At 43.0% G+C, this 72089-nt stretch overlaps 1 protein-coding gene, 8 non-coding genes and 2 pseudogenes across 9 annotated transcripts in view; all 11 read right to left on the bottom strand.

The window, feature by feature from the left end:
• LOC119303968 (NADH dehydrogenase [ubiquinone] 1 beta subcomplex subunit 7-like) overlaps window positions 1-2166 on the bottom strand; it is a 5060-nt gene extending 2894 nt beyond the window's left edge. Inside the window, exon 1 of the mRNA XM_037581131.1 lies at window positions 1701-2166. Within this exon, the coding sequence (XP_037437028.1) occupies window positions 1715-2050 (336 nt within the window). The 5' untranslated portion in view covers window positions 2051-2166 and the 3' untranslated portion in view covers window positions 1701-1714. The remainder of the gene's footprint in view (window positions 1-1700) is intronic.
• A 36972-nt stretch (window positions 2167-39138) lies between these two features.
• LOC119304650 lies at window positions 39139-39212 on the bottom strand. The gene has a single exon (XR_005148382.1). It is a non-coding gene; the product is annotated as a small nucleolar RNA Z267 (small nucleolar RNA).
• Window positions 39213-39356: 144 nt separating this feature from the next.
• On the bottom strand, window positions 39357-39446 carry LOC119304658. The gene has a single exon (XR_005148386.1). It is a non-coding gene; the product is annotated as a small nucleolar RNA R44/J54/Z268 family (small nucleolar RNA).
• A 295-nt stretch (window positions 39447-39741) lies between these two features.
• Window positions 39742-39862, bottom strand: LOC119304453. Its single transcript, XR_005148279.1, has one exon. It is a non-coding gene; the product is annotated as a small nucleolar RNA SNORD14 (small nucleolar RNA).
• Window positions 39863-39906: 44 nt separating this feature from the next.
• LOC119304730 lies at window positions 39907-40043 on the bottom strand (annotated as a pseudogene).
• Window positions 40044-40095: 52 nt separating this feature from the next.
• On the bottom strand, window positions 40096-40276 carry LOC119304648. The gene has a single exon (XR_005148380.1). It is a non-coding gene; the product is annotated as a small nucleolar RNA Z112 (small nucleolar RNA).
• Window positions 40277-40315: 39 nt separating this feature from the next.
• LOC119304654 lies at window positions 40316-40410 on the bottom strand. The gene has a single exon (XR_005148385.1). It is a non-coding gene; the product is annotated as a small nucleolar RNA Z152/R70/R12 (small nucleolar RNA).
• Window positions 40411-41865: 1455 nt separating this feature from the next.
• On the bottom strand, window positions 41866-41954 carry LOC119304540 (annotated as a pseudogene).
• A 40-nt stretch (window positions 41955-41994) lies between these two features.
• On the bottom strand, window positions 41995-42089 carry LOC119304537. Its single transcript, XR_005148349.1, has one exon. It is a non-coding gene; the product is annotated as a small nucleolar RNA Z103 (small nucleolar RNA).
• A 65-nt stretch (window positions 42090-42154) lies between these two features.
• LOC119304534 lies at window positions 42155-42249 on the bottom strand. The gene has a single exon (XR_005148347.1). It is a non-coding gene; the product is annotated as a small nucleolar RNA Z103 (small nucleolar RNA).
• Window positions 42250-42321: 72 nt separating this feature from the next.
• Window positions 42322-42420, bottom strand: LOC119304530. Its single transcript, XR_005148343.1, has one exon. It is a non-coding gene; the product is annotated as a small nucleolar RNA Z103 (small nucleolar RNA).
• Window positions 42421-72089: the final 29669 nt, after the last annotated feature.

Genomic DNA, 72089 nt, shown 5'->3' on the forward strand with positions numbered 1-72089 from the left:
GCGATTGAACTTAAGGCCCAACGTGGATCGGACAAAACATCCACATGCAGCCAGGCAGCCACCATGGACGGTCTCTCAAAAAATGCCAGCATCGAGAGAAGGTATAGAACGTAGCGCTATTTGTGAGGCACACAAGCTAGTAAAATTCTGGCACTCAGATCAAGATCGTCATATTTGGCTAGGGGTTCCTCATGATCCATTTGCATCACTGCTATAATTTCTTTCGATTAATAAAGTTTTCAGCAGGTTCGCTAAAAAGAAAACCAGCCACCTCTCCCCAAAATCATCCTTCCTGAGTCGGCCAACTTCCCGAGCCCTAATCCACTGTTATGCGCCGCCGCTCACCGCTCCGTGCGGCGCTGCACCCTCCTGCTGCTCCATGCCACTCCTGCCTGCTGCACCACCACCTGCTCCGGGCCACTGCTTCCTGCACCGCCCACTCCTTGTCGTATTGTGGCATCAAGCGAGCATTTCAAGTGTCAATAGTATGTTAGTAGTTCTCATGGTTGTTTTATGCCTTTTCATGTTTTTAGTAGTTGAATTTCATGATTTTTGCTTGAGTAGACATGCATTTGTAACTTAAAATTTTAGACCCTCCTGCTGCTCCATGCCACTCCTGCCTGCTGCACCACCACCTGCTCCGGGCCACTGCTTCCTGCACCGCCCATTCCTTGTCGTATTGTGGCATCAAGCGAGCATTTCAAGTGTCAATAGTATGTTAGTAGTTCTCATGGTTGTTTTATGCCTTTTCATGTTTTTAGTAGTTGAATTTCATGATTTTTGCTTGAGTAGGCATGCATTTGTAACTTAAAATTTTAGACCTTAAATGTTTCGCCACGGCTAAGCTCAACAGGAAATGCATACTTGAGATCAAATGCCAAAAGATATAGGCAGCTTTTCAATATACTGGCATACAGCAAGGCCAAATGAAAGAATGAAAAGGGAAAAAAGGTCTCGCAGAGACTGAGACAGTAAGGTAGCAAGTTTGTGAATGAAGCTTTGTTTTCTAATTCAACATATAACCAGAACAGATACCCCCTCTGCTGCCAAGACCAGTCTAAAATTTTAATGCTTCACTGATGCCACGAAAAACATATATTAAAAAGAATTCCAGAATAGATTATGAATTAGCTTTGAAGCTCTACAAAAATCCACAGGCCAAACAGCAGGAATTTATGTTAGCTTTATTTACACCTATGTAACCCTTTTTCGCATTTCAAAAGCTCTATAGCCACAAAATATTCACATTTGACAACTCAAAAAGTATAAACCTCCGAAATGAATAATTCACAGGCCAAACACACAGGGATTCGGGTAGGCCTTACACCAGTGTAATCAATCCCATTTTGCACTGTCAAAGCACTGTAAGGTCGAAACATTCACAATTCACAACTCAAAAAAGTAAACCTGCAGAATAAAAATAGAAATGGACGGAGCAACAGCGAAATGCAAGGATATGGCATGAAAGCGGATCCCAGATCCCCTGCCTACATCGGTTTACAGATCTAGACTCTAAACGTTTGTCAGCATCCCGTGAATTTGAGTCGAACCCGACACAATCGTCTCGCAATCAGCTATAGGGGTCAACCACCCTACCGCAAACCCTAGCTATCCATCGAACTCCACCCAATCAACCTAATTAATGTTGACGCAATGCCTGGAACGGAAAAAGAAACGGTGGGGAGGAGCGGGCGGCTCACCTGAATCTGACGGATCAGGCGAGCTTGGCGGTGGAGGGGGCAAGGGGCACGCCGATGGTGACGCTGCCCTTGACCTTGGCGCCCGCCTGCGCCTCGCGGATCTTCTGCATCTGGAGCATCCGCTCCATGACGAGCTCGTACTGGCACTTCTCGTAGGAGTGGCGCTCGGGCTCGCACTTCCAGGGGAGGTAGAACTCGGCGACGCGGCACTTGTTGAGCGGGATGAGGAGGTGCGCGCACTGGTCGCGGTAGGGGATCGGCAGGCGCGCCTCCGCCATCTCCGCCTGGGTCGCGATCTGCGGCTTCGAGGTGCCCAGCTGCACGCCGGCCGCCGCCGCCGCCGCCTCCATCTCTCACCTTCTTCTCTCTTCTCCGGCGAGGTCGCCGATGGGCTGTGCGGGTGCGGGTGCGGTGCGGCGTCTGGTTCGGGCGAGAGAGTGGTGGTGGGTTCCCGTCGCTCTGGAGTTTTGGACTGTGGGTGTTGTTGGTCTGGGTTCGGGCGGGCTTGAGTCGGGGCCTGCGACTGGGAGTTCTTCTAGCCCGTTAAGGAGCTCCTTTTGCATCTCTACCGCGGCCTTTTAACGGTTGCATGTATTTTAAATAATTTGCCTAAATGTCTCAAAAAAATATTTGCATAAAAAATACTGGAGTATTAAAATGTTTTGTTGTCAAAATGTTTTGCGCTATATTTTGGTTTGACTAGGTAATTGCCCGTGCGTTGCAATGAGTGCATAGTGTCAAAAACGCTCTTATATTTATGGGATGGAGGAAGTGGTAGATTAGGCTATGACTGCACATCTATTGTTATATTTTATGCTAATATCTTAGCAAGTTTCTATGCAATCACCATAATTTACCTGTCATCTTATTGTTATAAGCACTTGCTAGGTAAGAACTTATTGACTTACGAAAGAAAATAAATCACTATGATTTATCTGCCATCTTATTGTCAATTAGTCTCCATGTCCCATAATATAAAGTGGTATTACATTCGATATGTGAGTATATTAGATTTAATAATGTCTTATATTATGAAACGGAGGGAGTACAGTTTTGGTAAAAAAAAAGTCCTGACTTGCCAAAGAAAATATAATTTAATTGTGATAAGTTGGGACGATTGAGTCGGTTTTTAGGAAAAATAGATGAGAGAAAAATCAAAGATGGGGGAATAAATCAAAAAAGAGGATGGAAGGGGAACATACATAAAGAGATTCGACGAAGGAAAGGGTGAAATGGAAACTTTACATTCTTTTTAAGTAGTATAATATAATAAAGATTATGTTGTGTAGAACATGAATATTTAAAGTAATAATATTCGAGCTAAAACTCAACATACATATGATTTATTGTGTTTGATCATATCCATAAATTCAAAGATTTTGCTAAAAAAAATTATGAACTAGATGATACCCCGCACGTTGTTGCGGGAATTGGATATAGTATATTTAAGTGCTATTTGGTAGTATGAATATGAATATTTAAATATACAATATGAAATGGAAATAAAAATAGATATGCTTTATTGTATTCAGTTATTGTATTGTTTTACAATCTTTATTGAATAAAGGTTGCATAAACAAATATATTTTCCCATGCATGATTGCTTGTTGAGGTGGTCCTTTTCTTGTGCATGATTGTATGTTGAGGTGACATATTTGCATGTTGAGAGAAATATGGGCAATGAGGATCAACTATTTTAGTGAGGCTACGCACGTTGTTTTCCCATGCACGATTGCATGATTGCTTGTTGAGATGGTCTTTTTCTCATGCATGATTGCATCTTGAGGTGACACATTTGCAGAAGTATGGGCATTGAGGGTCAACTATTTGAATGAGACTCTGCGCATTGGTGTGAATTTTTTTTAGTGCATACAATGGTGACTTAGCAAATAAAAAAAAGGGCAACCTGGTGCATGTAGCTCCCGCTTGCGCAAGGTCCAAGGAAGGGTCCGACCACTTTGGATCTATAGTACGCAGCCTTTTCCTACATTTCTGTAAGAGGTTGTTTCCAGGACTTGAACCCATGACCTCATGGTCACAAGGCAGCAGCTTTACCACTGCGCCAAGGCTCCCCTTCAATGGTGACTTAGCAAATAAAATTATTAATTTTAGAGACTATAATGCATAAAGCACGTAGTGCATTAACAACTGTACAGTTACAATACCAAAATGCCACTCTACATATGATCAGAAATATAATTCATTGAGTGCTCTGTCGGATGCATGCTTAGTTCAATGGTATTTTTTGTACCTGACAAACATATTTGCATCATGTGCTAAACTATTCAGAAATGGTCTGATATCCCCACCATCTCCTGGCCAACAACATACGAACATATTGACATCACAGGCACAATATGGTGATATCGCTAGCTAGTAACCATCAGCAGTAATATGATATGCATACTTACCCATAATATATATATATATATATATATATATATATATATATATATATATATATATATATATATATAGTCGACAACCCTTCCACATTCAATCCTAGCAAGCGCATCTAATTCATACCATGCTAGCTTGTCAGCTTGAACACCACACCAAAATTAGATGTAAGAAGGTAACCTTTACCTGGAACTTGAACCTCTATAGACCAATTATCTACTCTTTTATTTTTGACATATAAAAAAATGATCTACTTCCTGCAGCAGAACAATCAATTCAGTGCTCCTAAATTTACCATATGGTGAATAATTTCACAGAAAAATGGATCGTGCTCAGGAATTTTTCTTCAGATAAGAGACTCTTTTACCTACCTCGTGATGCATAGTGAATTCACATGCCTTTCTTGTTAATTGAGGACCAAGATGGTAGACTTCTGTACCATGATGGTCTGGGAGCCTGGGAGTCCTAGAACTACCCATCCCTACCATCACACCGTACCACACCGGTCCTCCTTGGACCTTGGTTACATGGTAAACATGTTCTAGAGCATAGGCTTTGGGACACCCTCTTATCTAGCCATTCATTTTTACATCGCGATTCGTGCAAGTACATTTGTCTTTTTTTTTCTCCCATATAAAACAACATATGAACTTCAAACTTGGCAACTCAACAAAACATTCTTACTAGAATGTGAGAAAAAACTTTCGGAATTTTTCGTGCAATATAAATACTAAAAAGTACATTTTTTAATACAAAAAATCTAATTTCGTATATTTATGTTCGACAAAAAAATCTGAAAGTTTTTTCCCATATTCTAGTTAGAATGTTTTGGTGTCATGCAAAGTTTGAAATTTATATGTTGTTTTATTTTGAAGAAATAAAAAAGAAAAAAATCTGATGTACCAAGTTAGTTGTCTAGTACGGATCTCAAAACAATGTTGGAGTGTAAGGATAAGGGTGTCCAGAAACCCGAGCTTTAAAAATCCACGTTTACACGCATCATACAGGCGCTGAAGCTGGATACAGTGGCTACCAGCGATGGCCGATTCGACAGCACGGTCGGCGCCGGCGAGGTGACAATCCCGCGACCACCGCCCCGCCGTTCGCTCAGATCGCTCAAGTCTCTGGCCCGTCCTCCAGCTGCGCTCCGCTGACCTCCCTCATGATGGTTGTTGAGGTTGCCACTTTCACCGCCGAGGCCCGCACGGACCTCTGCCTCCGGGGATCGCAGAAGACGCTAATGGATAGCCGCGCTAGCGCGTCATGCTCACCCTGCTGAATCTCAAGCAGCCAATTGAAATCCATCAACTGCTCACCCTGCTAGACGCTAATGGATAGCCGCGCTAGGGCGTTGCTTGCGGGGATGTCCATCAACTGCGCATGCGCTTCTACCTAGTGCTGCACGCCGCAATTTAAGGAGTTGGATGATCTAGAAGTTGAAGCGGAAGTGCGCAGTAGCAGATGGATTGAATAGCAGCGGATAACTTACCTCCAATAAATAATGGTGGAGAACTGTTTCAGTCCTAGAACTTACCTCCACATATATTTTGCTGTAAAATTGGTCAAACATATACAATAGTTGACTTTTTGAAAAACTAATACACCTTATATTTAGGAACGGAGGGAGTATATGTGGGAGGGAAACAAAGCGAAACAATCTGTGCTCTATTCCGATCTGCAGTTGCTATTCCTTTGGGCTCCTGTATATATGTACTCGCCTCTTCCCCTTTTAAAACTTAAAAGCCATACTAAAAGGCCCAGGAGGGGAGAGGAGCGGGCATGTGGGGACAGGAAACGCTGTGGCTATCGGTGGTTTATACGGCTGGAAAGAAAATGCACGAGAGGGTTTGTGATTTGTCTTCTGTTGGTTGTGGGTGACTGTAAACTGAACGCATGACATGGCATGCATGTAGGTTCTGAATTTATGACATGGCATGCTTGTTAAGGTGGATGGGCCGCATGTTGAGATAAATATGATAGTGGGGATGAACTTCTAAGTATATAGGATAAGAGCATTGTATTTCCCCACTTTATGCTTAAGTTGCCCTTTCCCACTTGGAAGAGATGCTACATGCTAGAACTTGTATTTAATTGCCAGCTAGAACTATAACAAGTTATCAAGATTGTCTCTTTGGTTTCATGAAAAGATTTATTTCATTACAGAAATCTCATGTTGTGGTTAGAGACATTCATGATTTTTCTTAGAAATAAAGGAAATGCTACCGAAATTTAGAGTGGTGTGGTAGCATCGTCAGGTTTGCTCAAAATCTGGGGTGTCACATCTCGGTTTCAAGCATGTATTGGATCCCCTGTATGCTCCCTTGCTGGCCTTATATACTCGACGCTGCTAAGCTTACATTACTTGGGACATGTCGTGGTGGGCTTTCTCCACTAGTCCGCCTCGACCCTGGTTCCTCTCCTGCTGGCTCTGCTATCCAATCTCCATAGCATACCTAGGTCTTCCCAACTCTTGGGGTTAGCCCGATAGTGGTGGTCCTTATGGAACCCAAGGACACGGGGACATGATGATCGTTTCCTCGTCAATTAGTCCCTTGAGACGTTGATATTAATTACCGAATCTACCTAGGAGATTAGGGTACACTTTCGTATCCCACACAACCGACTCTGATATGACCAGGGAGCTCCTGAAATGAATATTCCACCCATCTGGCAAGGCTATCTCGTCCACCTGGGGGTACGCAGTGATGCCGAAGAACAACTGGAAACTGTCCTTGAGCGAGTCGCCTAGACATCCCCAACCCATAAGGCCAGCCAGTAATCCATAGATCCATTGATGTGCTTAGTCCCCGATATAAAGAAGTGTTTAATATGCTTTGGGCCCCATTTACAAAATGGGAGCCCCAAATCACTATATCAACAAAATAATGTCACGATCCTGCGGGTATTAAGCTCGAAGCATATTGCCCAAAGGCCTTTGCTGGTCGGAAGCAATTTCCCATACCCACTTAAGGAAGAGAGCCTTATCCATCACCTTGGAGTTAGTGATTCACAAACCACCAAGCTCCTTAGACTTGCACATGGCCTCCCATTTGACCATGTGATATTTCCGTTTGAGCCTGATTCTACCTAGAAGAAGGTGGGAAGGCCCCTAAATTTTTAAATTTTTTGTTTCAAAGCGGACCCCACAAATTTTAGGGAGTTCAGTTGAGGAGATGGTTTGGGGAGTTAGGTTTTACGGAAAGGGCCAAAGATTCTCGAACATTTGCAATTAACATGCAAAAAAGTGTGTAAATGACTCCATAGTAGCTCTTCTACCATTGATATTGCCATCCAAGGAGAGCCTTGTTTGACAATGTAGGTTGGACATGAAGATTTACAAAGACACAATGTAGAAGATGGTGGAATGGGGTGATGTGTTATCCTTTAAAATGGTTTGGAGAAACACGATGGACTGCGCCAGCGAGCAATAGATATTTTACTATTCAGAAGATAAGCAATGAAAGATAGGTAGGGGATGTTGTGACAAGGCAAAGAATCAGAGGTGAAGGTACACACAAAATCGGATCGGGTTATCTCTATTGCAAAGTATTTTCCTTGTATGAATTATCAGAAATTAGCACAACACAATCCATAATTTGCAAGATTTCTTGGATCATTGAAACCAAAGGGAATGAAGTACCTCTGACATATTATTATATCAGATGAAACTCGTGTGGATGTGCCTCACATGGCTGTGTACCAAGAAACTAAAGTCACATACACCAAATAAAAGATTTCTAGCAAGTATATCTTTTGCAAGGTCATTAGCATTCAAGCGGTATGCGCCGTACGTGCTTAGATCGTTTTCCTCTCATCCTGGCGACTAGAACCCTAGCCGCCACCAAGAGGCCAGTCTTCCAGCGCCGTCCTCCGGCGGCTCCTCTCCTCCGGCGCCCTCGGTCGTTGGTGGTGAGAAAGTCTCCGGATCCACGTGTGTGGATCGTTTCTACTCCCTCGTAGTCTAGGTTTTTAGATTGTTCATCGTCTTGGCTTCGGCGGCGACGATGAGGACACTGAATAAAGATTCTTCGGATCCTTTTCTGACGAGGCCATCGGTCCTATGGTTAGGGATAAATTTGGATTCCAGATTGTTCAAGCAAGGATGGCGTGGCAGCGGCGACATCCTTGTGATGGACCTATGCACTCGGGCTCCGCCATTGTGACGGCATTTGCTCCAGTGTCGGCGCGAAGCTTGGGAGGTAGTCCAAGAGTGGATGTAGATTGTGGTCTACATCGACGACATCTGGAAGATGGAACATGTGTTGGTTCGTGGTTCGTGGATGGCAGGTATTGTTTCTTCTTTCGACATCTTTGTCGTGGTGGGGTGCCAGATCTGGAGTTCGATGGCGTGTCTGGGGTGTTGCCCCAGTCTGATTCGTTCAACGACAAGGGTTTCACTTTTGGTGAGCCAGCTTGGAGGTCCGCAAAGCTGCATATCAGTGATGGAGCCAAGTCGAGCTCAGGTTAGGAGGTTATTTGTCATTCTTTTCTTCGGTGGCTGTTGTGGTGGTGCTGGAGGCACATGACGGGCGTTGGTGTCAAGCTCAGAGATGTTCTGCTATCTTTTCAATATTATCATGCCGGTCGCTATGTGACTTGTACTATCTTTATGATATGAATGAGACACGTATTAACATGCAAAAAAAGGTCATTAGCATTCCATCTTCCCGCCGAACTTGAAAAAAATACCAACTCCCCCATGATAAAAAATCATGATAAATGAAAAAAACAAATTTGTATAGAAGTACTCTGATATTAATCCTATATATGCCCTATGAAAATTCACAGCCCGCAAAATATGACAAGTCCACAACATAAGGATGAAATAGTAGCCCATGTTATTTTGAGTCATATTTTCCTACACCGCTAGTAATGTGAAATGTTGACCGAATAGAGCAGTATTTCAACAAGATTCGTGCAATGAACTTTTTTTATAAAACTTCCGATATATTCATTAACTATCAAGGTAACAAAGAACAACAACAAAAAATTACATCCAGGTCCATAGACCACCTAGCGATGACTACAAGCACTGGAAAGCCAAAGGCATTGGAGCGCCGTTGTCATTGTCTCTCCCTCATTGTAGCCGAGCAAACATTGTTGTAACAGACAATCGGAAAGTCGTCGTGTTAAGGCCTCATAGCATCAGCGCACCAGAACAACAACCACCAACATTGAAAAGAAGCCTAGATTGGAAGAATCCAACCTGTAAACACATAGACGCAGACGAATAAAGACCGTATCGAAGCGGATCCACTAAAGAAAAACGATGATCGGATCCCACGAGATCCGCCGGGGACACACCTCCACACACCCTCCGACGACGCTAGAAGCATCGCAGACACGAGGGCTAGGCGGAGAGGACCTTATTCCATCTTCAAGAAGGCGCCTCCGCCTCGTCTTTCTGAGCATGGCATAAACCCTAACAAAACTCCAAAAAACACCTAAAAACGAAGCCATCCCGCCAACAAAGGCCAAGATCCACTGCGTCTCCATGATCCAAGGACCATAGGAGACGAGGCGGACCAACGGCGGCGCCGTCGAGAGGCAATGAAACCCTAGCTAAGAGGTCGTAGGAGGAAGTAGTGAAGGGGTATTCGTGCAATGAACTTTGTTTGAATTAGAATGATCTAATCTCCTGATCGATGGTTACAAGCCCCCTTTTATATGTCCCGAAGAGACACGACGATCCCTCAAGGAGGCGTCGGTTCCAAGAGATCGAAGGGAGGCGTCGGTTGCAGGACAAACCGCAACGACGGTTTGGGCAAGGGGAGATTTTCCCCTAATTACAGAATTATTTTTAACACTCCCCCTAATCTACGCTTGACCATGTAGATCATCTTCACGATTGTCCGGAAAGCTCTATCATCTCAAAAGTTTTTCATAAAATCTTTGATGAGACCCTGAAACATATACTCACAAAGAAAGATAGCATAATGTGATGTCATTAAAATGAGTATATCTCAAGAAGAGACTCCCCCTGACACCTGCAAGTCCCTAAGTCTTCGCATACCAATTCCATGAACACATTTCTGGAATGTAGAATTTGGTAGAGACTTGGTAAATAAATCAGCAAGGTTGTCGCATGATTTGACTTACAGAATGCTTATTTCCCTGCTTTTCTGAAGATTATGGGGGGGAAACCATTTAGGAGAAATATGCTTGGTGATATTACTCTTGATGTATCCCGTTTGCATCTGCGCAACACAGGCCGCATTATCTTCATAGATAATGGTAGGTGATTTTATCGAACCCATTCCACATGACTATTATATGTGGTTTATCATTCTGCGAAGCCATACACATTCGCATGTTGCTTCAAATAATGAAATTATTTTAGAATGGTTGGTAGATGTTGCCACCAGAGTCTGTTTCAAAGACTTCCATGATATAGCAGTGCCACCATGTAGGAACACGAAGCCGGTCTGAGATCTGGCATTATAGGGATCATACAAATAGCCGGCATCTGCATATCCAATCACATCAGAGTCCTGATTTTTCTGGAACTGGAAAAATAGGCCAACATCCTTTGTGCCTTGGAGATATCGAAAGATATTCTTCACTCCAGACCAATGACGTTTGGTGGGAGCTGCGCTATGTCTAGCAAGTAGATTCACTGCAAATGCAATATCAGATCTTGTGCAATTTGCAAGATACATAAGCGCTCCAACAGCACTAAGGTATGGAACTTTAGGTCCTAACACCTCTTCTCCATCATCCCTTGGTCTGAACAGATCTTTCTCTATGTCTAGAGATCGAACCACCATAGGAGTTTTAGATGGATAGGAATTGTCCATATTGAATTTCTCCAATATTTTCTGGATATAGGCAGATTGGTGTACGATGATTCCTGAGGGAACGTGCTCAAGTTGAATACCTAAGCAAAATTTGGTTTTACCCAAATCCTTCATCTCAAATTCCATCTTTAGGTGATTGCGTGCTTCATCAGTGTCTGGTGTGCTGCCGATGATGTTGAGATCATCAACATACACAGAAATGATGCAAAATCATGTAGAGGACTTCTTGATGAAAACACATGGGCAATCAGCACTATTGGAGTAACTGATAACCCACAAGTATAGGGGATCGCAACAGCTTTCGAGGGTAGAGTATTCAACCCAAATTTATTGATTTGACACAAGGGGAGGCAAAGAATATTCTCAAGTATTAGCAGCTGAGTTGTCAATTCAACCATACCTGGAAACTTAGTATCTGCAGCAAAGTGTTTAGTAGCACAGTAATATGATAGTGGTGGTAGCAGCAACAAAAGTAAAGACAGCAAAAGTAATGTTTTTGGTATTTTGTAGTGATTGGAACAATAGCAGCGGGAAAGTAAATAAGCGTAAACCAGTATATGGAAAACTCGTAGGCACCGGATCAGTGATGGATAATTATGCCGGATGCGGTTCATCATGTAACAGTCATAACATAGGGTGACACGGAACTAGCTCCAATTCATCAATGCAATGTAGGCATGTATTCTGTATATAGTCATACGTGCTTATGGAAAAGAACTTGCATGACATCTTTTGTCCTACCCTCCCGTGGCAGCGGGGTCCTATCGAAAACTAAGGGATATTAAGGCCTCCTTTTAATAGAGAACCGGAACAAAGCATTAGCACATAGTGAATACATGAACTCCTCAAACTATGGTCATCACCGAGAGTGGTCCCGATTATTGTCACTTCGGGATTGCCGGATCATAACACATAGTAGGTGACTATAGACTTGCAAGATAGGATCAAGAACTCACATATATTCATGAAAACATAATAGGTTCAGATCTGAAATCATGGCACTCAGGCCCTAGTGACAAGCATTAAGCATAGCAAAGTCATAGCAACATCAATCTCAGGACATAGTGGATACTAGGGATCAAACCCTAACAAAACTAACTCAATTACATGATAAATCTCATCCAACCCATCACCGTCCAGCAAGCCTACGATGGAATTCCTCACACACGGCGGTGAGCATCATGAAATTGGTGATGGATGATGGTTGATGATGACGACAGCGACGAATCCCCCTCTCCGGAGCCCCGAACGGACTCCAGATCAGCCCTTCCGGGAGGTTTTAGGGCTTGGCAGCGGCTCCGTATCGTAAAACGCGATGATTTCTTCTCTCTGATTTTTTTCTCTCCGAAAGCAAATATATAGAGTTGGAGTTGGTGTCGGAGGGCATCCAGGGGGCCTACGAGGTAGGGGGCGCGCCCCCCACCCTCGTGGACAGGGTGTGGGCCCCCTAGTCTTCATCTTTAACGAGGATTTTTTATTATTTTTTCTAAGATGTTCCGTGGAGTTTCATGTTATTCTAAGAATATTTGTTTTCTGCATATAAAACAACATCATGGCAATTCTGCTAAAAACAACGTCAGTCCGAGTTAGTTCCATTCAAATCATACAAGTTAGAGTCCAAAACAAGGGCAAAAGTGTTTGGAAAAGTAGATACGACGGAGACGTATCAACTCCCCCAAGCTTAAACCCTTGCTTGTCCTCAAGCAATTCAGTTGACAAACTGAAAGAAAGAAAGAAAAACTTTTACAAACTCTGTTTGCTCTTGTTGTTGTAACTATGTCAAGCCAGTATTCAAGTTTTCAGCAGAGATCATAACTAACCACATTTGCAATAATTCTCAGGTCTCATAATTACTCATATCAATAGTATAATCAACTAGCAAGCCATAATAATAAATCTCGAATGACAACACTTTCTCAAAACAATCATAATATGATATAACAAGATGGTATCTCACTAGCCCTTTCTGAGACCGCAAAACATAAATGCAGAGCACCTTTAAAGATCAAGGACTGACTAGACATTGTAATTCATGGTAAAAGAGATCCAATCATAGTCACACCCAACATAGATTAATAGTGATGAATGCAAATGACAGCTGTGCTCTCCAGCTAGTGCTTTTTAATAAGAGGGTGATGACTCAACATAAAAGTAAATGGATAGGCCCTTCGCAGAGGGAAGCAGGGATTTGTAGAGGTGCCAGAGCTCGGTTTTGAAATAGAGATAAATTGTATTTTGCGTGGTATACTTTCATTGTCAATGTAACAAATAAGAGATGGCGATATCTTCCATGCTAAACACATTATAGGCGGTTCTCAAACAGAATGGTAAAGTTTATACCCCCCCCCTCCACCAACAAGCATCAATCCATGATTTGCTCGAAACAACGAGTGTCTCCAACATACATCAGGTCCCAGGGGGAGTTTTGTTTGCAATTAATTTTGATTTAGTTTGCATAAAGCATGGGAGTGGGTATCCCGGTGACCAGCCACTTTCTCGTGAGTGAGGAGCGGAGTCCACTCCTCTTGAGAATAACCCGCATAACACGGAAGATAAGGACAACCTTGGTTGATACATGAGCTATTCGAGCATACAAAACAGAATGTTTATTTGAAGGTTTAGAGTTTGGCACATACAAATTTACTTGGAACGGCAGGTAGATACCGCATATAGGAAGGTATAGTGGACTCATCTAGAATAACTTTGGGGTTTAAGGCATTGGATGCACAAGCAGTATTCCCGCTTAGTACAAGTGAAGGCTAGCAAAAGACTGGGAAGCGACCAACTAGAGAGCGACAACAGCCATGTACATGCATTAAAATTAATAAACATTGGATGCAAGCATGAGTAGGATATAATCCACCATGAACATAAATATCATGAAGGCTATGTTGATTTTGTTTCAACTACATGCGTGAACATGTGCCAAGTCAAGTCACTTAAATCATTCAAAGGAGGATACCACCCCATCATACCACATCATAACCATCTCAATAGCATGTTGGCACACAAGGTAAACCATTATAACTCATAGCTAATCAAGCATGACACAAGCAACTATGATCTCTAATTGTCATTGCAAACATGTTTATTCATAATAAGCTGAATCCAGAACGAGGGGCTCATCATATTTACAAAAACAAAAGAGGTCGAGTTCATACCAGCTTTTCTCATCTCAGTCAGCCCATCATATATCATCATAATTGCCTTTCACTTGCACGACCGAATGATGTGAATAATAATAAGAGTGCACGTGCATTGGACTAAGCTGGAATCTGTGAGCATTCAATAAACAGGAGAAGACAAGGCAATATGGGCTCTGGATTAATTCAACAATAATGCATATAAGAGCCACTTCAACAATTTAATTATGGTCTTCTCCTCCTGACCCTCAAAGAAAAGAAAAGAAATAAAACTATTTACACGGGAAAGCTCCCAACAAGCAAAAGAAGAACGGGAAATATTTTTGGGTTTTCTTTTTAATTATTACTACTACAGCAGAAAAATAAATTACCACTAATTTTTTGGTTCTTCTTAAGGTTTAACAAACACACAAGAAGAAAGCAGGAAAAAGAAAATAAACTAGCATGGATTTTACAGTGAAAGAGTATGAGCACCGACATCTAGCAATGAGTGTGTGTGAACATAAATGTAATGTCGGTGAGAAATACATACTCCCCAAGCTTAGGCTTTTGGCCTAAGTTAGTCTATTGCCAGGGATAGCCTGGAGGATACCCGTAAGTGTAGCTGGGGTCGTACTGCGACAAAAAATAGTTGGGATCATACTGTGATGAAGAAGAAGACTCTGACTGCCACTGGCTGACAGTCATCTCTGGATCCCAAGAATAAACAGATTGTCGTGGAGGCTCATCTTGTGGTTCCTGTTCCGGGGCTGGTGCAGGATTCTTGTAAGCTTGGATGGCAGCCCATGTAACGAGGTAGGGTCCTACAAAATTAAACAAAGAAGGAGCAGGCAACGTAATAGTTTCAAGACAATGTTTATCAAAGTATAACTTATATTTGAGCTCTCCATTCCTGTCCTTAACAAGAAAATCATGGATTATCATGCTCTTATAGTCTAGATAAGCATTAGGCATCAAATTTTCTTCTTTCTCATAATGCCTAATAGCTATGTTAAAGTGTGCAGCAAGGCGAGAAGCATAAATGCCTCCAAAGATGGGGCCTTTAGTACGGTTCAGACTCAACCGCCTAGAAATAATTCCGCCCATACTAACAGTGTTGTCGCGGTATAAACCATGGAACAGAATAATAATATCAGGAACACTAAGGTTCCCACAGTTCCCACGACCAATCAAGTAAAGCAAAATAGCGTAACACGGGAAAATGTATGCTAGTGATTCTTGCACCAGAAACCTTCCTGGTTTCTCCCACAGAGATAAGGTTAATAAATGGTTCCAACTCTTTACGAGGTGGTTCCTTTAAGATACCATCAGGAGGTATGTTGCAGACTGCGCAAAATTCAGACAGTTGCATTTTCTTCACAACGTCATATAAATGAAACTCTACTGAAGAAGGTGACTCTTTAGGGAAAAAGTAGAAGTTTTGCACAAAAGTATTTGTGAGTAAGAGATACTGTGGACGTTGGTCGCGGACGAAGTCGGTGAGGCCAGCATTCTTAATCAATGAATAGAAATCCTCATAAATCTCGGCCTCTCTCAAGAAATTATCAGAAGGCCATTCACACGTCCGGATCTCCGCGGTACGAGGCAAATTATATTTGGGCCTCTGAGCTTCTTCATTTTGTTTATCCTTTGAGCTTCGGCTCGATGAACCCCTCAAAAGTCTCCTCATTATTTTTCTGAAATAATCTGAAATTTTTAGTAACTTCAAACAAAAGTGAACCAACTTCAATAACACTGATAGCAACTACTCCTACTAGTGCCTAGAGCCTATATCAAGCATTAGAACTACTTGGAACCATATAAATTTGGCATGCAAGCTCAAGAACATGGTCACCTATGCAGCACAAATTTGCAAAGAATAAAGCACTAGAACAAAAACTAATTGGACCAATGGAGGAGTCACATACCAAGGAACAATCTCCCCAAGCAGTTTTGCGAGAGGTGCTTTGAGCAAGGAGATCAAAAATCACAGCAAAAGTGGCTGGAACTCGTGCTTGAGTTGGTTTTTCGGGTTTGTGTGAGACAGAGGAAGAAGATGGGTGCTGTGATAAGTGGAGGAGGGCCACCATGGGCCCATGAGGCAGGGGGCGCACCCTAAGGGGGGGCGCCCACCACCCTCGTGGCCAGGTGGCAGCTCCTCTCGCGGTAATTTTTGCACAGTAAATCCTCAAATATTCCCGAAAAAATCTTATTAAATTGGCATGGCATTCTGAGGACTTTTATTTTCGGGATATTTTTATATTGCACGGATAAGCCAGGAAACAGACAGAAAAAATACTATTTTTACTTTATTTCTACTAATTAACAGAAAGTATAGAGAGGGTACAGAAGTTTGTGCTTCTAGTTTCATCCATCTCATGCTCATCAAAAAGAATTCACTAACAAGGTTGATCAAGTCTTGTTAACAAACTCGTTCTGATAATCATGAAACCGGAGAAATTTTGAATAACACTAAGTTACCTCAACGGGGATATGCACATCCCCAATAATAAGTATATCGTATTTCTTTTTGACAGTAGGAAGAGGAAATTCAAAACCTCCAATTATAATCGATGGAATTTTTCCAATGGAGTTGATACTATGAACTTGAGGTTGTTTCCTCGGAAAGTGTACCGTATGCTCATTACCATTAACATGAAAAGTGACATTGCCTTTGTTGCAATCAATAACAGCCCCTGCAGTATTAAGAAAAGGTCTTCCAAGAATAATAGACATATTATCATCCTCGGGAATATCAAGAATAACAAAGTCTGTTAAAATAGTAACGTTTGCAACCACAACAGGCACATCCTCACAGATACCGACAGGTATAGCAGTTGATTTATCAGCCATTTGCAAAGATATTTCAGTAGGTGTCAACTTATTCAAGTCAAGTCTATGATATAAAGAGAGAGGCATAACACTAACACCGGCTCCAGGATCACATAAAGCAGTTTTAATATAATTTCTTTTAATGGAGCAAGGTATAGTAGGTACTCCGGGGTCTCCAAGTTTCTTTGGTATTCCACCCTTAAAAGTATAATTAGCAAGCATGGTGGAAATTTCAGCTTCCTGTATCTTTCTTTTATTAGTAATGATATCCTTCATATATTTAGCATAAGGATTTGTTTTGAGCACATCAGTTAATCGCATACGCAAAAAGATAGGCCTAATCATTTCAGCAAAGCGCTCAAAATCCTCATCATCCTTTTTCTTGGATGGTTTCGGAGGAAAAGGCAGGGGTTTCTGAACCCAAGGTTCCCTTTCTTTACCATGTTTCCTAGCAACAAAGTCTCTTTTATCATAATGTTGATTCTTTGATTGTGGGTTATCAAGATCAACAGCAGGTTCAATTTCTACATCATTATCATTACTAGGTTGGGCATCATCATGAACATCATCATTAATATTTTCATTAGGTTCATGTCCATTACCAGATTGTGTTTCAGCATCATACATAGAGATATCATTTGGATTATCAGGTGGTTTAGCAATAGGTTCACTAGAAGTTTGCACAGTTCTATCATTTTTCTTCTTCTTCTTTTTAGAAGAACTAGGAACATCAATATTATTTCTTTGAGAATCTTGCTCGATTCTCTTAGGGTGGCCTTCAGGATACAAAGGTTCCTGAGTCATTCTACTAGTTCTAGTAGCCACTCTAACAAAATAATCATTTTTCTTACTATTCATTTCATCAAGCACTTATTTTTTAGCCTTAAGTACTTGTTCTACTTGAGTGGTAACCATAGAAGCATGTTTGCTAACAAGTTTAAGTTCACCTTTAATATTAGCCATATAATCACCCAAGCGTCTAATCATATAAGAATTTTCTTTTAATTGTCTACCAAAATAAGCATTGAAGTCGTCTTGCTTAAACATAAAGTTATCAAACTCATCCAAGCACTGACTAGCAATTTTAGTAGGAGGGACTTCAGCTTTATCATATCTATAGAGAGAATTTACCTTTACTACCTGTGTCGGGATATCGGGATCAGGAAGTTCTTCAGTAAATAAAGAATTGAGATCATATGTTTCTTCAACATGCGGTATATTAAGACCATGTGTTTCTTCAATAGTAGGTAAATTCTTAACATCTTTAGCTTTAATACCTTTTTCTTTCATAGATTTCTTTGCCTCTTGCATATCTTCGGGAGTGAGGAATAGAACACCTCTCTTCTTCGGAGTTGGTTTAGGAATAGACTCAGTAATTGGAGCAGGAGCTGGCTCAGGAGGTTCCCAATTATTTTCATTTGTCAACATATTATTCAATAGAATTTCAGCTTCATCTGGTGTTCTTTCCCTGAAAAGAGAACCAGCACAACTATCAAGGTAATCTCTGGAAGCATCGGTTAGTCCATTATAAAAGATATCAAGTATTTCAGGTTTCTTAAGAGGATGATCAGGCAAAGCATTAAGTAACTTGAGAAGCCTCCCACGAGCTTGTGGGAGACTCTGTTCTTTAATTTGCATGAAGTTGTATATTTCCCTCAAAGCAGCTTGTTTCTTATGAGCAGAGAAATATTTAGCAGAGAAGTAATAAATCATATCCTGGGGACTACGCACACAACCAAGATCAAGAGAATTAAATCATATCTTAGCATCACCCTTTAATGAGAACAGAAATATTTTGAGTATATAAAAGTAACGCGATCTCTCATCATTAGTAAACAGGGCGGCTATATCATTTAACTTAGTAAGATGTGCCACAACAGTTTCAGATTCATAGCCATAAAACGGATCAGATTCAACCAAAGTAATTATATCAGGATCAACAGAGAATTCATAATCCTTATCAGGAACACATATAGGTGAAGTAGCAAAAGCAGGGTCGGGTTTCATTTTATCTCTAAGTGATTATTTGTTCCATTTAACTAATAACCTCTTAAGCTCACATCTATCCCTGCAAGCTAAAATAGCTAAAGAAGATTCTTTATCAAAAACATAACCCTCAGAAATAACATGCATATTTTCATCATCACTATTATCATCGTATTCAGATTCAATAATTTCATTTTCTCTAGCCCTAGCAATTTGTTCATCAAGAAATTCACCAAGGGGCATAGTAGTATTAGGCATAGAAGCAGTTTCATCATAAGTATCATGCATAGCAGAAGTGGCATCATCAATAACATGCGACATATCGGAACGAATAACATAAGCAGGTTTAGGTGTCGCTAGCTTACTCATAACAGAAGGTGAATCAAGTGCAGAGCTAGATGGCAATTCCTTACCTCCCCTTGTAGTTGAGGGATAAATTGTTGTCTTAGCGTCTTTCAAGTTCTTCATAGTGTCCAGCAGATATAAATCCCAAGTGACTCAAAGAATAGAGCTATGCTCCCCGGCAATGGCGCCAGAAATTAGTCTTGATAACCCACAAGTGTAGGGGATCGCAACAGCTTTTGAGGGTAGAGTATTCAACCCAAAATTATTGATTCGACACAATGCAAGGGGAGCCAAAGAATATTCTCAAGTATTAGCAGCTGAGTTGTCAATTCAACCACACCTGGAAACTTAGTATCTGCAGCAAAGTGTTTAGTAGCACAGTAATATGATAGTGGTGGTAGCAGCAACAAAAGTAAAGACAGCAAAAGTAATATTTTTTGGTATTTTGTAGTGATTGTAACAGTAGCAGCGGGAAAGTAAATAAGCGTAAACCAGTATATGGAAAACTCGTAGGCACCAGATCAGTGATGGAGAATTATGCCGGATGCGGTTCATCATGTAACAGTCATAACATAGGGTGACACAGGACTAGCTCCAATTCAACAATGTAATGTAGGCATGTATTCCGTATATAGTCATACGTGCTTATGGAAAAGAACTTGCATGACATCTTTTGTCCTACCCTCCCATGGCAACGGGGTCCTATCGGAAACTAAGGGATATTAAGGCCTCCTTTTAATAGAGAACCGGAACAAAGCATTAGCACATAGTGAATACATGAACTCCTCAAACTATGGTCATCACCGGGAGTGGTCCCGATTATTGTCACTTCGGGGTTGCCGGATCATAACACATAGTAGGTCACTATAGACTTGCAAGATAGGATCAAGAACTCACATATATTCATGAAAACATAATAGGTTCAGATCTGAAATCATGGAAGTCGGGCCCTAGTGACAAGCATTAAGCATAGCAAAGTCATAGCAACATCAATCTCAGAACATAGTGGATACTAGGGATCAAACCCTAACAAAACTAACTCGATTACATGATAAATCTCATCCAACCCATCACCGTCCAGCAAGCCTACGATGGAATTACTCACGCACGGTGGTGAGCATCATGAAATTGGTAATGGAGGATGGTTGATGATGACAACGACGATGAATCCCCCTCTCCCGGAGCCCCGAACGGACTCCAGATCAGCCCTTGCTACATCTTGAGCTTGCGTTGGTTTTCCCCGAAGAGGAAGGGATGATGCAGCAGAGTAGCGTAAGTATTTCCCTCAGTTTTTGAGAACCAAGGTATCAATCCAGTAGGGGCCCACGCTCAAGTCCCTCATACCTGCACAAAGCGATAGCTACTCGCAACCAACGCGATTAGGGGTTGTCAAGCCCTTCACGGTCACTTACGAGAGTGAGATCTGATAGATATAATATTTTTTGGTATTTTTGGTATAAAGATGCAAAGTAAAAAGTAAAAGCAAAGTAAAAAAGCAAAACAATATTAAAGTGATGGAGATTGATATGATGAGAATAGACCCGGGGGCCATAGGTTTCACTAGTGGCTTCTCTCAAGAGCATAAGTATTCTACGGCGGGTGAACAAATTACTGTTGAGCAATTGATAGAATTGAGCATAGTTATGAGAATATCTAGGCATGATCATGTATATAGGCATCACGTGCGTGAAAAGTAGATCGAAACGATTCTGCATCTACTACTATTACTCCTCTCATCGACCGCTGATACGTCTCCAACGTATCTATAATTTTCGATTGCTCCATGCTATATTATCTACTGTTTTGGGCAATATTGGGCTTTAATATCCACTTTTATATTATTTTTGGGACTAACCTATTAACCGAAGGCCCAGCCCAGATTTGTTGTTTTATGCCTATTTCAGTGTTTTGAAGAAAAGGAATATCAGACGGAGTCGAAACGGAACGAAATCAACTGGAGAAGTTATTTTTGGAAGAAAACACACCCGATGGACTTGGACCCTACGTCAAGGAAGGAACGAGGTGCTCACAAGGGTGCCCCCCCTAGGGCGTGCACCCCTGTCTCGTGGGACCCTCGTGACTCCCCTGACGTACCTCCTGCACCCATATATACCCACGTGACCTAAAATTTCCAGAACACACAATAGATCGGGAGTTCCGCCGCCAGAAGCCTCCGTAGCCAACGAAAACCAATCTAGACCCGTTTCAACACCCTGCCGGAGGGGCAATCCTTCTCCGGTGGCCAACTTCATCATCCTGGTGCTCTCCATGACGAGGAGGGAGTAGTTCTCCCTCGGGGCTGAGGGTATGTACCAGTAGCTATGTGTTTGATCTCTCTCTCTCTCGTGTTCTTGAGATGATACGACCTTGATGTATCGCGAGCTTTGCTATTATAGTTGGATCTTATGTTTCTCCTCCCCCTCTTCTCTCTTGTAATGAATTGAGTTTCCCCTTTGAAGTAATCTTATCGGATTGAGTCTTTAAAGATTTGAGAACACTTGATGTATGTCTTGTCGTAGATATCTGTAGTGACAATGGGATACCACGTGCCACTTGATGTATGTTTTGGTGACCAACTTGCGGGTTCATGAACCTATGCATAGGGGTTGGCACACGTTTTCGTCGTGATTCTCTGGTAGAAACTTTGGGGCACTCTTTGAGGTCCTATGTGTTGGTTGAATAGATGAATCTGAGATTGTGTGATGCATATCGTATAATCATGCCCACGGATACTTGAGGTGACAATGGAGTATCTAGGTGACATTAGGGTTTTGGTTGATTTGTATCTTAAGGTGTTATTCTAGTACGAACTCTAGGGTTGTTTGTGACAATTATAGGAATAGCCCACCGGATTGATTGGAAAGAAAAACTTTGAGGTGGTTTCGTACCCTACCATAATCTCTTCGTTCATTCTCCACTATTAGTGACTTTGGAGTGACTCTTTGTTGCATGTTGAGGGATAGTTATGTGATCCAATTATGTTAGTATTGTTGAGGGAACTTACACTAGCAAAAGTATGAACCCTAGGCCTTGTTTACCATCATTGCAATACCGTTTACGCTCACTTTTATCACTTGCTACCTTGCTGTTTTTATTATTTCAGATTACAAAAACTATTATCTACTATCCATATTGCACTTGTATCACCATCTCTTCGCCGAACTAGTGCACCTATACAATTTACCATTGTATTGGGTGTGTTGGGGACACAAGAGACTCTTTGTTATTTGGTTGCAGGGTTGCTTGAGAGAGACCATCTTCATCCTACGCCTCCTACGGATTGATAAACCTTAGGTCATCCACTTGAGGGAAATTTGCTACTGTCCTACAAACCTCTGCACTTGGAGGCCCAACAATGTCTACAAGAAGAAGGTTGTGTAGTAGACATCAAGCTCTTTTCTGGCGCCGTTGCTGGGGAGGCGAGGAAAGCGGCACTAACACCCTGTCAACTAAGCTCTTTTCTAGCGCCGTTGCCGGGGAGGTTAGCGCTTGAAGGTATATCTTTAGATCTTGCAATCGAGTCTTTTAGTTTCTTGTTTTATCACTAGTTTAGTTTATAAAAGAAAACTATAAAAAATGGAATTGAGTTTGTCTCATACGCTTCACCTTTTTAATATCTTTCGTAAGTATGATGGAAAGGAAAATTGTGCTCAAGTGCTAGAAGAAGAAATCTATAAAATGTTTGGCACTAAATCTTTGAATGATGAGCATGATTGCAATGTTGTTAGTATGAATTCCTTGAATATCCATGATGCTAATGATATGCAAAGCCACAAGCTTGGGGAAGCTATGTTTGATGAAGATGATATTTTTTGTCCCCCAAGCTTTGATGAGCAAATTTACTATGATGAAAGCATGCCTCCTATCTATGATGATTATTGTGATGACATGTATGCTTTAAATAATAATGATAACCATGAAACTTGTCATCTTGATCTTAATTTTCAATCACATGATAGTTATTTTGTTGAGTTTCCTCCCACTATTATTCATGAGAAGAATCTTGCTTATGTGGAGAGTAGTAAATTTTCTATGCTTGTAGATCATGAAAAGAATGCTTTAGGTGCTGGTTATATTGTTGAATTCATTCATGATGCTACTGAAAATTATTATGAGGGAGGAACATATGCTTGTAGGAATTGCAATAATATCAAGTTTCCTCTCTATGTGCTTAAAATTTCGAAGTTATGTTTGTTTTGCCCTCCTATGCTAGTTGATTATTGTTCCCATAAGTTGTTTGCTCACAAAATCCCTATGCATAGGAAGTATGTTAGACTTAAATGTGCTAGTCATATTCTTCATGATGCTCTTTTTATGTTACAATTCTTATCTTTTATGTGAGCATCGTTGAAATCATCATGCCTAGCTAGGGGCATTAAATGATAGCGCTTGTTGGGAGGCAACCCAATTTTATTTTTATTCCTTGATTTTTGTTCCTGTTTAGTAATAAATAATTCATCTAGCCTCTGTTTAGATGTGGTTTTAGTTGTTTAATTAGTGTTTGTGCCAAGTAGAACCGTTGGGAAGACTTGGGGAAAGTCTTTGCGATCATGCTGTAAAAAACAGAAACTTTAGCGCTCACGAGAATTGCTGCCATTTTTATTTGGAGAGTGATATTTAGTTAATTATTTTCGTATATGATTAATAGATAAATTCCCCAGGTCCATAAATTTATTTGAGAATTTTATGAGTTCCAGAAGTATACGTTTGGTCCAGATTACTACAGACTGTTCTATTTTTTATAGATTCTGTTTTCTATGTGTTGTTTGCTTATTTTGATGAATCTATGGCTAGTAAAAGAGTTTATAAACCATAGAGAAGTTGGAATACAGTAGGTTTAACACCAATATAAATAAAGAATGAGTTCATTACAGTCCCTTGAAGTGGTGATTTATTTCCTTATACTAACGGAGCTTACGAGTTTTCTGTTAAGTTTTGTGTTGTGAAGTTTTCAAGTTTTGGGTAAGGATTCGATAGACTATGGAATAAGGAGTGGAAAGAGTCTAAGCTTGGGGATTCCCAAGTCACCCCAAGGTAATATTCAAGGATAGCCAAGATCCTAAGCTTGGGGATGCCCCGGAAGGCATCCCCTCTTTCGTCTTCGTTCATCGGTAACTTTACTTGGAGCTATATTTTTATTCGCCATATGATATGTGTTTTGCTTGGAGCGACAATTTATTTTGTTAGGATTTGCTTGCTGTTATTTAGAACAATGTTTTGCATCTTTCATTTCAATAAAAGTGGCATTGATAGCCTTTACTATGCCTATGTTACAAGTATACATGTTGCTGTTTGAAAACAGAAAGTTTACCGCTGTTGCAATAATTCCCTAGAAAAGTCAGAATGTGATAAAATGCTGAAACCTTTTGCATATTAATCTCTGATAAATTTTCTACAGTGGTAGTTTTATTTCATAATTTTTTGAGCTAGGGAAGTATGGATGTTGCAGCATTCTTTACAGACTATCCTGTTTAGGCAGATTGCTGTTATGTTTGCATATGTTTGCTTCTTTAATGATTCTATTTGAGGATAGGACTATTAAATATACAGAGACATTTAGTATGCAATGTTGAATACTAATTTTAGTGATTTGCTACAGTAGAGTATGATAAGGTCTTGGCAATGGTTTATACTAACTTATCTCACGAGTCCTTGTTGAGTTTTGTGTGGATGAAGCTTTTGAGATTTAGGGAGACCGTGATATGAGAGGAATTAAGGAGACACAAAAGCTCAAGCTTGGGGATGCCCAAGGCACCCCAAGATAATATTTCAAGAAGTCTCAAGCATCTAAGCTTGGGGATGCCTCGGTTGGCATCCCACCTTTCTTCTTCAACAATTATCGGTTAGTATCGGTTGATCCTAAGTTTTTGCTTCTTCACATGATGTTTGCTATTCTTAGATCTCATTTTATTTTGCTTTGCTTTCTGTTTGATTAGAGTACCAAGATCTGAAATTATTAAATGTTAGAGAGTCTTCACATAGTTGCATAATTATTCGACTACTCATTGATCTTCACTTATATCTTTCGGGGTAGTTTGTCATTTGCTCTAGTGCTTCACTTATATCTTTTAGAGAATGGTCGTAGTTTTATTTTGAAGAAATAGATGAACTCTCATGCTTCACTTAGATTATTTTGAGAGTCTTAAATTGCATGATAATTTGCTTAAAATCCTAATATGCTAGGTATACAAGATTAATAATAAAATTCTCTTATGAGTGTGTTGAATACTAAGAGAAGTTTGATACTTGATGATTGTTTTGAGATATGGAGATGGTGATATTAGAGTCATGCTAGTTGAGTAGTTGTGAATTTGAGAAATACTTGTGTTGAAGTTTGTGATTCCCGTAGCATGCACGTATGGTGAACTGTTATGTGATGAAGTCGGAGCATGATTTATTTATTGATTGTCTTCCTTATGAGTGGCGGTCGGGGACGAGCGATGGTCTTTTCCTACCAATCTATCCCCGTAGGAGCATGCGCGTAATACTTTGCTTTGATAACTTGTAGATTTTTGCAATAAGTATGTGAGTTCTTTATGACTAATGTTGAGTCCATGGATTATACGCACTCTCACCCTTCCACCTTTGCTAGCCTCTCTAGTACCGCGCAACTTTCGCCGGTACCATAAACCCACCATATACCTTCCTCAAAACAGCCACCATACCTACCTATTATGGCATTTCCATAGCCATTCCGAGATATATTGCCATGCAACTTTCCACCATTCCGTTTATTATGACACACTTCATCATTGTCATATTGCTTTGCATGATCATGTAGTTGACATCGTATTTGTGGCAAAGCCACCGTTCATAATTCTTTCATACATGTCACTCATGCACCATTGCACATCCCGGTACACCGCCGGAGGCATTCGTATAGAGTCATATCTTGTTCTAAGTATCGAGTTGTAATTCTTGAGTTGTAAGTAAATAAAAGTGTGATGATCATCATTATTAGAGCATTGTCCCAGTGAGGAAAGGATGATGGAGACTATGATTCCCCCACAAGTCGGGATGAGACTCCGGACGAAAATAAATAAATAAAAGAGGCCAAAGAAGCCCAAATAAAAAAAGAGAAAAGAGGCCATAAAAAAAAGAGAAGGCCCAAATAAAAAATATAAAAATAAAAAAATGAGAGAAAAAGAGAGAAGGGACAATGCTACTATCCTTTTACCACACTTGTGCTTCAAAGTAGCACCATGATCTTCATGATACAGAGTCTCCTATGTTGTCACTTTCATATACTAGTGGGAATCTTTCATTATAGAACTTGGCTTGTATATTCCAATGATGGGCTTCCTCAAAATGCCCTAGGTCTTCGTGAGCAAGCGAGTTGGATGCACACCCACTAGTTTCTTTTGTTGAGCTTTCATATACTTATAGCTCTAGTGCATCCGTTGCATGGCAATCCCTACTCACTCACATTGATATCTATTGATGGGCATCTCCATAGCCCGTTGATACGCCTAGTTGATGTGAGACTATCTTCTCCTTTTTTATCTTCTCCACAACCACCATTCTATTCCACCTATAGTGCTATATCCATGGCTCACGCTCATGTATTGCGTGAAGATTGAAAAAGTTTTGAAAAAGTTAGAGTATGAAACAATTGCTTGGCTTGTCATCGGGGTTGTGCATGATTTAAATACTTTGTGTGGGGAAGATGGAGCATAGCCAGACTATATGATTTTGTAGGGATAACTTTCTTTGGCCATGTTATTTTGAGAAGACATAATTGCTTTGTTAGTATGTTTGAAGTATTATTATTTCTATGTCAATATGAACTTTTGTCTTGAATCTTATGGATCTGAATATTCATGCCACAATTAAGAAGAATTACATTGGAATTATGCCCACTAGCATTCCACATCAAAAACTATCTTTTTATCATTTACCTACTCGAGGACGAGCAGGAATTAAGCTTGGGGATGCTTGATACATCTCCAACGTATCTATAATTTTTGATTGCTCCATGCTATATTATCTACTAGTTTGGGCAATATTGGGCTTTAATATCCACTTTTATATTATTTTTGGGACTAACCTATTAACCGGAGGCCCAGCCCAGATTTGCTGTTTTATGCCTATTTCAGTGTTTTGAAGAAAAGGAATATCAGACGGAGTCGAAACGGAACGAAATCAACTGGAGAAGTTATTTTTGGAAGGAAACACACCCGATGGACTTGGACCCTACGTCAAGGAAGGAACGAGGTGCTCTCAAGGGTGGGGGGCGCCCCCCCTAGGGCGCGCCCCCTGTCTCGTGGGACCCTCGTCGCTCCCCTGACGTACCTTCTGCACCCATATATACCCACGTGACCTAAAACTTCCAGAACACACAATAGATCGGGAGTTCCGCCGCCAGAAGCCTCCGTAGCCACCGAAAACCAATCTAGACCCGTTCCGGCACCCTACCGGAGGGGGAAATCCTTCTCCGGTGGCCAACTTCATCATCCTGGTGCTCTCCATGACGAGGAGGGAGTAGTTCTTCCTCGGGGCTGAGGGTATGTACCAGTAGCTATGTGTTTGATCTCTCTCTCTCTCGTGTTCTTGAGATGATACGACCTTGATGTATAGCGAGCTTTGCTATTATAGTTGGATCTTATGTTTCTCCTTCCCCTCTTCTCTCTTGTAATGAATTGAGTTTCCCCTTTGAAGTAATCTTATCGGATTGAGTCTTTAAAGACTTGAGAACACTTGATGTATGTCTTGCCGTAGATATCTGTAGTGACAATGGGATACCACGTGCCACTTGATGTATGTTTTGGTGACCAACTTGCGGATTCATGAACCTATGCATAGGGGTTGGCACACGTTTTCGTCATGATTCTCCGGTAGAAACTTTGGGGCACTCTTTGAGGTCCTATGTGTTGGTTGAATAGATGAATCTGAGATTGTGTGATGCATATCGTATAATCATGCCCACGTATACTTGAGGTGACAATGGAGTATCTAGGTGACATTAGGGTTTTGGTTGATTTGTATCTTAAGGTGTTATTCTAGTACGAACTCTAGGGCTGTTTGTGACAATTATAGGAATAGCCCATCGGATTGATTGGAAAGAATAACTTTGAGGTGGTTTCGTACCCTACCATAATCTCTTCGTTCGTTCTCTGCTATTAGTGACTTTGGAGTGACTCTTTGTTGCATGTTGAGGGATAGTTATGTGATCCAATTATGTTAGTATTGTTGAGGGAACTTACACTAGCGAAAGTATGAACCCTAGGCCTTGTTTACCATCATTGCAATACCGTTTACGCTCACTTTTATCACTTGCTACCTTGCTGTTTTTATTATTTCAGATTACAAAAACTATTATCTACTATCCATATTGCACTTGTATCACCATCTCTTCGCCGAACTAGTGCACCTATACAATTTACCATTGTATTGGGTGTGTTGGGGACACAAGAGACTCGTTGTTATTTGGTTGCAGGGTTGCGTGAGAGAGACCATCTTCATCCTACGCCTCCTATGGATTGATAAACCTTAGGTCATCCACTTGAGGGAAATTTGCTATTGTCCTACAAACCTCTGCACTTGGAGGCCCAACAATGTCTACAAGAAGAAGGTTGTGTAGTAGAGATCAACTGCTATCCATCATGCATCTAGAGTATTAAGTTAAAAACAGAGTAACGCCTTAAGCAAGATGACATGATGTAGAGAGATAAATTCATGCAATATGAAATAAACCCCATCTTGTTATCCTCGATGGCAACGATACAATACGTGCCTTGCTGCCCCTTCTGTCACTGGGTAAGGACACCGCAAGATCGAACCCAAAGCTAAGCACTTCTCCCATGGCAAGAACTACCAATCTAGTTGGCCAAACCAAACGGATAATTCGAAGAGACTTGCAAAGATAACCAATCATACATAAAAGAATTCAGAGAAGATTCAAATATTATTCATAGATAGACTTGATCATAAACCCACAATTCATCGGTCTCAACAAACACACCGCAAAAAGAAGATTACATCGAATAGATCTCCACAAGAGAGGGGGAGAACTTTGTATTGAGATTCAAAGAGAGAGAAGAAGCCATCTAGCTACTAACTATGGACCCGAAGGTCTGAGGTAAACTACTCACACTTCATCGGAAAGGCTATGATGATGTAGAAGCCCTCCGTGATGACGGCCCTTTTCCGGCGGAGCTTCGGAACAGGCCCCAAGATGGGATCTCATGGATACAGAAAGTTGCGGCGGTGGAATTAGGTTTTTGGCTCCTGTTCTGATCGTTTGGGGGTACGTGTGTATATATAGGAGGAAGGAGTACATCGGTGGAGCACCGAGGGGCCAACGAGGCAGGAGGGCGCGCCCTAGGGGGGCCACCCTCGTGACCTCCTCTTTGATCCCTTGCAGTAGGGTTCAAGTCTCCTGGATCACGTTCGGTGAGAAAATCACGTTCCCGAAGATTTTATTCCGTTTGGACTCCGTTTGATATTCTCTTTATCCAAAACACTGAAATAGGCAAAAAACAGCAATTCTGGGCTGGGCCTCCGGTTAATAGGTTAGTCCCAAAAATAATATAAAATTGGAAAATAAAGCCTAATATAGTCCAAAACAGTAGATAATATAGCATGGAGCAATCAAAAATTATAGATACGTTGGAGACGTATCAGGCATCCCCAAGCTTAATTCTTGCTCGTCCTCGAGTAGGTAAATGATAAAAAGGGATTTTTTGATGTGGAGTGCTACTTGGCATAATTTCAATGCAAATCTTCTTAATTGTGGTATGAATATTCAGATTAGAAAGATTCAAGACAAAAGTTTATATTGACATAAAAAAATACTTCAAGCATACTAACAAAGCAATTATGTCTTCTCAAAATAACATGGCCAAAGAAAGTTATCCCTACAAAATCATATAGTCTAGCTATGCTCCATCTTCCCCACACAAAGTATTTAAATCATGCACAACCCCGATGAAAAGCCAAGCAATTGTTTCATACTCTAACTTTTTCAAAACTTTTTCAATTTTCACGCAATACATGAGCGTGAGCCATGGATATAGCACTATAGGTGGAATAGAATGGTGGTTGTGGAGAAGACAAAAAGGAGAAGATAGTCTCACATCAACTAGGCGTATCAACGGGCTATGGAGATGCCCATCAATAGATATCAATGTGAGTGAGTAGGGATTGCCATGCAACGGATGCACTAGAGCTATAAATGTATGAAAGCTCAACAAAAGAAACTAGTGGGTGTGCATCCAACTTGCTTGCTCACGAAGACCTAGGGCAATTTGAGGAAGCCCATCATTGGAATATACAAGCCAAGTTCTATAACGTAAAATTCCCACTAGTATATGAAAGTGACAACATATGAGACTCTCTATATGAAGAACATGGTGCTACTTGGAAGCACAATATATGAGACTTGCTATATCATGGTGCTACTTTGAAGAACAAGTGTGGAAAAAAAGGATAGTAGCATTGCCCCTTTTTTTGGGGACAATGCTCTATTGAATGATGATCATCACACTTCTATTTATTTACAACTCAATGATTACAATTCGATACTAAAACAAAGTATGACTCTATATGAATGCCTCCGGCGGTGTACCGAGATATGCAATGAATCAAGAGTGACAAGTATGAAAGAATTATGAACGGTGGCTTTCCACAAATACTATGTCAACTACATGATCATGCTAAGCAATATGACAATGATGGATGTGTCATGATGAACTAGATGGTGGAAAGTTGCATGGCAATATATCTCGGAATGGCTATGGAAATGCCATAATAGGTAGGTATGGTGGCTGTTTTGAGGAAGGTATATGGTAGGTGTATGATACCGGCGAAAGTTGCGCGGTATTAGAGAGGCTAGCAAGGGTGGAAGGGTGGGAGTGCGTATAATCCATGGACTCAACATTAGTCATAAAGAACTCATATACTTATTGCAAAAATTTATAAGTTATCAAAGCAAAGTATTACACACATGCTCCTAGGGGGATAGATTGGTAGGAAAAGACCATCGCTCGTTCCCGACCGCCACTCATAAGGAAGACAATCAATAAATAAATCATGCTCCGACTTCATCACATAACGGTTCACCATACGTGCATGCTACGGGAATCACAAACTTCAACACAAGTATTCTTTAAATTCACAACTACTCAACTAGCATGACTTTAATATTATCACCTCCATATCTCAAAACAATTATCATGCTTCAATATTTTCTTAGTATTCAACACACTCAAAAGAAAGTTTCACAAATCTTGAATACCAAGCATATTATTATTAGGCAAATTACCATGCTATTAAGAGACTCTCAAATTAATTTAAGTGAAGCATGAGAGATCAATAGTTTCTTTAAAACAAATCCACCACCGTGATCTAAAAGATTTAAGTGAAGCACATAGAGCAAAATTATCTAGCTCAAAGGATATAAGTGAAGCACATAGAGCAAAATTATCTAGCTCAAAAGATATAAGTGAAGCACATAGAGTATTCTATCAAATTTTAATTCATATATGGATCTCTCAAAAGGTGTGTACAGCAAGGATTATTGTGGCATACTAAGACACAAAGACACAAATAATACAAGACGCTCCAAGCAAAACACATATCATGTTGGTGAATAAAAATATAGCTCCAAGTAAATTACCGATGGAAGTGGACGAAAAGAGGGGATGCCTTCCGGGGCATCCCCAAGCTTTGACTTTTTGGTGTCCTTGGATTATCTTGGGGGTGCCATGGGCATCCCCAAGCTTAGGCTCTTGCCACTCCTTGTTCCATGATCCATCAAAAGAATTCACCCAAAACTTGAAAACTTCACAACACAAAACTCAAAATAGAAAACTCGTGAGTTCCGTTAGCGAAAGAAAACAAAAGACCACTTCAAGGTACTTAATGAACTCATTATTTATTTATATTGGTGTTAAACCTACTTTATTCCAACTTCTCTATGGATTATAAACTATTTTACTAACCATAGATTCATCAAAATAAGCAAACAACACACAAAAACAGAATCTGTCAAAAACAGAACAGTCTGTAGTAATCTGTAGCTAGCGCAAGATCTGGAACCCCAAAAATTCTAAAATAAATTGATGGACGTGAGGAATTTATCTATTAATCATCTTAAAAAAGAATTAACTAAATATCACTCTTCAAATAAAAATGACAGCAGTTCTCGTGAGCGCTAAAGTTTCTGTTTTTTACAGCAAGTTCAACAAGACTTTCCCCAAGTCTTCCCAACGGTTCTACTTGGCACAAACACTAATTAAACACAAAAAAACCAAAACAGAGGCTAAATAATTTATTAATTACTAAACAGGAGCAAAAGGCAAGGAATAAAAATAAAATTGGGTTGCCTTCCAACAAGCGTTATTGTTTAACGCCCCTAGCTAGGCATAAAAGCGAGGATAGATCTAGATATTGCCATCTTTGGTAGGCAATCCATAAGTGGCTCTCATGATAGTTTCATATGGTAATTTTATTTTCTTTCTTGGAAAGTGTTCCATGCCTTCCTTCATATCAATAATCGCACCAACCGTTCTAAGGAAAGGTCTATCAAGAATAATAGGGCAAGAAGGATTGCAATCTATATCAAGAACAACGAAATCTACGGGCACATAATTCCTATTTGCAACAATAAGAACATCATTAATTCTTCCCATAGGTTTCTTAATAGTGGAATCCGCAAGATGCAAGTTTAGAGAGCAATCATCAAAATTACGGAAATCTAGTAAATCACACAAAGTCTTGGGAATAGTAGAGACACTAGCACCCAAATCATGCAAAGCATAAAACTCAGGATCTTTAATTTTAATTTTAATAGTTGGTTCCCACTCATCATAGAGTTTTCTAGGGATAGAAACTTTCAACTCAAGTTTTTCTTCATAAGATTGCATCGAGGCATCAACAATATGTTCGGCGAAGGCTTTATTTTGACTATAAGCATGTGGAGAATTTAGCACGGATTGCAACAAGGAAATACAATCAATTAAAGAGCAACTTTCGTAATTAAATTCCTTGAAATCCAATATAGTGGGTTTAGCAACATCTAGATTTTTATTTCTTTCAATCCCACCTTCATCAATTTCATCATTAAGATCTAAACACTCCGAATTTTTAGAACGCCTTCTAGGTAAAGGAAGATCATATTCAGTTTCATCAAGATTCATATTGCAAAATAAAGATTTAATTGGAGACACATCAATAACTTTTAGATCTTCATCTTGATTTTCATAGGAATTGGAAGCACGCATCCTAGCGGTTCTTTCTTTACACTCATCAATTGAAATTCTCATCGATTTTAGAGACTCATTAATATCATGCTTAGGTGGAATAGATCTAAGTTTCAAAGCATCAACATCAAGAGCAATTCTATCAACGTTCCTAGCCAAATCATCAATCTTAAGCAATTTTTCTTCAATCATAGCATTAAAATTCTTTTGCGAAGAAATAAATTATTTAATATTAGATTCAAAATCAGCGGGCATCTTATTATAATTTCCATAAGAGTTGTTGTAGGAATCCCCATAATTATTAGAAGGATTACTAGGATATGGCCTAGGATTAAAATTCCCTCTATAAGCGTTGTTACCAAAATTATTCCTACCAACAAAATTCACATCCATATATTCATTGTTATTCTCAATCAAAGTAGACAAAGGCATATCACTAGGATCAGAAGAAACACACTTAGTAGCAAATAATTTCATAAGTTCATCCATCTTTCCACTCAACACATTAATTTCTTCTATCGCATGCACTTTTTTATTAGAAGTTCTTTCAGTATGCCATTAAGAATAATTAGCCATAATATTATCTAGGAGTTTAGTAGCATCTCCTAAAGTGATTTCCATAAAAGTGCCTCCCGCGGCCGAATCTAAAAGATTTCTAGAAGCAAAATTCAATCCGACATAAATTTTTTGTATAATCATCCACAAATTCAAACCATGAGTAGGGCAATTACGTATCATTAATTCCATTCTCTCCCAAGCTTGTGCAACATGTTCATGATCAAGTTGTTTAAAGTTCATTATATCGTTTCTAAGAGAGATGATCTTAGCGGGAGGAAAATACTTATAGATAAAAGCATCTTTGCACTTGTTACATGAATCAATACTATTCTTAGGCAAAGACGAAAACCAAGCTTTAGCACGATCTCTAAGTGAAAAAGGAAATAGCTTCAATTTAACGACATCATTATTGACATCTTTTTTCTTTTGCATATCACATAAATCAACGAAGCTATTCAGATGAGTAGCGGCGTCTTCACTAGGAAGGCCGGCGAATTGATCTTTCATAACAAGATTTAACAAAGCAGTATTAATTTCACAAGATTCAGTATCTGTAAGAGGAGCAATCGAAGTGCTAACAAAATCATTATTATTGGTATTGGTGAAGTCACACAATTTGGTAGTATCTTGAGCCATCGCGACAAACAAGCAATCTAACACACGAGCAAACAAAAAGCAAGCGGACAAAAAAAAGGCAAATAGAGAGGGAGGATAGAGAGAGAGGGCGAATAAAACGGCAAGGGTGAATTGGGGGGAGAGGAAAACAAGAGCAACATGGCAAATAATGTAATGCGAGAGATAGAGACTTTTTGCGTAGACTCCCCGGCAACGGCGCCAGAAATCCTTCTTGCTACGTCTTGAGCTTGCGTTGGTTTTCCCCGAAGAGGAAGGGATGATGCAGCAGAGTAGCGTAAGTATTTCCCTTAGTTTTTTAGAACCAAGGTATCAATCCAGCAGGAGCCCACGCTCAAGTCCCTCATACCTGCACAAAGCGATAGCTACTCGTAACCAACGCGATTAGGGGTTGTCAAGCCCTTCACGGTCACTTACGAGAGTGAGATCTGATAGATATAATATTTTTTGGTATTTTTCGTATAAGCAAAGTAAAAAGTAAAAGCAAAGTAAAAAGCAAAACAATATTAAAGTGATGGAGATTGATATGATGAGAATAGACCCGGGGGCCATAGGTTTCACTAGTGGCTTCTCTCAAGAGCATAAGTATTCTACGGTGGGTGAACAAATTACTGTTGAGAAATTGATAGAATTGAGCATAGTTATGAGAATATCTAGGCATGATCATGTATATAGGCATCACGTCCGTGACAAGTAGATCGAAACGATTTTGCATCTACTACTATTACTCCACTCATCGACCGCTATCCAGCATGCATCTAGAGTATTAAGTTAAAAACAAAATAACGCCTTAAGCAAGATGACATGATGTACAGAGATAAATTCATGCAATATGAAATAAACCCCATCTTGTAGAGAGATAAATTCTCGATGGCAACAATACAATACGTGCCTTGCTGCCCCTTCTGTCACTGGGTAGGGACACCGCAAGATCGAACTCAAAGCTAAGCACTTCTCCCATGGCAAGAACTACCAATCTAGTTGGCCAAACCAAACGGATAATTCGAAAAGACTTGTAAAGATAACCAATCATACATAAAAGAATTCAGAGAAGATTCAAATATTATTCATAGATAGACTTGATCATAAACCCACAATTCATCGATCTCAACAAACACACCGCAAAAAGAAGATTACATCGAATAGATCTCCACAAGAGAGGGGGGGAGAACTTTGTATTGAGATTCAAAGAAAGAGAAGAAGCCATCCAGCTACTAACTATGGAACCGAAGGTCTGAGGTAAACTACTCACACTTCATCGGAGAGGCTATGATGATGTAGAAGCCCTCCGTGATGATGGCCCTCTTCCGGCGGAGCTCCGGAACAGGCCCAAGATGGGATCTCGTGGATACAGAGAGTTCCGGCGGTGGAATTAGGTTTTTGGCTCCTGTTTTGATCGTTTGGGGGTACGTGTGTATATATAAGAGGAAGGAGTACGTCGGTGGAGCACCGAGAGGCCCACGAGGCAGAAGGCGCGTCCTAGGGGGGCACCCCCCACCCTCGTGACCTCCTATTTGATCCCTTGCAATAGGGCTCCTAGATCACGTTCCGTGAGAAAATCACGTTCCCGAAGATTTTATTCCGTTTGGACTCCGTTTGATATTCTGTTTATCCGAAACACTATAATAGGCAAAAAACAGCAATTCTGTGTTGGGCCTCCGGTTAATAAGTTAGTCCTAAAAATAATATAAAAGTGGAAAATAAAGCCCAATAGAGTCCAAAACAGTAGATAATATAGCATGGAGCAATCAAAAATTATAGATATGTTGGAGACGTATCAGCCCTCCCAAGAGGTTTTAGGGCTTGGCAGCGGCTCCGTGTCGTAAAACGCGATGATTTTTTCTCTCTGATTTTTTTCTCCGAAAGCAAATATATAGAGTTAAAGTTGGCGTCGGAGGGCATCCAGGGGGCCCACGAGGTAGGGAGGCGCGCCCTGGAGGGGTGGCGCGCCCCCCACCCTCGTGGACAAGGTGTGGGCCCTCTGGTCTTCATCTTTGACGAGGATTTTTTATTATTTTTTCTAAGATGTTCCGTGGAGTTTTAGGTCATTCTGAGAATATTTGTTTTCTGCACTTAAAACAACATCATGACAATTCTACTGAAAACAGCGTCAGTCCGTGTTAGTTCCATTCAAATCATACAAGTTAGAGTCTAAAACAAGGGCAAAAGTGTTTGGAAAACAATTCTACAACGGAGACGTATCAGTAAACTTTCTGAAGAAGGAACTCACTGAGTCGGTTGTACCATATCCGTCCCGACTGTTTTAAGCCATATAATGACTTATTCAGCTTTACACAATACATGTTGCGTTTTGCATTTTTATTCAGAACAAAGATTCCATCAGGAACCTTCATATATATGTCCGAATCTAGTGACCCGTAAAGATATGCGGTCACGACGTCCATCAACTGCATAGATAGACGATTTTGCACTGCCAAAGATATAAGATATCGAAAAGTAGTTGCACTCATTACTGAAGAATATGCTTTAGTGAAATCAATGTCGGGTTTCTGCGTGAAACCTTGTGCTACAAGCCTTGCTTTATATCTCACCACCTCATTGTTCTCATTCTGTTTCCGCAGAAAAACCCATTTGAATTCCACAAGGAAAACACTGGAGGGTGTTGGTATTGCTTCAATGAATATCTTTCTTTTGTTAAGCGAGGCAATTTCTGCTTTGCATCCTTCCATTTAGGCCAGTCGGAGCGCTTTTGGCACTCAACGATAGACCTTGGATCATGATCAGTGAGAAGGGTATCTACAATCTTTTCAGCAAAATATATGTCGACAGTCGTAGTCTTACGGTCAAATGATTCTCCAAAATCAACATAGTTGATGGAAATTTCCTGCTCCCCTAGTGACTCTTCGTGATTTCCCAATACGATCGAGTCTGGGTGTTCCGATGTCCCAGTCAGTTTGTGCACACTAGAACTAGGTTGTGGAGGTTGCCCTTCCACTGGGTGTAAACTACCCATCAAGTGTTTGTCAACGTTGAGTTGACCTGCATTTACTGACTCCAAGGTTTTTCTCCTTGATTTCCTTTGCTGCTTGCTAGAAGCATGCTCCGGGTCAGAGGCCATACTACTCCCCCTCTTTTTAGGAATAGGGAGTTGAGTGGTTTTTATTGGTACCTCCACTCTTTCTGGCGCTTTTCTGGCCGGGTTTAAGGATTTTGTAACACCTTTCAAATCAGTAAATGAATCTGGCAAATTATTTGCAAGATGTTGCAAATTAAAGATCTTCCGAACTTGAAGTTCGGTCTCATGGGTACGTGGATCAGAAGATGAAATGGAATGAGCATTCCAATCAATTTTTGGGCATTCTTTCTGGTACTTGAAATCTCCCCCTAATGCCGAAAAATGTTCCTCATTAAATATGCAATCAGCGTGACGGCATGTGAACAGATCCCCAATCAGGGGTTCCAGGTACTTAATAATCGACGGTGATTTGTACCCCACATAGATCCCCAACTTCCTGTGTGGGCCCATAGATGTCCGCTGTGGTGATGAGATTGGGATGTACGCAACACATCCAAACTTACGTAGATGGGAAATGCCTTGAGGATTTCCACATACCAATTCCAGAGGGAAAGAACTGTGATATGCAGTTGGCCTCAATTGTATCAAGTCAATAGTGTGTAAAACAGTGTGACCCCAACAAGAAGTTGGCAAGTTGCAATTCATCAACAAAGGTCCTACAATGAGTTTGATCCTCTTAATCAATGCTTCAGCCAAACCATTTTGTGTATGGACATATGGCTGAACTTCAATCCCCAAAGCCATGCAATAATCATTGAAAGCACGTGAGGAGAATTCTGCAGCATTGTCCATTTGAATTGATTTAATTCGACTTTCAGGATAATGAGCTTGCAACTTATTATCCAAAGGATGCCAATGGATCATATGGAAAAATTCCTAAGGATACCAATCCTACGAATCAAACGAGCATCACAGGAAAAATTCTCAAGGGTTTAAATCCACCAAAAATCCTATGCAATTCCTTTGAATCAAAGGAGCCCTTAACTACCGCGAGTCCCATATCCCAATTCCCATGCGGAGATCCCACCTGCGCGGCCAGCGAATTTAAAAGATGCCTGCCGCCCTCTCGATGGTGCCAGCCGGCGACACGGAGAAGCCAGTACTAGCGGAGTAATCAGACGGCTTCAATGCACACTCGAGGGAGGGATGGGGGCGGTGGGATGGGGTTGTGCGAGGACACTTGAGGGAGAGGATGGGGGCGCCAGTCCACTCCACTCCTGGCGGAGTCATCAGACAATTTCTATGGACGCTCGAGGGAGGGATGGGGACGGAGGGCTGGGGGTTGTGCGAGGACGCCCGTGACGCCATGGGCAACAACCTCATCTGAGGGAGAGGATGGGGGCACCAGTAACCGCATCTGCGCATGCTCAGATACTGAACGGATGGTCAGTTTTTGGCGCCAAAATCGATTCAGGTCCTGTGTAAAAATCAAAACAGTGGATTTCTGAATTGATAGATCAAAACAAAAATAGAGAAATGTGGATCTGTCTGTGCTAACTTCATACAATGGCAACAGTGGATTGATTGCAAATGCCTCAGATTGTAGGTTCATTTCAAAGCAAAACGCTGCAAAGTATATTTAACACCATCACCGGCAGTTTGCTCCAACCAACTTACTAAACCAAGCTGATAGCACCAACAAAATCCCAAACAAAATGATAAACTAAGAAAAGCTGCCTCACTGGTGCTGACAATCAAAGCAGACGCAAGAAAATAACTAAAATTCGCATAGGCTTGGAAAACGGATAACATCAGAGAGATTCCCATTATAGACTTGGTCTATCATACCCATTACATGGTTCTGATGTCCCTGTCTTGGTGTCATCACCTGCTTCCATGGATTTCCATCCAAGATCCGAATTAGACAACTAACAAAGAAAGAACAATGAATAGAGAGACAACAGTTGCCACCCTATTTAAGATTAATAATGTTTAACATCAAAAGAATCTAAAATTCAGCTTATATTTACCACAGTAAATGATAGACCATCATGAGATAATTATTATACCGTATTAACATTCCAAAGGTAAGGCCAACCATTTGTCAACCAGTTCCCTGAGAGAGTGAAATATATCGGCAAGAAAGATCAGATGCAACAAAAACAACAAAATAAACTAGGGAAATCATCATGGCTCAGACATCCAAGGAAGGAATTAGCAGCATTAGCTCTCAAGCCTGACAGGGCGAAAGCTCTTAGGCGGCATCTGCGAATGTTTTGGGAAACAAGCCTTAGTTCTATCATCATTGCCATTGATTTCCTAGAAAAACTACAAAAATTATTACAGCGAGGCAATACGTGTAATCACAAAAAACGGCTCTGTGTACCTACTGAATCACAGCCACAGGTTCCTATCAAATGTGAAAATCTTTGTTGGCACAATGTAGCATCTCCGGTAAAGGCATGTTGCTACCTGAGACGTGGCATCGGGCCCAAGAAAACAGGAAAAAAAGAAAGGTTGAAAGAGAACAGACATCATTGCTTAGTCCCTCAGAGACCCGTTTCAAATCACACACACAGCTGAATCAGGCCGGTGCAAATGGTATTCCATCCCAGAGCAAACCACAGAGGTTATGATACAGGAATGGACACTTGCAGAAGCAGAGAAGCGGCTGCTGTTTACAGTGTCATACGGCACTTCCTGGTCTAGTGCTCTTCCCAGGGACAAGATGTAGTACAAAAAGGAAAGAATGACAACTTCAAGCAGTGCTCAGTGGAAAGAGAAGTCGTTTTTTGGTTTGGAGGCTCATGGTGACAGATGCCACCACTGCCAAATACCTATATGAATCATCACCACATCACAAAATCAGAGGAAACGGAAATGAAATAAACAGAAGATGATGGAAGGTAAAGGCTTCAGTCTGTGTAAAAACATGAATCGATAAATGGCGGATGAATCCGCGTCACAGAAATATGCTAAGATCCTTTCGGACCTGAATCATCACCAGTCAACAATATCCAATTCTATTCACACGACAGAAAGAAAGGAAAAATAAGCAACAAAAAAATAGATTAATTTGGATAGGGAAACTATCATTCTGCTAAACATGTCTAGTACATTGTACTCCAGCACTTGTGAAAATGTTTGTGTGCAAAAAGATAGAGGCACCAGAAAGGATCATCATCTCTAAAGCCTGGCAGGGTGAAAACCCTGAAGGCGGCATCTGCAAATGTTTCGAGAAACAAGCCTTGGTTCTATCATAATCACAATTGATTTCCCCAAACATCCACAGCAAATATTATAGTTAAGTAAGCTCTGTCTATTGACTGAATCGCAGCACAGCAGACAAAGTAACATTAGAGAAAAACAGAGACAAAATAAACAATAAAAATTATGAAATCTGGAAGCACTGCTCAGTGGAAAGATAAGTAAAAGCTAACGGTGACAAATGCCACCACTGCCAAAAACCTATATGAATCACCATCACATCACAAGAATGACAATAAACAATAATGAATTCAACAGAAGAGAATGAAAGAAAAGGCATCAGTGCTAACACCATGAATCAATATCCAGCGGTCAAATCGACCTCACCAGAATAAAGTAAGATAACACTCCCTCCGGTCCTTTTTACTTTGCATATAAGAATTGTCTGAAGTGAAGTTTGACCATATTTATATGAAAAAATATTAACATCTAAATTTCTAAATTTATACAATATGAAAATTAAAGTCATGACGCATCTAATGTTGTTGATTTCGCATTATGAATGCTAGTATATTTTTCTATAAACTTGGTCAAAGTTTACGAGGTTAAATCTTATATGCGAACTAAAAAGGACCGGAGGGAGTACATCCCTTGGAAAATAATGATTCATGGAAATATAATTACTTGTTACAGTTTATTAGTGTATAATACACATGGTCAACCTTAAAACAACTACTGTGCATACAATTTGAGTGCAGAATCACAGTGAGAACAATTCCTGTATCCAAACCTGAATGGATGCAAACCGAAATAAACTGATTTAGCAAAACCGTGCACCCACTGAAGTAAACTAGTTTCCATCAGTCGGATCATTTCGTACAACTCTAAGGTTCAACATGACTCAAGGTCAACAAACTGGATACAACACATTAGAGCTGCTTTTCCTGAGATTTTCCATTAGCTTTTGAATCAATTAAGTAATTTCGATGCTCGATGAATCATTCTGTAGCATCAAAGCATGAGATTGAGAACTCTCATTGTGCAGCGCTTCACATTAGCTGTCGCAAAGAAACATAAGCAAGTGAATAGCAAGTGGCAAAAATTTAAATCGATCAGACCTGTGGCTTGATAAAGGATTACATGTGCGCGCAGTATAATCATAGTCAATCATTTGAGGATAGAATCCTCACTTCCATTAAGAGAAAAATTAGTTTGGGGAAAATAATAATAAAGTGGATGGATCAGATTTCTGGCTTGGAATCCTGATGGGATTACATTTGCGCATAGTATAATCATAGTCGATCATTTGGGGAAAGGATCCTCACGTCCATCCAAATTTAGAACGATAATAACAATAAACAAAAATCGAAGAACAGGAATAAAATATGGAAGAACCATGGATCAGATTTCTGGCTTGGAATCCTGATGGGATTACAGTTGCGCACAGTATAATCATAGTCGATCATTTGGGGAAAGGATCCTCACGTCCATTCAATTTGATTTCACGACAAATAAATAAGAAAGAAAATACAACAAAGGGAGGAGCAGAGACAGTTCGATGAGATGGATCAGATTTCTGGCTTGGAATCCTCTGATAAAGGATTACATTTGCGCACAGTATAATCATAGTCGATCAGCTGGGGAAAGGATCCTCACTTCCATCTACATCAAGAATTCAACAGAGAAGCCCAAGAGAATAGAACAGGGCAGCAACATCAATCACATAATAAAACGAAAGTGACAGATCTGACGGGGGATGCATCAGACGAACGAAACGAATCGAACTGCCAAGAAGATAAGACCGGTAGAAAAAAAGCTAAAAGATCTACGCAAAGCAAGAACAAGACGACCGGGCGGCCGCCGGAAGACCATGGGAGGACCATGGGAGGCTGGAGGACTGCGCTATATATGGGGGTTGTGGGCGCAGGAATCCTAAACCCTAGCTCGCATCGCATCGAACGGGGGAGGAACCGCCACGTCTGCGCGTTGGATTAGGTTTTTTTTTTTTTTTTGCGTTCCCTCCTGGTGGTACTAGCGACGGCGTCGGGAGTTGTTCGGGCCTTGCTATAACCCGGCCCATCGTATAATCTGGGCCTGTATTAATTAACTTTCCCGTAGCTCGAAAAATAAATAATTAACTTTCCCATCGATCGCTGAAAAAAGTTAATTTTCCAACCGTTATCTCAAAAAAAATTCCCGTCGCTACGCCCGCTTGATTTTCCATTGCAGGAGCCAACCTTGCAGTGTATCCTGCAATCAGGAAGTTACCATGCTAATGCACGGATAAACCAATGTAGAAGCACCTCCTGAACACAACTTTCGCCAATTCCACAACAACGACGAAGGGGACACCACGAAGATGGGGGAGGAGCATGAAGCACGAAAAATGACCTGATGCACTAGAAAGGCATTCATGGGGAGGAAAGGATGCCAAATCCTCGTCGATGCCGCAAAAATGGATGATGGGACGTCAACTCGGTCCCTAAGTGTCAAACTTCCACTATTGACTCCACTAACTACCCTCAACAACAACTCAAAGAGCACGAAGACGAAGACCATCCACGACCACTGTCCCAACCATCAACATGTTAAGATCCAATCATAGCCACCTATCATCAAGGAAGATGCGTGCGGCCACTAGTACCACAACAAAAAGACGCGAATGTCCCTGCACAAATCCTAAGGACACTCCAATAGGTGTTGGGATAACCAAAGCTTCGAATGAAGATATAGAGGAAACTTACTCGACCAAGCCCGAGCCAAAGTCATGGGCAATCAAAACCCTTGCTAAAAAAAGTGTACTACTGAATACACATGGAACGAAGGGCTCGCGTTGCCCTGCCTCCCGACGCCGCCCAAGGGAAAGAAACCGGGTGCGCTGGTTTTCGGCCCTCCTTCTCTCTCCTCTATCTAAATTGGTTCTTGGTGGCTACGGGGAGAACGACATCACAAAATATATTTGAACTAAAAGTCACCAAATCTATCGATAATCATATATTCATATGATGCGATCCATCGTCCCATACATGCCCTTACAAAATCGAGCGGTGTTCAGACGGTGTCATGCGGTGTTACTACATTTAGCTTGAATCAAACAGATCTAAATTAACCGTGATGCCTACACCTAATTAACCTATCGATTAGCTATGCACACACATGGATGCATCTTATCAGAACCAAAAAAACACAGGGATAGCAGCGGCGGCGCATGCACGACGATTGTTGTCTTCAAAAACCGACAACGACCCACCGTGCGTGCATGGTCGAGACGCACACGGTCACGGATGCGCAGCGCGCGCGTTGCTGCCGTGGTCGGAGACTCCGCGTCCGGCAGCTATTGCTCCGGCAGCGACTCGTTGAACCGGGTGAGGTCTCTGATCAGCGGTGCGTTGGACCTGACGGCCTTGTCCTCGGCCATGGCCTCCACCAGGTTCCTCGGCACCAGACACTTGCCCTCCGCCGCCAGCCGCTCTTGCACGCCGCCGCAGGTCAGCAGCGCGTGCATTCGCTCTCTCGCCACGGGCGGTACGATCTTCTCCTGCTGGAATTCAATCAGTTAAGCGCACAAGAACAGAGGAATGTCGCGGCGGTTGCTGCTGATCGTTACCTCGAGGGTGCGCATGAGCGCGAGCACGCCGACCTGGGCCTGGAGGAGCTTCACGTGGCGGCCGGCCTCCTGCAGCATCTCGGCGGTGTTCAGCCTGTGGCCGCCGGGGACCAGGCGCGACAGCTCCGCCGTCTTCTCGCTGATCCGCCTCCGGCGCTCCCTCGCCGCCGCGCTTGGCGCGGTCTGGCCCACGCGCCCGTTGCCCTCGGTTCTCCTCGCGTCCGCTCCGCGCACGAACCCCGCGTGAGGCGTCTGCGGCGGGGGCGGGGGCAGTGGCAGGACGAACTCGGTCGCGAACTCCGGCCTCCATGGCTGGCCATCGACGCCCTCGAAGTCGAGCCACGCGTGGCCGTCGTCGCCGCCGCCGCAGCCGGCTCGCGGCCTCTTGGCGCACGGCTGCAGGTCGTCGACGTCGGCGCCATCGTCGGGGTCGACGGGGCTGAGGTCGAGGAAGCCGTCGATGCCGGCGTCCATGGCGGGGTCGATCGGGTCGCAGAGGAAGCCGAGGAGCGCGTCGGCGACCTCCGGGTCGGCGGCGGCGTCGAGGTGGTGGGGCAGCGGCGGCGCGGTTGCCAATGGAAATGCCGGGTGGAAGCTCACCGCCATGGACGACGCGCGCGCGCGTACTGGAGCGTGGGCGGTCGGTTGCTGTCGCGCGCTGGCTTGCAGCCTACAGCCTACACGGAGAGCAGAGCGTCAACTGAACCGCCTTGGACAGAAGAGGGAACCGTACGCTGTGTGTTAGCAACTGCCGGCAATTAGCGGCGCCGGCAGGTGGGCCCTATCCGCCTCGCACGATCCGCACTTCTCCCCGCTCTCTTCGCAACCGCCCTCACCAATTTTCTCGCCACCACCACCGCGCCGTTTCCCCCTCACAAGCGCGCGCCAAAGGCCCAGCCTCGCCACGCACCGCGGCCCAGCTGCACGCAAGGGCGAGAAGGCGGCATCGAGGTGGGCCATGGCCGCGCGCACCCTTCGTTTCCGCCGCCGTGCGGACTGCATCTCTGTTCTCTTTTTTTTTTGTCTCGTGCCCATCCTCCTCCAAGTTTTTTCAATATTCATCGGCATACACATTATATCAGGAGTAGAACCTAGCAGAACATGGCGCCCGGTGGGAAGAGAACTCGGCGCTTTGGCAAGCATATGACCCTCTCCATTATGCTGATGTCCTTCATGAATGAAAAGCACGTCTCAAAACATGTTTCTTCGGTCTTTGAGCTCTCGCAGAGTTGTGACACATCGACAAGGCGCTCCAGAATCAATGTTTCTCATCACTTTGATGCGACACGGATGAAATCCAAGTGAAGGTCCACGGCCAGAGCGGGTGCTTCAATGCACGCTCGTGCTTCAAGGGATGTCGGGTCAACAAGCCCCTCCACCACGACAGTGGAGGCGCCCATATATGCGGGATCCTATTTGAAGCCCGCAAGCGTCAAAGGACGAGCCTTCGGGGTCTCCACACCTGCTCCCTCTTGCAAACCGCCCCGGCCTCCTGAGCTGCACACCGGTTCTGTCACGACCCCGCGCCGTGCCACCTCCGCTGGCTGCGCCCCCGGCCTCGCGGCCACGAGCTCATCAGAAAACCGCCGGGATGGCGTGCTCGAGTAGCAACACGACTGGCGACGAACAGGATGTGCGATGGCGGGTTTCCTTCGCCGCCGATCTCATCACACGCACAGTCTCCTTCTCCGACGGCGTGCTCACGCTACGGCGAGACGCTCTCCGCCTCGTTCTCTCGGACAGGCGCGAAGTTACGGTGGACGCGCGGTTTCTCCGTTCGGGGGAAATCGTCGACATCGGCGAGATTGTTTCCTTCCCGTGTCATTTCGCGAAGATTCGAGATCGACTACCGGCGGCGAGCGCTACGCCGACGAAGGAGGCGCGGGGCGAGGGACGTGGCAATGTGATACACGGGAAGGGCACGGGGCTGCGTGTGCGTGGGCCAAGTCCAGGCGAAACGGACCCAAGCCCCACTCACCGCCCGCCAATGGCGGATGCAAGCCACGTGGGAGTTGATCCGGCCATCCATCCCCATCGGCAGGTGGGAAACACTGGTATAAAGCCCCCGCCTCGCCCAATCCTTGACCTAGAGGAATCATTCTCCCACTTCTGGGCGGTGGAGAAAAACCCTAGATCGAGAAATTCGGAGTCGTTCGAGTGGTGGAAGGGCAAGGTCGGAGGGGATCCCAGATCCTTTGCGGAGGTCGCGACCGCTAAGGTACCACCTCCTCCCATGGCGACCGAGGCGGGGCGCGGGAACCGTGGAGGGGGCGGAGCGGGACATGCGAACCGCGGAGGAGGGCGGCAACCTGGCCGTGGCAACGGCCGCGGAGGCGACCGCAACAAGTTCTCATGGAAGCGGGACGAGGGAAGCGACCACACCAACTCTACATCCTCCACAATCGCGCCGGCCTTGGAGGGCGCCTCGCGGTGGGACGAGGCGGCGGCGCCCAAGCATCGCGACCAAGACGGCGGGATCTGGGTGCAGAAGGCCAAGGAATCGTCCGAATCTGGCGGCATCTCCATCGGGCATCAATCTGCTTCACCTCGGTGCCACATACAGGGAATACAAAACCCTGCTCAGGTGCCTCCGTCCAAAAAATCCATTGCCTGCCCCATTTGCAAGTCTTATGAACATCCTCTTATTCGATGCCCTCAAGCATATTGTGAAAGATGCGGCAAATTAGGACACCTTGCTTCTGTTTGTACTGAATTTCTGCCATGGGAATGTGTGGCACGGAGGTGTGCGTTCCAGGGCAAAGGGCAAGGGTTTTACTATATTCATGACTCTTGCTCCGCCAACCAGCTTAAAGAGAGGGCTAATAACATTGTGGTCACGATTGTAGAGGGAGAAACATCTACTAGACAAATGGAACTTGATTTATCTGCTTACTTAGCTACTGATTGGCGTTGTTCAGCTCATGCAATAGGACCAGGAACCTTTGTAGTGCGCTTTCCTAATCCTCGAGCAGTGGCCCAAATTTGCTATGTGGGGAAAATCACTCTTAAAACTAGCGGGGCTGTTATTCATGTTACTAAATGGTCATCTGCTGTTGGGGCTAAAGGGGTTATGGAAATAGCTTGGGTCAAAATTAGCAATATCCCTCTGGACAAAAGGAGTAATAGGAATCTGGCTTATGTTGCCTCGCTGGTGGGTGTTCCTTTGGAAGTAGATGCTGCTACCTTGCACCGTCCGGCATCTGTCAGGGTCCGGATTGGTTGTAGAAATGTGGAGGAGATTCCTGCAGTCGCAGAGGCTATGCTTGGTGATCATTTTTATGATTTCTTTTATGAAGTGGATCAGATTCTGGTGAGGGATCCTAATAGAGAGAAAAAAGTTGTTCAAGCTTCCTCTAATCCTGGTGAAAAAAATATGGAGATGGAAAATTCCTTGCTGTCAACTCCTGGAGCTAACCTGGGTAGTTTTTCCACTGGGCTTGGAGGGAAATCTCCCTGCATTCCCCAGGGGGAAAAACAGGACCCTATTGGGGAGTCGCAGGAGAGTGTGGAATCTGATGAGTCACTGCACACGACCTTGTTTTTAGATTCCTTCAATCAGGAGACAATGGATGAAAAAGTAAGAGAACAAAATGAAAATTCTGCTGTTATAAGTATGCAAAAAAACAAAAAATCTTACTCTGATATTGTGAAAAAAATCAGCAGGTTGAGAAGGTGGTTGGGGAGGCCAAGACGGCCAAAAATAATGAATACAGAGTGGAGTTTCCTGATATGGAGGGGGATATTGAAATGATCCCTGCTCCTCCCCTGGTCATTGAAGAAAATCTTCGGTTCAGTCTGAGGAATGGACATAACAAGATGGAGAGGGTTGACGAAAAGGCCAGGGCAGCTGCAAAAAAGAGAGACATCGAAGGTACTCCTCGAGTCCCCAACTCTTTTGATACGCTATCTAATCCTGAACTTATTCTCAGAGCTGTGAAAATGGGGGTAAACATCCCAGATGCTGATTTTACTAATGTTGATATCATTAGAGAATTAGAAAAATGTAGAAATGTGGAAATTGTTAAGGACAAACAGACTCAACCTGATGTGGGTGGGGGACATTTGGTAATTACTAATGCAAAAGGGGACCAAACTCCTCTTAATATGAACTGGGAGGATAATAGTGATGTGGATAATGATAACTTTGTTGTGGTCCGATCTAGGAAGAAAAGAGAGAGAAAGATTAATGTGGTGATAGCTAGACCTTGCACTAGAAGTCAAAAAGGGAGGGGCTTCCTTGCAAAATGTTGCCGGTGGATCTACTCTGCTTCCTAGTAGAAACACCAGGCAGGGGGGTGTCAAAAAGAAAAAATGAACGGTATATTTTGGAACTGCAGGGGAGCAGGTAAGAAAGGGATGACTACCTGCTCCGCTGATATAATAAAAGATCATTCCCTGGACTTCCTTGGTATCCAGGAAACTAAGAAGAAGAATTTCACCCCTAAACTCCTTAGAAAAATTGACCCTCTTGATAAGTTCAATTGGAACTGGATCCCTTCGATTGGTAAGTCTGGAGGCATATTGTGTGGGACTAGGAGAGAAACCTTGGAGATTATTTCCTGGTCGGGGGGTGAATTCCTTATGCAGACTACTTGTTGGGGAACGTGGTAATTTCAAAAAATTTCCTACGCACATGCAAGATCATGGTGATGCATAGCAACGAGAGGGGAGAGTGTGATCTATGTACCCTTGTAGACCGACAGCGGAAGCGTTAGCACAACGCGGTTGATGTAGTCGTACGTCTTCACGGCCCGACCGATCAAGCACCGAAACTACGGCACCTCCGAGTTCTAGCACACGTTCAGCTCGATGACGATCCCCGGACTCCGATCCAGCAAAGTGTCGGGGAAGAGTTCCGTCAGCACGACGGCATGGTGACGATCTTGATGTACTACCGTCGCAGTGCTTCGCCTAAGCACCGCTACAATATTATCGAGGACTATGGTGGAAGGGGGCACCGCACACGGTTAAGAATATGATCACACGGATCAACTTGTGTGTCTAGGGGTGCCCCTTGCCCCCGTATATAAAGGATCAAAGTGGGGGTGCGGCCGGCCCGAAGGAGGGTGCGCCAGGAGGAGTCCTACTCCCACCGGGAGTAGGATTCCCCCCTTTCCTAGTTGGAATAGGATTCGGGAGGGGAAAGAGGAGAGAGAGAAGAAAGGGGGGGGGGGCGCCGCCCCCCTCTCCTTGTCCTATTCGGACTAGGGGGGAGGGGCGCGCGGCCCAGCCCTGGCCACCTCTCCTCTCTTCCACTAAAGCCCACTAAGGCCCATATACCTCCCGGGGGGTTCCGGTAACCTCCCGGTACTCCGGTAAAATCCTGATTTCACCCGGAACACTTCCGATATCCAAATATAGGCTTCCAATATATCAATCTTTATGTCTCGACCATTTCGAGACTCCTCGTCATGTCCGTGATCACATCCGGGACTCCGAACAAACTTCGGTACATCAAAATGCATAAACTCATAATATAACTGTCATCGAAACCTTAAGCGTGCGGACCCTACGGGTTCGAGAACAATGTAGACATGACCGAGACATGTCTCCGGTCAATAACCAATAGCGGAACCTGGATGCTCATATTGGCTCCTACATATTCTACGAAGATCTTTTATCGGTCAGACCGCATAGCAACATACGTTGTTCCCTCTGTCATCGGTATGTTACTTTCCCGAGATTCGATCGTCGGTATCTCAATACCTAGTTCAATCTCGTTACCAGCAAGTCTCTTTACTCGTTTCGTAATACATCATCTCACAACTAACTCATTAGTTGCAATGCTTGCAAGGCTTATGTGATGTGCATTACCGAGAGGACCCAGAGATACCTCTCCGACAATCGGAGTGACAAATCCTAATCTCGAAATACGCCAACCCAACATGTACCTTTGGAGACACCTGTAGAGCTCCTTTATAATCACCCAGTTACGTTGTGACGTTTGGTAGCACACAAAGTGTTCCTCCGGCAAATGGGAGTTGCATAATCTCATAGTCATAGGAACATGTATAAGTCATGAAGAAAGCAATAGCAACATACTAAACGATCGGGTGCTAAGCTAATGGAATGGGTCATGTCAATCACATCATTCTCCTAATGATGTGATCCCGTTAATCAAATAACAACTCTTTTGTTCATGGTTAGGAAACATAACCATCTTCGATCAACGAGCTAGTCAAGTAGAGGCATACTAGTGACACTCTGTTTGTCTATGTATTCACACATGTATTATGTTTCCGGTTAATACAATTCTAGCATGAATAATAAACATTTATCATGATATAAGGAAATAAATAATAACTTTATTATTGCCTCTAGGGCATATTTCCTTCAGTCTCCCACTTGCACTAGAGTCAATAATCTAGTTCACATCGCCATGTGATTCAACACTAAGAGTTCACATCACCATGTGATTAACACCCATAGTTCACATCGTCATGTGACCTATACCCAAAGGGTTTACTAGAGTCAATAATCTAGTTCACATCATTTATGTGATTAACACCCAAAGAGTACTAAGGTGTGATCATGTTTTGCTTGTGAGATAATTTTAGTCAACGGGTCTGTCACATACAGATCCGTAAGTATTTTACGAATTCTATGTCTACAATGCTCTGCACGGAGCTACTCTAGCTAATTGCTCCCTCTTTCAATATGTTTCTAGATCAAGACTTAGAGTCATCCAGATCTGTGTCAAAACTTGCATCGACATAACTTTTTACGACGAACCTTTTGTCACCTCCATAATCGAGAAATATTTCCTTATTCCACTAAGGATAATTTTGACCAATGTCCAGTGATCTACTCTTAGATCACTATTGTACTCGCTTGCTTAACACAGTGTAGGGTATACAATAGATCTGGTACACATCATGGCATACTTTATAGAACCTATGGCTGAGGCATAGGGAATGACTTTCATTCTCTCTCTATCTTCTGCCGTGGTCGGGCTTTGAGTCTTACTCAATTTCATACCTTGTAACACAGCCAAGAACTCTTTCTTTGACTGTTCCATTTTTGAACTACTTCAAAATATTGTCAAGGTATGTACTCATTGAAAAAACTTATCAAGCGTCTTGATCTATCTCTATAGATTTTGATGCTTAATATGTAAGCAGCTTCACCGAGGTCTTTCTTTGAAAAACTTCTTTAAAAACACTCCTTTATGCTTTGCAGAATAATTCTACATTATTTTCGATCAACAATATGTCATTCACATATACTTATCAGAAATGTTGTAGTGCTCCCACTCACTTTCTTGTAAATACAGGCTTCATCGCAAATCTGTATAAAACTATATGCTTTGATCATACTATCAAAGCGTTTATTCCAACTCCGAGAGGCTTGCACCAGTCCATAAATGGATCGCTGGAGCTTGCACACTTTGTTAGCTCCTTTTGGATCGACAAAACCTTCCGGCTGCATCATATACAACTCTTCTTCCAGAAATCCATTCAGGAATGCAGTTTTGACATCCATTTGCTGGATTTCATAAAATGTGACAATTGCTAACATGATTCGGACAAATTTAAGCATAGATACGAGTGAGAAACTCTCATCATAGTCAACACCTTGAACTTGTCGAAAACCTTTTTGCGACAATTCTAGCTTTGTAGATAGTAACACTACTATCAGCGTCCGTCTTCCTCTTGAAGATCCATTTAATCTCAATGGCTCGCCGATCATTGGGCAAGTCAATCAAAGTCCATACTTTGTTCTCATACATGGATCTCATCTCAGATTTCATGGCCTCAAGCCATTTCGTGGAATCTAGGCTCATCATCGCTTCCTCATAGTTCGCAAGTTCGTCATGGTCTAGTAACATGACTTCCAGAACAGGATTACCGTACCACTTTGGTGCGGATCTCACTCTGGTTTACCTACGAGATTCGGTATTAACTTGATCTGAAGTTACATGATCATCATCATTAGTCTTCCTCACTAATTGGTGTAGTAGTCACAGGAACAGATTTCTTGTGATGAACTACTTTTCAATAAGGGAGAAGGTACAGTTACCTTATCAAGTTCTAGTTTCCTCCCACTCACTTCTTTCAAGAGAAACTCCTTCTCTAGAAAGGATCCATTCTTAGCAACGAATGTCTTGCCTTCGGATCTGTGATAGAAGGTGTACCCAATAGTCTCCTTTGGGTATCCTATGAAGACATATTTCTCCGATTTGGGTTTGAGCTTATCAGGATGAAACTTTTTCATATAAGCATCACAATCCCAAACTTTCAGAAATGACAACTTTGGTTTCTTGCCAAACCACAGTTCAGATTGTGTCATCTCAACGGACTTAGATGGTGCCCTTTTAAACGTGAATGCAGTTGTCTTTAATGCATAACTCCAAAACGATAGTGGTAGATCAGTAAGAGACATCATAGATCGCACCATATCTAATAAAGTACGGTTATGATGTTTGGACACACCATTATGCTGTGGTGTTCCAGGTGGCGTGAGTAGTGAAACTATTTCACATTGTTTTAACTGAAGGCCAGACTCGTAACTCAAATATTTTACCTCTGTGATCATATCGTAGAAACTTTTATTTTCTTGTTACGATGATTCTCCACTTCACTCCGAAATTCTTTGAACTTTTCAAATATTTTAGACTTGTGTTTCATTAAGTAGATATACCCATATCTGCTCAAATCATCTGTGAAGGTCAGAAAATAATGATACCCGCCACGAGCCTTAACACTCATTGAATCTCATACATCAGTATGTATTATTTCCAATAAGTCAGTTGCTCGCTCCATAGTTCCGGAGAACGACATTTTAGTCATCTTGCCCATGAGGCATGGTTCGCAAGCATCAACTGATTCATAATCAAGTCATTCCAAAAACCCATTAGTATGGAGTTTCTACATGCGCTTTACACCAATATGACCTAAACGGCAGTGCCACAAATAAGTTGCACTATCATTTCATCTTTTGGTTTCAATATTATGATTATGTGTATCACTACGATCGAGATCCAACAAACTATTTTCATTGGGTGTGTAACCATATAAGGTTTTATTCATGTAAATAGAACAACAATTTATTCTCTTACTTAAATGAATAACTGTATTACAATAAACATGATCAAATCATATTCATGCTCAACGCAAACACCAAATAACACATATTTAGGTTCAACACTAATCCCAAAATTATAGGGAGTGTGTGATGATGATCATATCAATCTTGGAACCACTTCCAACACACATCGTCACTTCACCCTTAACTAGTCTCTGTTTATTCTGCAACTCCCGTTTTGAGTTACTAATCTTAGCAACTGAACTAGTATCAAATACTGAGGGATTGCTATAAACACTAGTAAAGTACACATCAATAACATGTATATCAAATATACTTATGTTCACTTTGCCATCCTTCTTATCTGCCAATCACTTGGGGTAGTTCCGCTTCCAGTGACCAGTCCCTTTGCAGTAGAAACTCTTAGTCTCAGGCTTAGGACCAGACTTGGGCTTCTTCACTTGAGCAGCAACTTGCTTGTTGTTCTTCTTGAAGTTCCCCTTCTTCCCTCTGCCCTTTTCTTGAAACTAGTGGTCTTGTCTACCATCAACACTTGATGTTTTTCTCGATTTCTACCTTCGTCAATTTCCGCATTACGAAGAGCTTGGGAATCGTTTCCGTTATCCCTTGCATATCATAGTTCATCACGAAGTTCTACTAACTTGGTGATGGTGACTAGAGAATTCTGTCAATCACTATCTTATCTGGAAGATTAACTCCCACTTGATTCAAGCGATTGTAGTACTCAGACAATCTGAGCACATGCTCACTAGTTGAGCGATTCTCCTCCATCTTTTAGCTATAGAACTTGTTGGAGACTTCATATCTCTCAACTCGGGTATTTGCTTGAAATATTAACTTCAACTCCTGGAACATCTCATATGCTCCATGACGTTCAAAACGTCTTTGAAGTCCCGATTCAAAGCCATTAAGTATGGTGCACTAAACTATCAAGTAGTCATCATATTGAGCTAGCCAAACGTTCATAACGTCTGCATCTGCTCCTGCAATAGGTCCGTCACCTAGCGGTGCATCAAGGACATAATTCTTCTGTGCAGCAATGAGGATAAACCTCAGATCACGGATCCAATCCGCATCATTGGTACTAACATCTTTCAACACAATTTTCTCTAGGAACATATCAAAATAAACACAGGGAAGCAACAACGCGAGCTATTGATCTATAACATAATTTGCAAAATACTACCAGGACTAAGTTCATGATAAATTTAAGTTCAATTAATCATATTACTTAAGAACTCCCACTTAGATAGACATCCCTCTAATCCTCTAAGTGATTACGTGATCCAAATCAACTAAACCATGTCCAATCATCACGTGAGATGGAGTAGTTTCATTGGTGAACATCACTATGTTGATCATATCTACTATATGATTCACGCTCGACCTTTCGTTCTCCGTGTTCCGAGGCCATATCTGTATATGCTTGGCTCGTCAAGTATAACCTAAGTATTCTGCGTGCGCAACTGTTTTGCACCCATTGTATTTGAACGTAGAGCCTATCACACCCGATCATCACGTGGTGTCTCAGCACGAAGAACTTTCGCAACAGTGCATACTCAGGGAGAACACTTCTTGATAATTAGTGAGAGATCATCTTATAATGCTACCGTCAATCAAAGCAAGATAAGATGCATAAAAGATAAACATCGCATGCAATCAATATAAGTGATATGATATGACCATCATCATCTTGTGCTTGTGATGTCCATCTTCGAAGCACCATCGTGATCACCATCGTCACCGGCGCGACACCTTGATCTCCATCGTAGCATCGTTGTCGTCTCGCCAATCTTATGCTTCCACGACTATCGCTACCACTTAGTGATAAAGTAAAGCATTACAGCGTGATTGCATTGCATACAATAAAGCGACAACCATATGGCTCCTGCCAGTTGCCGATAACTCGGTTACAAAACATGATCATCTCATACAATAAAATTTAGCATCATGTCTTGACCATATCACATCACAACATGCCCTGCAAAAACAAGTTAGACGTCCTCTACTTTGTTGTTGCAAGTTTTACGTGGCTGCTACGGGCTTAAGCAAGAACCAATCTTACCTACGCATCAAAACCACAACGATAGTTTGTCATGTTGATGTTGTTTTAACCTTCGCAAGGACCGGGCGTAGCCACACTCGGTTCAACTAAAGTTGGAGAAACTGTCACCCGCTAGCCACCTTTGTGCAAAGCACGTCGGGAGAACCGGTCTCGCGTAAGCATACGCGTAATGTCGGTCCGGGCCGCTTCATCCAACAATACCGTCGAACCAAAGTATGACATGCTGGTAAGCAGTATGACTTATATCGCCCACAACTCACTTGTGTTCTGCTCGTGCATATAACATCAACACATAAAACCTAGGCTCTGATACCACTGTTGGGGAACGTGGTAATTTCAAAAAAATTCCTACGCACACGCAAGATCATGGTGATGCATAGCAACGAGAGGGGAGAGTGTGATCTACGTACCCTTGTAGACCGACAGCGGAAGTGTTAGCACAACGCGGTTGATGTAGTCGTACGTCTTCACGGCCCGACCGATCAAGCACCGAAACTACGGCACCTCCGAGTTCTAGCACACGTTCACCTCGATGACGATCCCCAGACTCCGATCCAGCAAAGTGTCGGGGAAGAGTTCCGTAAGCACGACGGCGTGGTGATGATCTTGATGTACTACAGTCGCAGGGCTTCGCCTAAGCACCGCTACAATATCATCGAGGACTATGATGGAAGGGGGCACCGCACACGGTTAAGAATATGATCACACGGATCAACTTGTGTGTCTAGGGGTGCCCCTTGCCCCCGTATATAAAGGATCAAAGGGGGGGTGCGGCCGGCCAGGAGGAGGGCGCGCCAGGAGGAGTCCTACTCCCACCGGGAGTAGGATTCCCCCCCCCTTTCCTAGTTGGAATAGGATTCAGGAGGGGAAAGAGGAGAGAGAGAATAAAAGGGGGGCGCCGCCCCCCTCTCCTTGTCCTATTCGGACTAGGGGGGAGGGGCGCGTGGCCTAGCCCTGGCCACCTCTCCTCTCTTCCACTAAAGCCCACTAAGGCCCATATACCTCCCGGGGGGTTCCGGTAACCTTCCGGTACTCTGGTAAAATCCCAATTTCACCCGGAACACTTCCGGTATCCAAATATAGGCTTCCAATATATCAATCTTTATGTATCGACCATTTCGAGACTCCTCGTCATGTCCGTGATCACATCCGGGACTCCGAACAAACTTCGGTACATCAAAATGCATAAACTCATAATATAACTGTCATCGAAACCTTAAGCGTGCGGACCCTACGGGTTCGAGAACAATGTAGACATGACCGAGACATGTCTCCGGTCAATAACCAATAGCGGAACCTAGATGCTCATATTGGCTCCTACGTATTCTATGAAGATCTTTTGTCGGTCAGACCGCATAACAACATACGTTGTTCCCTTTGTCATCGGTATGTTACTTGCCCGAGATTCGATCGTCGGTATCTCAATACCTAGTTCAATCTCGTTACCGGCAAGTCTCTTTACTCGTTTCGTAATACATCATCTCACAACTAACTCATTAGTTGCAATGCTTGCAAGGCTTATGTGATGTGCATTACCGAGAGGGCCCAGAGATACCTCTCCGACAATCGGAGTGACAAATCCTAATCTCGAAATACGCCAACTCAACATGTACCTTTGGAGACACCTGTAGAGCTCCTTTATAATCACCCAGTTACGTTGTGACGTTTGGTAGCACACAAAGTGTTCCTCCGGCAAACGGGAGTTGCATAATCTCATAGTCATAGGAACATGTATAAGTCATGAAGAAAGCAATAGCAACATACTAAACGATCGGGTGCTAAGCTAATGGAATGGGTCATGTCAATCACATCATTCTCCTAATGATGTGATCCCGTTAATCAAATAACAACTCTTTTGTTTATGGTTAGGAAACATAGCCATCTTCGATTAACGAGCTAGTCAAGTAGAGGCATACTAGTGACACTCTGTTTGTCTATGTATTCACACATGTATTATGTTTCCGGTTAATACAATTCTAGCATGAATAATAAACATTTATCATGATATAAGGAAATAAATAATAACTTTATTATTGCCTCTAGGGCATATTTCCTTCACTACTGTCTTTGATGTGAACCTCAAATGTGTGTGGACCCTAGTGGTGGTATATGGGGCAGCCCAAAAAGAGAGAAAAAATGATTTCCTTGCAGAATTGGCTACGACATGTGCGACGATTAGTATTCCTTATGTGGTTGGTGGTGATTTTAATATCTTATGTGAAAGTGGTGACAAGAATAAAAAATTAACCTACTCCCAAAATACAGATAGCTTCAACGTCAGTCCCTGAACCTTAGAGAGATTCATATGGGAGGGGGGAAATACACCTGGTCCAATAAGCAAAAACACCCTACGCTGGAGAAACTGGATAGAATCCTTATGAACCCTACTTGGGAAGATCTATTCCCTATGGTTACAGTTCGTAAGTTGGTACGAGATGTCTCAGACCACAACCCGTTGTTGCTGTCGACGAACCCTATTAGAAAAAATCCCACCCGGTAGCGCGAATTCAAATTCGAGCTGAGCTGGCTTAAGAATGAGGATTTCTTTAGGACGGCAAAAAAGATTTGGGAAAGACCTGTGCATTCTGATGACCCTATCGATATCCTTAATATCAAGTTGAAACGCCTCAGGAAATATTATAAAGGGTGGGGGGCACATTCCTTTGGGCATGCTAGAAAGAGTAAAAAATGGATTAAGAGGAGTTGGAAAAAAATAGAAAAACAGGAAGAAGAAGGCCCCCTCGACCCGGAATCATATGAAAGGAGGACAACCCTAAATATAGAACTTAATGAAATCCTTGCAGATGAGGAACTTTTTTGGCTGCAACACTCTAATGAGCGTTGGTTACTTAAAGGGGATCAAAACACAGCCTATTTTCATCGAATAGCCAATGGCAGAAAGAGAAAAAACACGATACACTCCTTTACTGATGGAGAAGTTATTATTGAAGGGACTCAAAATCTCCTTGACCATGCCACTGCCTACTATAAAAATCTTTTTGGACCAGCTAGTGGAAACTTATTTCACCTTGCCCCTGATACTTGGATGGATGAAGAAAAACTTACGGAAGAAGATAACCTGATCCTTACAAGTGAATTTACAGAAGAGGAAGTTAAAAAAGCCTTGTTTAGTATGGAAAGTAACAGAGCGCCCGGCCCTGACAATATCCCTGTGGAATTCTATAAACACTATTAGGAATTTGTTAAAAATGATATTATGCACCTATTCAAAGCATTCCACAACAATACCTTGGATGTGGCACGCCTGAACTATGGTGTCATAACACTGATTCCTAAGATGAATGGAGCAAAGAAAATACAATAGTACCGCCCAATATGCCTCCTACGATGCCCATACAAACTGATCACGAAAGTTCTGGACAATAGGGTTGCGGTATTTGCTGATAAGCTGATTAGCAAGCACCAGAATGCTTTTATCAAGCATAGAAATGTAATGGATGGAATCCTCACGCTACCTGAGGTGTTGCATCACACTCATCAAAAGAAAAAATATGGGATTGTATTAAAATTGGACTTTGAAAAAGTATACGATAAGATAAACTGGGACTTCCTGCTAGAATGTCATCGTAATCGTGGCTTTGGGGCAACCTGGTGTGGATGGATCGAACGAATCCTACATAATGGCACGGTGAGCATTAAACTGAACAATGAAACATGTGCGTATTTCCAAAGTCACAAGGGGGTCCGGCAAGGCGATCCCCATTCTCCTTTCCTTTTTAACCTGGCTGTAGAGACACTCTCGAAAATGGTTCTTAATGCACAAAAAGAGAAAATGCTAACGGGCTTAGCACCTGACTTGATTGAGGGGGGTGTGGCTATCCTGCAATATGCAGATGACACTGTAATATGTTTTGAACATGATAAGGAAGCGGCTGTGAATCTGAAGCTTCTATTGTACCTGTTTGAACTTATGTCAGGACTGAAGATCAATTTTATGAAAAGCGAAATCCTCTGTGTCGGTGGAGATGATAGTACCCTTTCCTTTTATGTTGATCTCTTTAATTGTAGTATTGGACATTTCCCAATGAAATACTTGGGAGTCCCAGTCAGTTTCTCTTCTTTGCGTAGCATAGACTGGGATTTTATGGATGAGAGGTTCCTTAAATGCCGTGAATCCTGGATTGCTAATGCAGCATCTTCGGGTGGGAGGTTCATCCTTCTCAATTCCTCATTAACTAGCATTGTCTTTTACTACATGTCTATGTTCCTTCTTCCTAAAGGGGTGATTGAGAAACTGGATAAACACCGTAAGCGGTTCTTTTGGCAAGAACATGAGGGGCGTAAACGATACCATCTAGTGAGATGGAATAGAATTTGTAGATCCAAAGAGAAAGGGGGACTGGGAGTCAAGGATCTTCATAAACAGAATTTAAGCCTCCTCACCAAGTGGTGGTGGAAGCTGGAAACTAAACAAGGGCTATGGCAACATGTGATCCGGGCCAAGTACTTTAAGCAAGACACGGTGACCTCTGTCAAAACTAAATTCAATGACTCGCCAATCTGGAAAGCAATCATGAAAACTAAAGATTACTACCTGGCTGGCAGAAAAGTGAATTTACAATCTGGAGATCTTGCTAGACTGTGGGTTGATCCAGTTGGCAATGAACCTCCCCTCCAGTTGCAGTTTCCTATGATTTATGATATTTGCAATGATCAGGATATCACGGTTGCTAAGTTCAGGGAAGGGGTGGAGGAAAAAAACTTTTTTAGAAGGCAACTCCACCCTCCCATGCTTGAGCAATGGAGTAATATCAAATCTATAGTGGGGACTTGGCCGATGACTGGCGAAGCCGACCAAGTGGTCTGGACCTTGGGGAAGAAAAGTAGGTTTACTACGAAATCTGTTTATGAATATTTGGAAAGAAATGTGGCGGGGGCAAACTACAAGTGGATATGGAAAGCAAAAATTCCCCTTAAAATTCAAATTTTCCTTTGGCAACTGTTTCAGGACTCTATCCTAACTAGAGATGTGATGAGTAGACGAAAGTGGCTGGGAAATCCTGCCTGCTCCTTCTGTGCGGAGAGAGAAACATCCCAGCATCTCTTCTTCACTTGCCCTGTGGCCAGAGTCCTCTGGAGGACTGTAGGCTGTGTACTGGGCACGGATCTGTGTCCAAGTAACATTTGGCAGTACTATTCATGGGCTTACATGTTTTTACCTGATGGGGAGAAATTTTATACCTTTGGTCTAGCAGGTTTCTGTTGGGCGATGTGGATTAATCGTAACCGTATTACCTTTGAGTCTAAACAGATGAGGTCGCCTTTTGAAGTGGTTTACTCTGCATGTGGTTTTCTTACCTACTGGGCAGGTTTGATGACAGGAGATGATCGAGAGATGATGGAGCGCGGAGCCAAGATACTGAGGACCAATGTGTCGAACATGATGCGGATCTGTGCAGCGCCGAGGGGAACCTCAAACTGAGAGCTGAATCGTTTGCTGCTGAAAGATAGTTCGTTTGCTCCTGCGTGAGTACTTAACTATATCTGGAAAAATAGTCCTTTTGCCCCTGCGTGGGCTCATGGTTTATGTCTGGAGTAACCCTCCTAAAACTTGTTGGAATTCTCCTGGTTAGAGTTAGTCGGCTGGTTTTAGGGTGTCGTTGGGTTTTCGCCCCATGGTGAGCTGCTCGATGACGAGTGCTCATTGTGGGTTTCCCAGCGATGCTTTGAGCTCGCTTCCCTTTCTAGTTCTCCTTTTGAACTCTTAAAACTATTTGTATTTCCGTTATGCTAAGTAATGGAAAGGGGTTATGCCTGGCTCAAAAAAAAGGACGAGCCTTCGCTGAAGAGAGTCACCACTTGGGCCGGCCCACGTGCGGATTTGGTTCGCTGTTATTTCCTTGTCTCTTGCGGGGTGTTTTTTTCGTTTTTCTTTTATGTATTTTTTGATTCCAGTTTTTTTTAGCCTTTTAGGCGATTTTCAGTTGTTTTGTTTCGTTTTTTCATTCTTTTGATTTGGTTCTTTGTTTTCCTTTCATCTTGTTTCTTTTACCTTCCTTTTTTTATTTTCTGTTTATGTTCTTCTTCTCTTTATTGCATATTGTATAAAAAGTTCACATCGTATTACAAAAGTCTCCATCGTATTAAGAAAATGTTCATTGTATATTATGAAATAGTTCACCTTACATTATAAAAATGTTCATCATGTATTATTAAATTGTTCAACATATATTAGAAAATGCTTATTGTGTATTTAAATTTTTTTCATCGTTTATTAATAAATTGTTCCACGTTTACTATAAAATGTTCATTTGTGTATTTGAATTTTGTTTAGTATTTTTTTACAGAAAAACTCACTCAATTTGAAAATTTGTTCAATCTATTTTATAAAAACGTTGAATGTCTTTTTAAGGACTTACCGTTGTCCTTTCTACTTTAAGCTTAGCACTGCGTTTATATCGTTCAAGGTCGTTAGCCGAGCTAGCCTCGTTAGAATCCAACATGAGGTCGGTGGTTCGATCCCACGCGGGCAATTCTATTTTATGGAATTTTCGCTTGCCTCGTGATAATTGCGCTGGCCCGTGTGCGCATTGATTCAGCGAAACTGCGACGATCGGACGCACACGGGCAGCGTATAGGAGCTCTGCCCATATCTTGGCCATTCTCCTCCGAAGTCAAGGAAAAAATATGCTATGGGTGAGAGCAACTAATCAAGGAGGAGCGCTGCTTCAGAAGCCTTCCAACGATTACTTGCGCATGAGCTAGACACGCTCTCAGCCATCGCCATGTATCATGCTCTGGGCGCTCCCTCTGGATTTTATTCTCACGTGTTTTCGGATTTTTAGATGGGTTTCTTCGGCTTTTCGGTTTTTCATCGGCCTTCTTAGCTTTTTGATGATTTTTTTATAAAAAAACTGTTTTTGCGCGAAAAAACAAGTTTATTTCCTCCTGTGAGAGGCCTGATTTTGCTTCTGCGAGAGGCACGGTCGTGCCTCTCGAGAACGAAAAAAATGTATTTACTTTTTTTCCTTTCGTGAGAGGCATGATTTTGCTTCCACGAAAGACATGGTTTTGCTTTCGCGAGAGGCATGGCTGTGCCTCTCGGAAAAAAAATTCTCACTCTTTTTTCCCTGCCGTGAGAGGCACGGTTTTGCTTCCAGGCATGGTTTTGCTTCCACCAGACGCATGGCAGTGCCTCAAGGAAACAAAAAAATATTTTCTCATTCTTTTTTCAGTGGGAGGCATAGTTTAGCTTCGATGAGAGGAACAGCCGTGCGTATCAGAAATTACAGAAAGGGAAAAAACGTGCTCCCGATTCGGTTTTGTTTGATAGAAAAGAGTTCGTCAAAACCTATCAATATGGGATCTAGTTTTGAAGATCTTGACACGTATAAACCAATGATAAAAACGATTCAAGATTTAGACGCACGGTTTATGAGATAAAACGTTTTGAATAAAGGAATCTATGAAAAAAAAGGGAAAACTCCCAGATTGCGAGAAGTGAAGCACATGCAGTGTGTCACTTGTCACAACCTGAAAATGTGGGAGTGATCTTTGAAAGGAGTATTTCGGCTATGGGTTCCTTTTTCTTCTCCATCGGCAAAACAAACTGTACAGAATGGTGTAAATTTTGTTTAGGGCAAAAGCTAAGCTTTATTGATCAAAATCCACATGGAGTGGTATACAATTCGGATTGTAAGAGTTGGCCAACCAAATGTGGCGCCCCGCACCGAGAGACAGTGCATGCTTAGCTAACCTATGAGCGTCACCGTTTGAAGAACGGCTTTCAAAAACGAAATTACAATTAAAATCTGAAGAGCAAAGTAAAATTTCTGTAATCACCGAACCATAAGAACCCTGGTTACGAAGCTTGATATCATCAACAACCTGCTTGCAGTCGGACGCGATTATTAGGTTCCCCAAGAGAAAATCAGCCGCCAAAGCCAATCCTTCTGTGCAAGCAATCGCCTCCAATGTGGGTGGGTCAGTGATCCCTGGCAAGACCAACGCCGAACTGCCCAGATAATTGCCTGTCTGGTCACGGCATACTGCCGCCGCCGTCCCACGTCGATTTCGGTAGACCGCTCCGTCCACATGGATTTTCACGAATCCCTCCGGAGGTGCTTTTGGCCTTACATGTACCACTGGAATTGTTCGAGGGGTTCCCTGTAAATTGCGTTGTGGTTTTGCCTGAACCAATTCTAGCTCTTGGATGAAACTGCTGACGAACAAGAAGATAGCATGCGGGCTTTGGGTGATTCCTTCGTGTATATATTTTCGCCGAGCCGTCCAGATTGCCCACAAAGTCACCGCCACCCGAACGAAGCTGCTATGACTCAAGGATGCCATGAGAGTAAAGAGCCACTGTTTTGCATTTGGTTCCATCGTAGAGATCATCCGATCCACCGTTTCGCCGTCCTCCAAGGCCCATACACACCGCGCTACTGAACACTCAAGGAGGGAGTGTCTCCACGAGTCGTGCGAGCCACAGAAACTACAGGAGCTAGTAGTAGACATATTGCGGTGAGCTCGAACATCCTCAGTAGGGAGGGATTGTCTTGCTAATCTCCATAGGAACATCCTGATTTTTGCAGGTACCTACACATTCCAAAGCTGCTTCCATGACTTCTCCTCATTACATGCCGTCGAGGGTCCAGCCGCTCCTTCAAGCCAAGCGCCCCTTCTGTTCCGTATGGCCACCATCATTCTATACGCTGACCGGACTGTGAACTTACCATTCATTTCAAAGTGCCAAGCCCAGTAATCATCAAAGTTGCGGGTGCATATAGGAATCGCTAGGATAGCTTCAATATCCATAGGCATAAAGGTTTGTTCAACTTTTTGCTTATCCCATGAAGCCGTGCTTAAGTTGAAATAATCTGAAGCTAACCTGGGTGGATTAACAATCTTGCTTCCATAAGAGCGCATCATTTCATCTCGGAGTATCCAGTTGTCCAGCCATACATCGGTATCGTTACCATTACCGATACGTTTTATCAGTCCAAGTTTCAAAACATCAACACCTTCCTTAAGCGCTCTCCATACTTGACTTGGCCGAGAGCCCAGCTCGGCTTGAAGTATTGTTGAATTTGGGAAGTACACACTTTTTAGAATCCGAGCACTCAACGAGTGTGGCTGTTGCAAGATCCTCCAGCCCTGTTTAGCTAACATTGCGAGATTAAAAAGTTCAAAGTCCTTGAAACCTAATCCACCCATAGCCTTGGGTTGTGTCATCGCCTCCCAAGAAACCCAGCTAGGCTTCCGGTGCCCCTCTTTGCTACCCCACCAGAACTTCCTTATCAGCATGTTGAGATGTTCACATAATCCCCGAGGAAGTTTAAAGCAAGACATTGAGAAAACAGGAATAGCTTGCGCCACTGATTTTACCAATACTTCCTTGCCTGCTATGGATAGAGTCTTCTCAACCCAACTTTGTATTTTACTCCATAATCTGTCCTTCAAGAACTTAAAAGCACCGTTCTTTGAAGATCCCACATCTGAAGGCACACCCAACTATTTCTCATTTAGAGATTCATTAGGGACTTGGAGTGTTTGCTTGATCTCATCCCAGACACTTTCCGGAACACCCTTACAGAATGGTGTAAATCAACCAGGCCCATCAGCTCGTGGGCCATGCACTCTTGTTCGGCTTCCAATTGACAGACCAAAGTGGGCCTTCCAAATGCAGCCCATGACGCCGAGCTGCTGTCGCCTCATGCGACGGCGACCGGGGAGTTTGGAAGGACACCGGAAGCGACGGCGACGGCGACCGTAACCACGCAAGTAGGTACGCGCCGGGCGGACCTGGAAGAACAACGGACCGGACTAGCACTGTACGAGGAGAAGAGTAGACTGTTGACCATCACGAGCGCAAGTATACATCATGTGTTGCGGACCTGCGACGATGCATACAACTCACGACCGTCGTTGGCCTATAGCCTACATATGTACGTACGCCTCACGGGTCACGGCCTCGTTGTGGTGTGTGAACACCGGCGACCGTTTGGTCGGTTTATTTCTACGTTGATGTAGATTGATGGAAAGGTTTGCGTTCCCCGGCTAACTAGCTTCACGTGATCCATGGGCATTCTGCATGCTCGCCACTCAGTTGAATATCCGGTCGCGTAGTTAAAGGCATCTCCAAGGGTGTGTCACACACAAAAAAATATATTCTCCCACGTATGTCTGCGGACATGTTCGAATATGTCCGTGGAAAGCAGAGGGTGAGCTTCATTTCTCCTCTCGGCAATCCCCATTTCTCCCTCCTTCATGCAATGCGCATATGCATAGGACGTAGATCACACACAAAGACATAGTTCAAATTACATATGTAGTAGGACATAGTTCATGCAACATATGACATAATTCATATAACAACATACATAAAGAGGAAATACCCCCTTCGCTCTATATTAACAATTAATATGGATCAAAGAAAGTATATGTTTTTATACGTGGGCTATACTATAAGGCATGAACAACTAAAAATAGTCTCTTAAGCTTGTGGTCCGACCACCACACGTACAAAATATTTCCATGGTATTAGCACATATCCAGCAAGGCTCGAAAGGGACAAAAAGTTAGACATATCACAGTAACATCTTTCATCGACATCACTTCAGCATACGTAACACCCCGGTGTAATGATGCTACAGTAACCTCTGGGTTAAGTTAATCATTTTGCTAAACAAGTGTTTGATCATCTTTGTCTCCTCACTCTTTCAAATTCCAGTTGAATTCATTTTTAAATTATGAGTGAAATTCAAAATGCTCAAACATGAAAATTAAAATGTCCATCATGTGCCAAATATTCCACAACTAATATTGGTGGTGGACCAACATTTTTGCAAATGGTTTGAGTGGCCTACACTACTTAAGACAGTGACCTAAGCAATAAATTAAATGCCCTTTTTAATTTATAAAATTGGCAACTATTCCAAAAGCCTCCCAACCTTTTTGTGGCAGTGCACTTTAATTCTAGGAATTTGTTTTGTCCAGTGGCATAATTTTGCAAAGTCATTTTTAGCAAAAAGGAAAATGCAAAAGCTGCTGAAAAAAAAGAAAAGGGAGAGAGAGAGAAGGCCCCTCACTCCCCCTGAGCCTCGGCCCCCCCTCCACCCGAGCCAGCCCACCTACCCCCGACGGCCCAACTCCCTGCACCGGTTGCCTCCCCCTCCTTCCTGTTTCTCGGACTCGGCTGCTACAGGGCGCTCTCGCCCACGGTCGGCGCCGCATCACCTCGTCGACGACGCGGGAGAGGACAAGGCCGCCCCGACGCCTCGGCCTCCACCCATCTCTCCCACTTGCTCCCTCTCTCTCTCTGCCTCTCCGTCTCTCCACCAGTTCCCCGCTCGCTTCCTCTCCCCCGTTTCCCCATCCACGCCCGAGCGCGGTCGCCGCCGTCCTCCGTCGTTGTCGCGGCCACCCACGGCCCCGCGCCCGCTGACCCTGTCGGTGAGCTCCGCGGGGGTCGACTCCTTCGACCGGTGGCCTCAGCTGGAGCTCGGAGGCGCAGCAGCGCCGTTTCCCCCTTCGTCTGCATATTCGGCCACCGCAAATCGCCGCCGTCGATTCGTCGTCTCCACTGCGCTACAAAGCTTCCACGGGCCACCTTGAGCCGCTCGGTGAGCTCCGTCACCTCTTCCCTTTCCTCCTTTAGCTTGTTGCGCCCGTAGCTCGTCGCTTCTGCTATGGCCGAACACAGCGCCGCCGTCGAGCTCCTCGTCGTGGCCACGCTCGCCGATGAGCTCGTCCGAGCTCGCAGTCGTGCTCAGCACGCGCGTAGGGCCCCGTAGCGCTAGCTAGCTCGCTCTCCCGTGCCATGCAGCGTCGTATCCGACGACGCCCGAACTCCGGCGTCCGCTCCGTCGCTCGCCGCCGCCATTTCCGGCAAAGTCCGGCCATACCACCACCACCACTCGACGCGGCATCGAGTGGCCGTTCGAATGGACCAAGCCGCACGACGAACGACACCGTGTAGCGAAATCCCGACGAGGCCCGGGTGCCCCCCGCCGCGTTCTGACGTCGCCGGCGGCGAAACGCCGGCCGCCACCTACGTGGTTGGCCCGGGGCCACCCCAGTGCCACTACTAGTGGGCCCCATGGGCCCTAGTTGACTGGGCAGACCCGTGTCCCTGACAAGCGGGCCCCACCGCATAATTAAGATAATTAAAACATTTTATAATTAAAACTAATTAGTTAAACTAATCACTCACTGACATGTGGGGCCCAGCTGCTAATTAACCATGTTTAATTAAAATAACCCACTTTTAGCCCTCTGTCTATGACATGTAGGGACCCACTAGTCAGTTTGACCAGTCAGCGGGTCTGTTGACCTGCTGATGTCATGCTGACACTTTGCTGACATCATAATTCATTTTCTGTTAATATAAATAATTCCAGAATATTGCTTTAATCTTTGAAAAAACATAGAAAATAATCCGTAACTCCGATGAAAATATTTTCTACATGAAAGTTGCTCAGAAAAATACAACGAATTTGAATACGCGGTCAGTTCATCTATCACATACCCCTAGCATGCTGAACATGGAACTTTCCCCCTCTTTTCCTCTGTCCGGAATCCAACTAACGTTGGGAATTCATCCTCGGATGTTTATCCCCTCTCTCTGCAACGTGTAGTACTACGTTAGGGCAACCCTAGCTCTGCCTATCGTCATGTTATGCCTTGTGATGCATTGTTTGCTCTGTAATTACTGTTTCTTCCCCCTCTTCTCTCCGGTAGACCCCGAGACCGATGTCGCCCCTGTGATCGACTACGTAGACGACGACCCCTCCTTGCCAGAGCAAACAGGCAAGCAAACCCCCCTTGAGCATTCCGATATCGCCTATTTCTTTCCCTCTCATGCTTGCATTAGAACTGCTACTGCTTTCTGTATGATCCCACTCTGATGCATAGCCTATTGTTGTTACCTGCTTTCATACCTTACATGCTTATCCTAAACTTCTTAGTATAGGTTGGTTAGTGATCCATCAGTGACCCCCACCTTGTCCTTGTTTCCCTGCTTCATCATCAAAGACCCGATCAACGGGATCGATGTCCAGGCCCCGACGCCGCACATCACCCCCTTGTCATGGAATTGTCACGGCAGATGTCCTTAGTGTCAGGACTTAGTCGCGAGGCCAACGCATCTATGTGGTAGCTTGAGAGGGGTTGAGCGGAATCAAGAGACGCAACACAAGACAGGGATTTAGACAGCTTCGGGCCCCGGGAAACATCATCCGGTAACAACCCTACATGCTATTTGAGGCTAGGTCTCATTATCATCACGAGGGAGTCGCGTAAACCGGCATCCTCTTTGTGTCTAGCCCTAAGATTGTTTCTTGCTTGTAGCCCGTCCTCTTTTGGGAGCCCTGCCCCTCCTTATATATGTTGAAGGGGCGGGTTACATGTGGAGTCCTATTAGGATTAGGACTAGTCTATCTCTAATATAAACCGGATACAAGTCCTGGTCTTAACTCCTTGTAAGGTAAATATTCTGAAGGAAATATGCCCTAGAGGCAATAATAAAGTTATTATTTATTTCCTTATATCATGATAAAAGTTTATTATTCATGCTAGAATTGTATTAACCGGAAACATAATACATGTGTGAATACATAGACAAACAGAGTGTCACTAGTATGCCTCTACTTGACTAGCTCGTTAATCAAAGATGGTTATGTTTCCTAACCATGGACAAAGAGTTGTTATTTGATTAACGGGATCACATCATTAGTTGAATGATCTGATTGACATGACCCGTTCCATTAGCTTAGCACCCAATCGTTTAGTATGTTGCTATTGCTTTCTTCATGACTTATACATGTTCCTATGACTATGAGATTATGCAACTCCCGTTTGCCAGAGGAACACTTTGTGTGCTACCAAACGTCACAGTGTAACTGGGTGATTATAAAGGAGCTCTACAGGTGTCTCCAAAGGTACATGTTGGGTTGGCGTATTTTGAGATTAGGATTTGTCACTCTGATTGTCGGAGAGGTATCTCTGGGCCCTCTCGGTAATGCACATCACTTAAGCCTTGCAAGCATTGCAACTAATGAGTTAGTTGCGGGATGATGTATTACAGAACGAGTAAAGATACTTGCTGGTAACGAGATTGAACTAGGTATGGGATACCGACGATCGAATCTCGGGCAAGTAACATACCGATGACAAAAGGAACAACGTATGTTGTTATGCAGTTTGACCGATAAAAGATCTTCGTAGAATATGTAGGAGCCAATATGAGCATCCAGGTTCCGCTATTGGTTATTGACCGGAGACGTGTCTCGGTCATGTCTACATTGTTCTCGAACCCGTAGGGTCCGCACGCTTAAGGTTACGATGACAGTTATATTATGAGTTTATGCATTTTGATGTACCGAAGGTTGTTCGGAGTCCCGGATATGATCACGGACATGACGAGGAGTCTCGAAATGGTCGAGACATAAAGATTGATATATTGGAAGCCTATGTTTGGATATCGGAAGTGTTCCAGGTGAAATCGGGATTTTACCGGAATACCGGGAGGTTACCGGAACCCCCCCGGAGGTATATGGGCCTTAGTGGGCCTTAGTGGAAGAAGAGAAGAGGCAGCCAGGGCTGGGCCGCGCGCCCCTCCACCCCTAGTCCGAATAGGACAAGGAGAGAGAGGGCCGGCGCCCCCTCCTTCTCTCTCTCTCTTTTCCCACCCCACGAATCCTATTCCAACTAGGAAAGGGGGGGAGTCCTACTCCCTCTGGGAGTAGGACTCCTCCTGGCGTGCCTCTCCTGGCCGGCCGGCCCCCTCACTTGAACCTTTATATACGGAGGTAGGGGCACCCCCTAGAGATAAGTTGATCCACGTGATCATATTCTTAGCCGTGTGCGGTGCCCCCTTCCACCATAGTCCTCGATAATATTGTAGCGGTGCTTAGGCGAAGCCCTGCGACAGTAGTATATCAAGATCGTCACCACGCCGTCGTGCTGACGGAACTCTTCCCCGACACTTTGCTGGATCGGAGTCCGGGGATCGTCATCGAGCTGAATGTGTGCTAGAACTCGGAGGTGCCGTAGTTTCGGTGCTTGATCGTTCGGGTCGTGAAGACGTACGACTACATCAACCAAGTTAACGCTTCCATTGTCGATCTACAAGGGTACGTAGATCACACTCTCCCCCTCTCGTTGCTATGCATCACCATGATCCTGCGTGTGTGTAGGATTTTTTTTGAAATTACTACGAAACCCAACATATTCGTCATGCCTTTCTCCTTAAACCAGCCCACCATAGTATGAACCGACCTTCATGAACCGCCCGTTGGGCCACCGGTCTTGTCGCTCCTCTGAACCGCCTGCCAGATTACCAATGAATCATAAACCGCCAGGTCCAAACGGGTCACCAGTGAATCGTCAAGTTTCAGCCGGGTCTCAAGTAAACCGCCAAGTCCGGCCGGGTTAAAGTTCCGGCCGGTTTACGCCGCGGGGTATATCCCCGACATTAGCCCCCAAGTTTAGCTTGGATTTATCCACGGTAAACTTATGCTGCAAAATACACACAAGAACCAACTTGACAGGTTGTGCCCCGGATTAAGAATTCTTGTAGACCGGCACCTGATCATCCTTAAATCCTTGTCATTTTCTCCTTCTAGAAAATTCGGATCAATAACCAGCCTCATACTCAAATTGCTGACGTTGGTTTCTCATAGGAAAATATTGTGAAGAATAATCCACTTGAGTCGGCTTCCAAAGCGCCGGTTTAAGAAATATAGGTCTTGAAATACTCATCTGATATTCAGCCGGTTTGAAGATCTAAAACTTGCCGGTTTAATATTACCAAAATTGTCGGGTTATAAAAACTGATAATTTCGGGTCATGATTGTTTCCAACGCCGGTTCATGATTGTTGCCAACACTGGTTCATGATTGTTGCAGACACCAGGTCAATCTGGTTAGCTCAAAACTGAAATTTAGAAGATATTTCCCCCTTATATCCATATTACTTGTAGCCCCCAAGTTTTGAACAGAACAAAGTGATGATTTGAGACTTGCTTCCATATAATTACTGCCACTTTGAAGAAATCCATGTTGCTCATCTCAGTCACTAGTGAAAACTGAAGACTCCATATATGTAGCCCCCAAGTGTCGGGTTGTCATGCTTGCAGCAACCTGGGACTTGCAATTGCTTATAAAAACTTCAATCAGTGTAGCCCCCAAGGGCCGGCTTAGTAAGATAATAATGAACCGGGACTTGATATATACTTCAATGAAAATAACATCTGATAATGTAGCTTCCATTGTAGGGCTTGAACCCACGTCCACAAGGTTAAGAGCTTTGTGTTTTACCAACTGAGCAATGGATCCTTCAATATTATGGACGAAAACTTGTGTACCTTGAATTGTTGACAGGAGCAATTGGTAGCCCCCAAGGGCCGGCTCATTATAATATGATGAGTCGGGTCTTCAATAAGACTAGTAAAAATGACTTTGCATTAGCCCCCAAGTGTCATGGTGCATGCTTGTAGCGACATGAGACTTGCATGTAATCTCAATTTGAATAATGTAGCCCCCAAGTGCCGGGTTGTAAGCCTGCAGCGACTCGGGACTATTCCTTCCATTATAGAATAAATCATATCCTTTGATAAAATAATAGCCATTACGCTAAAGCGACTTTGAAAAT

This window comes from Triticum dicoccoides, chromosome 5A, assembly GCF_002162155.2.
Source record: "Triticum dicoccoides isolate Atlit2015 ecotype Zavitan chromosome 5A, WEW_v2.0, whole genome shotgun sequence".
NCBI lineage: Eukaryota > Viridiplantae > Streptophyta > Magnoliopsida > Poales > Poaceae > Triticum > Triticum dicoccoides.